This window comes from Lepisosteus platostomus, unplaced genomic scaffold (assembly GCF_059453375.1).
Source record: "Lepisosteus platostomus isolate fLepPlt1 unplaced genomic scaffold, fLepPlt1.hap1 Scaffold_54_H1, whole genome shotgun sequence".
Classification (NCBI taxonomy): Eukaryota; Metazoa; Chordata; class Actinopteri; order Semionotiformes; family Lepisosteidae; genus Lepisosteus; species Lepisosteus platostomus.
Window position 1 is genome coordinate 294,664 of NW_028291672.1, and position 70,674 is coordinate 365,337.

Sequence of the window (70,674 nt, forward strand, 5' to 3'; positions counted from 1 at the left end):
AAGAAGTCATAAATTTTAACCTAGCAACATATTAAAGGCTGCATCTATACAATTACGATTCTAGAAATGCTCACCAGATTACGTTTTAAGAAAGAACTGCGCCTCAGGTTCCGCCGAGATCTTAACTCGGATGGCAGGATTCAGAGGCTGGAGTGTGGAATGATGGCGCACGGAGGGTCCACATACTGTGGATCCCTCAGTGATCTTCCGCGTGTTCAAACCGCCAGCGTGTGACTCCCCTATCCCCCTGACCTCATTGCTCTGCTCTCGCCTCTGTGCAGCTGAGCCCGACTCATGGTAAAGTGAAAAAAATATGCCCTCAACGTGAGATTTACTCTGGAGTGAGGATAGTTGTTACCTTCTTATCGTTGAAACGGATGTATGTGATGTGGCGACTAGGTTCTTCTCCATTAGCAGGCTTAAGGTTAAAGAAGTCATTGCTGACTTATTTTTTTTTTGCCAGCCGCGAGCGCTGATTAGCGAGGTTTGTATTTCATGTTTTGCAAGTTGCATCCATTTTAAGACAAACAAGTCGTTCAAGACAGGAAATGAATACTTGCATTTAATTAAGTCTAGACGTATGCGGTTGTCCATAATGACCAGTTCTGTTCGAGAACACAGAACAAAAAAAGGCACCGCTGGGATTCGGACCCAGGATTTTCTGTTTACTAGACAGGCGCTTTAACCAACTAAGCCACGGCGCCCCGGGAGTGCTGTCCTTTTGCAGCCACTTGGACACACCACTCAGACACATCTGCATTCGGTGTGTGCTCCGCCTGCTCGCTGAGCAAGTTGCCACCTTTACATACAATAGCAACATCGACACCAAGAGAAAGGATGACAAATGGCTTTTATCTGGAACTTTTCATGTCCAAGGAGCTCAATGTGCTTTCTGTGTACAACAGGGCCACTGAACTCCACACTGGCCACTGAACCACAGCAGTGGCTTGCTGGCTTGACATCTCCCAAGGAAAATGTTGAAATCGCATGTGGAACAGGAAAATGACCCTCGAGTATGAGGGAAAAAAAAGAAAAAGATCAACTGGAGTGCGCCAACCCATGTCAGGACAGCCCAGTTTCCTAGACGAGGTGGCCGAGTGGTTACTGTATGCTGAGTCTAAAGACAGTTTCACCCGTTTTCTGATTGCTCGGTTCTGTACCAGTGCAGACATGTCAAACAGTGAATGGCTGTACCTCTATTGTATCCGTGCTCAATGAATGAAATCGGTAACAAATGAATATATGTCTAGTTATACGAAAAACGAGTGGTTTATCGACTCATCTTCATTTGCAGATTTAGAGGCAGCTTCGATATTCGTTTTACAGATGTTTTTTTTTTTTTGAATATGGGTCACACACATGCCACAGCAACAAAACATCTCTAGAGATGAGGCTATAGATCACCTTTCCATCCTGCAGGTTTTCCTCTCAAAGCCTACGGCACCAACGGCGACCCCTGCTGGCCGGGAGAGCAAAAGCTTACAGCACCTGGTATTCCCAGGCAGTCTCCCATCCAAGTACTAACCAGGCCCGACGCTGCTTAGCTTCCAAGATCAGACGAGATCGGGCATGTTCAGGGTGGTGTGGCCGTAAGCAAAAGCCCTGGCGCCTGACTCGCTACTTGAAGCTGTGTGTGGCGGGGGTTCCGTGCCCCCCGAGCGGCACTGAAGGATCGTTCGTGTGCAACTCTTTGGAAAGGAGCTGCTTTCCAAATCGCATTGCGTGCCTGGATGTTGGCGAATGCGCTCCCTTGTGTTGGCTCGTCCCGCACTGGAGGAGGACAAACAATCTGCACGGAGGAGCACCAGGCAAGTCTTCACCAGACAAAAACCTCCAGTGCACAGCACTCTGGAAACATTTCGGGGCTTTCGCGTGTTTATTTCAGCACGTAAAGCGCACCGGTCCAACACGTCGGCCGGGCGCGCGGCGCCTCCGCCCTCTTGTGGGCTTGCGGCGTCAGAGCAAGAGGCTCCTTCTCGCTGCCCTTCCGCTGTGTTGCAGGGCCCCGAGAGGGAACCCGGAGCGCTCACTTTGTGGGGGGCGGGGGACCGCGTTCGCGCTCTGCCCCCGGTCTCTTGCGCGAGTACTAAATCTCACGGACAGGGGGGCCTCGTCATTGATTGTTACAGGTGAGACGGGGATTAGGAGGAGACCCCGACTGATGGGTAAAGGGGAGCACTAACACCAGAGGGACACCCCCGGCGTCTCTTTTTGAGAGACGCCCTGGGGTTTCCTAATGGCCAAGGAGGGTCGGGACCTCGGTTTGACGCCTCCCCCGAAGGACGGCGCCTGTTTGTGCAGCAGAGTGTCGCCATCAGGAGGCTGGGGCGTAAGAGAGCCACACAGCCCGCAGGGTGAGCGCTCCCTACTGGTCCCAGTCACACCTCTTGCAGGAGCAGCAGCAACCGGAGCTTTTCCGGGGTGGAATCTCCCATCCGGGTGCCGGCCAGGCTCACACCTGCTGGGCTGCCCCGGGGGTGAGCCCAGTCGAGAGTCGCAGGGCCAGATCTAGTCACCGGGGAGAAACGATACAAGTGAAGGATTGCTCGGCTCTCGGCACTTGAAAAGACCGACAAATGTCTCGTTCCCGCCGGAGCTGAATGTAACCGCATGTGTGGTGTCGTCTTCTTCCCCCGCCCCGCTGTGTTTGCTGTATTGTCTCTGAAGCCGGCCCCCCCGAGACGAGACGGGCTGTTCCTGTGCCCCAATTAACACTTTACAGGTGCCATTCCCCGGCATTGTGGCCATTGTCGGTGCTCACACGCGATAAGATAAGGCGGAGGAGAGCGGGGCATGCCCAGCGGCAGACATTCAAGGAGGGGGCAGTGCGAGGTGAGGTGAGGTGCGACACGCCGGAGCCCCGACGCAGCTAATGCGGAGCACTTGTTGGACTGGCATCGAAAGGACGTGTGCGCACGGAGCGAGCCTTCCCTGCGGCGGAGCGCGGGAACTTTCTCCCCCCCTCCCGCTGCAGGAGTTGTGTGCACTGCAGCGGTGCCGAGAGAAAAGCACAGAAGGCAGCAGGCTCTGGAGAGCAGGTTAGAGACGGAGCCTTGTGGGCAGGCGAGCAGGCCCGTTTTTTGGAAATTGCTGAAAAGGTTTGTTCGGTGTGTGGCAGGCGCACGTCGCGAGCTTGCGTGGCGATCTGCCGGTCTGGAGTTATGCAAATGAGGCCAAATTGCATCCCGGGACATGCTGCGAATGCGCAACGGCGACTGCAGATGTGTAGGAAACGGCGCGCTCGTTTTCTCGTTTTGCCCACACTTTTGAGTGTTAGTGTGGCGTGTGAGTGTGTGAAAGAGTGGGCCCAGCAGAAGGCGGTGGCGTGCGGGGCGAGGAGGTGGCCTAGGCTGCGCGACTTGTGCTGTGGGTGCGGGCCGCTTGCAGGGGCCTGTTTAACTCCTACTTACCTGGCAGGGTAGGTACCTTGATCAAGAAGGAGGTTCACCCAGGGCGAGGCTCGGCCATTGCACTCCGGCTGTGCTGACCCCTGCGAATTCCCCAAATGTGGGAATCTCGACTGCATAATTTCTGATAGTGGGGGACTGCGTTCGCGCTCTCCCCTGATGTGCTTGATCCAAAATCAGATACGAGAGGGTTAGGACACCACGAGCTGCGTGGCTGCGGAAGGATCCCGGTTCGACAGGAGGGGACGCCGCTGCTGGTTCTCGCTGGCTTTTAGTTAGGGGTCCGGAGAAGCATCTCAAGCTAGTTCCACTACTCCTTCCGGACGTTCATTCCCTTTTCAAAGTCAGTCGTTTTGCTGTAGTCTGCGTTCTTTAGGCTGATTATCGAGGTTAGCCTTTATTTGGTCATGGGGGGCCTCGGTACTGTATGCTGAGTCTAAAGACAGTTTCACCCGTTTTCTGATTGCTCGGTTCTGTACCAGTGCAGACATGTCAAACAGTGAATGGCTGTACCTCTATTGTATCCGTGCTCAATGAATGAAATCGGTAACAAATGAATATATGTCTAGTTATACGAAAAACGAGTGGTTTATCGACTCATCTTCATTTGCAGATTTAGAGGCAGCTTCGATATTCGTTTTACAGACGGGTTTTTTTTTTTGAATATGGGTCACACACATGCCACAGCAACAAAACATCTCTAGAGATGAGGCTATAGATCACCTTTCCATCCTGAAGGTTTTCCTCCCAAAGCCTACGGCACCAACGGCGACCCCTGCTGGCCGGGAGAGCAAAAGCTTACAGCACCTGGTATTCCCAGGCAGTCTCCCATCCAAGTACTAACCAGGTCCGACGCTGCTTAGCTTCCGATATCAGACGAGATTGGGCGTGTTCAGGGTGGTGTGGCCGTAAGCGAAAGCCCCAGCGCCTGACTCGCTACTTGAAGCTGTGTGTGGCGGGGGTTCCGTGCTCCCCGAGCGGGACTGAAGGATCGTTCGTGTGCAACTCTTTGGAAAGGAGCTGCTTTCCAAATCGCATTGCGTGCCTGGATGTTGGCGAATGCGCTCCCTTGTGTTGGCTTGTCCCGCACTGGAGGAGGACAAACAATCTGCACGGAGGAGCACCAGGCAAGTCTTCAGTGCACAGCACTCTGGAAACATTTCGGGGCTGTCGCGTGTTTATTTCAGCACGTAAAGCGCACCGGTCCAACACGTCGGCCGGGCGCGCGGCGCCTCCGCCCTGTTGCTGCCCCTGCAGCTGCTTCACTTTTCCCTTTAGTTGCCATCGATTTTTTTGTAGTGCTATACATATACGATTGAGGTATCTTAGAGTTCTCCTTCGAAGACCCAGCACTCTCTTTTCTTTTCCCAGTGTTACTCATATCGGACTTTTTAAACCTAAAAAAAATCGTTTTTTTTTCTTTCAATTAAAACTGAAGTTTAAACAACTAGTGTTAAGTCCTTATTTTTCTGTAGTCAAAAAAAGCAAAAATTAACATTCAGGTCATGAAAAACTCAAAAAAAACTCCCCAACCACTAAACTTTACCTCCCACCTGAGCGCCATCTTGAACGCCCCTACCACCAGAGAATGCTCACGATTTCGGAAGCTGTCTCCGGGACGTGCTGATTCCACACATCCTGAATAAATCATGATATTGTTAGTTGCTGTAGCTAGACGTTCAAATGAGTTTCATGGCCAGATGGACTGTTTCCTCCAGCGGTATAATATTGCAGTGAGACAGCACGATGCCTGCAAGACTATGTCATGCTAAACGCCACAGATTGTGTTTGTCCGTTCGTGTCAGTCGTCCCGCAGCCACGGGAAGTGGGACACAAACATGCTGCAATGCTTTCAAGACGTTAGGATTTGTTTGTGCAACATCCAAGAAGAGTACTTGTGGCTTGAATGTGAACTGTACGTGCCCGCCCCCTTTCCTCTGTAGTGCATGAGTTCCTCCCGGCATGCCCTTCGTCATTGTTCTGTCATCTTGTATTTAAAGGGTTGTATTTCTGCTGCTGAAAATAAGCAACGGTTTTCTCACAACGCCCTTTGTTCCCAACGGAGCCCTTGTCTGTCATGAAATTCTTCAAAACCTCAAGCTAGAAGAAGAAGAAGACGACAAATATGAAGCGTTACCGCAACGACATGCCATGAGACGATCGATAACGATTTCCATAGGATCCCCGCGGTTGCCTGGCAACCGTCAGCTTTGCGCAGTGGCAGTATCGTAGCCTGTGAGGTTTAGCCGAGGCGCGATTATTGCTAGTTGAAAACTTTTCCCAATACCCCGCTTCCGCCGGTTTGCAATACAATCGGCGAAAGCAATTTTTGACAGTCTTGTCGGAGACTGAGCAAGGTGTTTAAAGACAGATTTGGTCACGGTGATATCATGGTAGAAAGAAACGAGCTTGTTACGTGTCAACAGGAACGCTCTTTAGCTCTTTCAGCTTTATGCAGAGAACAGCGTCTGTCGAGATTACTTTTGTGTCAGCGCGAAACGCCGTGTGCTGTCAGTATGATTTCATATTGCTCATAGCGGCGCCTGGCTTTTGTCTGTCAAACGTTAGGTTGCGCTTCTTCATGCTGCATCGTCGGCATGAGTGGAGCATTTTAAACGTCTGTACTTACTGCGCCCCATAAGAAATCGTTTGTCCCCATTCAAAAGAGATTGTGCGATGTCCTGCAGCGTTCGCAAAGCAAACCTTTGACAGTTTGAAAAGAGGAATTTATTCTGCTTCCTGTGCGTGCAGTAGTTACAAAGTTGAACGTCTTTACACGATCTGCTGCAGTTTTCAGTGGGTGGGCTTTGTCAAATGGCTTGGAAAAACGCACTGTGTTTCGGCTCGGGAAACATCATGAGCAGTGTCCTGCATGTTTTCTGTGTATAGCTGTCTTTTAACGCATACAGAATTCATTCGAAATCATTGATTTCTCCAATTAACAAGGGTCCCTTTTTGAACCTGCCAGAAGCATCCTTTCAATGTAACAGATTTACTCCGGGGAAGGGCAGCATGACATTGAGAGTAGCTCAAGCTTTCAGCACCTTTATCTGACTGCATGTATGCAGACACTGCTCAGAATCCCCTGTAAGATTCTCCTTCAATTCCGTTTTGCAGTGCTTTAGCTCTTTCAAAAGGCTTCGCTTTGCTAGTCACAATCCAAGGCTCATGACAGCATTTGAAAACATTCGCAACTGCGTTGGCCGGGAATCGAACCTGGGTTAACTGCTTTGAAGGCAGCTATGCGCAACACTGGCTCGCTCCAGAATAAATCTCGCGTCGAGGGCATATTTTTTTCCATTTTACCGTGAGTCGGGCTCAGCTGCACAGAGGAGAGAGCAGAGCAATGAGGTCACGGGGACAGGGGAGTCACACGCTGGCGGTTTGAATATGCGGAAGATCACTGAGGGATCCACAGTATATGGACCCTCCGTGCGCCATCAGTCCGCACTCCGGACTCTGAATCCTGCCATCCGAGTTAAGATCTCGGCGGAACCTGAGGCGCAGTTCCTTCTTAAAACGTAATCTGGTGAGCATTTCTAGAATCGTACTTGTATAGATGCAGCCTTTAATGTGTTGCTAGGTTAAAATTGATGACTTCTTGTATTTCGGTAGGCAACTGCCCTCTTGATTTCGGATTTCATTTCTTTATTACAGGGGCGCTTTTATGAAGACAGAGTCATGTTCAGGTACTTTGCTTGATGGAGGAAGCTCATTTCGGACTCTGTGATCTGCTCACCTGGAAAGGTCTGCTATACTACTACAAGAGAGAAGTAGAGTCTGGAAGAAGGGACAATTTTATGATGCTTTGGAAGATAATGTTTTTTTTTCTTATACTGAAAATGAAAGGTAGTTGTTTCTATATGGACTCAGTCTTTGGAATTTGTATATTTATATATTTCAGTGAACCCTCAGCCATTCCTTCTGTATTGTAATTCAATTTCTCTTTTAAAATTCCTTCCCCACTTCTAGGACCTGCAGTTGCTGAACTCCACAATGGCTTCTATTGGAAAGTCTGTGACTGAGACCATTATTTATTTAGGAGCAATGAGCAATTCTTATATAAATGCAATAAAATCATTATGCTCAAACTATGAGAGAGAATTTTAAGGATAATTTAAGAAATCAGTCTTAGCTTGTTTCTATACACAGATGGTATTATTTATTTTCAAAGGAAACCCGCGCGGATTCCCCTGGTGTGCAAGATGTACCTGAATACTCTTGATCAGCTTCCTGCTCACTTGAAGAGGGCGTGTATGAAGCACGCCACGGCAGAAAAGATCATGATGGCCTCTCAACAGGCGAGGGAGGACATGATGAATCACCTGAAGAACGGGGTCATCGTGGATTACCACAGAATAGAGATCGTGTCTGGTGAGGCAAACAGGATAGTGGTTGTAAGACTGCTAGAGTCCTTGGGCCTTTTTGTACATGGGAAGCCTGAAGACACATTGGCAAGGTGAGATATTTTTAATCTGTAAGGCTTCTGTAGTTTCTTTTTGAAATCATTGTTACAACATATTATGTAAAAGCATGTTGAAAAGAATCTACCTGCATTCCAGCGGCCCTGAGCAAGAGGCCGCTGTCCAGGAGGAAGAGATGCCAGAGGCTGCTCTAGAAACTGAAACAGAAGCGGATAAGGAAGGGGAAGATGTGAGCTCTGAAGAACTCTATCAGCAGTAAGACTTTTTTATTTTTCAGATGTATCTATTTTTTACTAAAATTCTAATTTGTCTTATAGGTATAAAATGTTTAAACCGGTGTTTTATATCCTTACAGGCCCTGAGTAGTTAAAAAGTATCAGCAGGCCGGAAGAGAGTGGCCCAAGCTGGACTCTATAGAAAGCACTCCCTGGATGCTCCTCTCCTGATTGGATTCAAACAGTACCTTACCAAGGATCTGGGAGTGGCAAATTATTCTCAGGAGGTATTTATTTTTTAAAGGCATTTAAAATTAAGCAATGGTATCTTCATTGTAAATGTTTTTATTTCTTAGCTTAAAATTCACCCATGTGAAATGATGTCAGCCATAAACATCATGACTTTTGTCTGTCAAAATATATTATATAATATATTTCCTACCTGAATCTATTCTACTTAAATTATTACATTATACACAATTTGAGTTCATTTTAAAAAGTAAAAGGTAATGAAAGGAATGCATTTTCATAAGAAAGATAATACCGATATGCATGTGATAATCTTCCTTATATCATGTAGTGCATCATTTGGACACTTTGTGGGCTTCAAATACAAAGAAAATCATGTTCTATGGTACAAGATAAATACAAAACTTAAGCTTCTTTATAAAGCATAAGCAATCATTTATTACATCGCTTCTTGAATTAAATCTTTTGACAAGAGGTAAGACTTCTGTTACATTTAAACCCATGTTTAGCTGTGTTTTTTAGATTTAACTGAACCAATTTCTGTGTGTGATAATGTCCTTGAATTCTGACAACATCACACTAAATTACATGATATAAAACAGCTAATGTTTCTAGAGATAAAGTTTCTGAGATGCTTCTAATTACTTTTTATTACCAGGGACAGTTTAATTCACCTTGTACAGTACTGTAAGACCAAGATACTTTTTTTAAAAGTTATTTAACATTTTATAGAACTTTGTCTACTATGGCAACATGATGTGCTTGGTGAAACTTGGAAAAATACTGCTTGGCCACTTATCTTAAGATAAAGATAGGATAAAGGTTTATCTTTTGCACCTACCTGACCCCCAGGGAAGGCCAATGCTTTCTAAGTTGATGGTTCCCTACAGTAGACTGTACTTTAATTTCAAAGGTAATGTATATTGACCCAAATCAGTTTTGGAATCCAATCTACTGACGAGATGGAGCACATCCTTTTTTCAGGATTTTAGCATCATACGTTTGGTATATTTAGTCCCTAATGCTGAAAGAAATGATCATAGAACATTTGGACACTTTGTGGGCTTGAAATACAAAGCAAATCATGTTCTATGGTACAAGATAAATACAAAACTTAAGCTTTTATTTTAATTAGATTTGTTTATAAAGCATAAGCAATCATTTATTACATTAATATATGTGAAAATAACATTTTAGCATCATACGTTTAGTATATTTAGTCCCTAATGCTGAAAGAAATGATCATAGAACATGACATCTAACCTTACCTGCGGTGTTTTTAATCCCTATTGCTCAATGCACGGTGAAAGCATTCCATACATGTGTCTGACAATGAGGAATGGGCCCCTGAGACAGTCATTTGCCTGTTTCACAAATGATCGTATTTTACTAGAGATTCTGTTTGGGATTCAGATGTGCATTCGGACAGCAATCCCTTTCAAGAAATGATACGTTCTGGATGAGGTCAAAGGTGCTGGAACACTGTATCTAGGATGTGTTTGCAGAGACTGTGTGTCTCCTGCTTCAACGCAGTGATAAACAGATGTGCTCCTTTAATTTATTGGTACATGCCCAGGGCAGTAAGCAGTCTGAGGATTTATTTCCAGATGGCATAGAGCAGTGAAGCAGTGAAGTAGTGCAAAACACTGGATCATTATATTATTAGAATCTATTCTACTTAAATTATTACATTATACTCAATTTGAGTTCATTTTAAAAAGTAAAAGGTAATGAAAGGAATGCATTTTCATAAGAAAGATAATACCGATATGCATGTGATAATCTTCCTTATATCATGTAGTGCGTCATTTGGACACTTTGTGGGCTTGAAATACAAAGAAAATCATGTTCTATGGTACAAGATAAATACAAAACTTAAGCTTTTATTTTAATTAGATTTGTTTATAAAGCATAAGCAATCACTTATTACATTAATATATGTGAAAATAACATTTTAGCATCATATGTTTAGTATATTTAGTCCCTAATGCCGAAAGAAATGATCATTTGTTTAACATGCACGGGTCTGTCTCAAAGGATGCAGTACTCCTGAAGGGTCTCAAACCCTACATTTCGGATGCCTAGCTGTATCCCTCACATGTGGCACCTCAGAATGACTTCTAACCTTACCTGTGGTGTATTCAGTCCCTATTGCTCAATGCACGGTGTACATACTGCATACATGTGTCTTGAGAATGAGGAATGGGCCCCTGAGACAGTCATTTGCCTGTTTCACAAACAGGGACCTGGACCTAGACCTGGCCCGTACAGGGCTCAAACCCGCGACCTTGGCGTTATTAGCACCACGCTCTAACCAACTGAGCTAACCGGCCTCACGACAGTGCTCCTCTCTGTGCTGCAAAAAATCAAACTCAGGGAATTTCTTTTGTCCTCCTTTGAATAGAAAGCCGTGTAATTCAGTGTACGGGCTTTCTCGTGCAGTTTCATGGTTCTTGTAACCCAAATCCTACACTGGCCTGAAGTGCCCCCCCATTTCACAGCATTTTTCAGCTGATTTAAAATGTACCTAAAGGAGAAGCATTATTGAAGACCATCAATTACCAAGAGCTTTTGTCAAAGGTCTTGGTGGTCATTTTGAATGACCACAGAGCGCTGTGACCTCGGTTTTACATCTCATCCAAAAGACAGCGCCCTTTTACAACACAGCATCTCCATCACTATACTGGGGAATTGGGACCCGCACAGACCTCAGGGTGAGCGCCCCCCCGCCGGCACCATTAACACCGCTTCCAGCTGGAAGCTTTGTTTTTCCCTGTAGCTCATCCTCATCCAGGTACTGACCTGGCTCACACCTGCTTAGCTTCAGTGGGTTTTTAGTTGCGAGTTGCAAGGGGATGCAAGTGATGGAGCCGCTCGCTGCAAAAGCCACTGGATTGGCCGGGAATCGAACCCGAGCCTCCCGCGTGGCAGGCGAGAATTCTACCACTGAACCACCAATGCTCAGTGCCCGGGCCTTCAAAAAAGACGCTTTTTTGGTGCTCTGTGCAAAACGCGTCGACATCTGCTTCCAGCTGCAAAATGCCATTTGCGGACGCTGAAGAACTTATTTCCAAGGCAGCAGGTACAAGCGATTGGGCGTTTTAAAACCACCAGGAACAGCAAAGAGGCGCGCTTCTTTGCTTGTGCCGAAACACACCGACTGAAGGCGGACAACGTAGTCGGCAGGATTGGAACCTGTGCGGGAAGACCCCAATGGATTTCTATTCCATCGCCTTAACCACTGAGCCACGACTACAGCAAACCCCACCGCCGCTGCGTTCTTGCTACAATCTTACCTGGATCGCGAGGCGCCGGCGGAAGCCTATTTCAAAGTCGTTCTCCGTTTCAAAAAAACATTTCCAAAATACAAGCCTTGCAGACAGACACACCTCAGAGGACTTAAGGGTGGCTTCATGTCGGAATGATAAAGTCTCCCCGTCCGGACATGAAAATGCCACTTTGTTACACACAAAAAAAGAATCAACAACAGAGAAATGCCCACAAGCATTTGAAAAGCCGCACCACGTCGCACTTGAAATAGCTCTTACATTAGTGGTAGACGCAGAAATCGCCTTTTTATTTATGCTCTTATCAAACTGTCAAAGGTTTGCTTTGCGAACGCTGCAGGACATCGCACAATCTCTTTTGAACGGGGACAAACGATTTCTTATGGGGCGCAGTAAGTCCAGACGTTTAAAAAGCTCCACTCATGCCGACGATGCAGCATGAAGAAGCGCAACCTAACGTTTGACAGACAAAAACCGGGCGCCGCGACGAGCAAAATGAAATCGAACTGACAGCACACGGCGTTTCGCGCTGATTCAAAAGTATCTCCCGTATCTGATTATGGACCAAGCACATCAGGGGAGAGCACGAACGCAGTCCCCCACTACCAGAAATTATGCAGTCGAGATTCCCACATTTGGGGAATTCGCAGGGGTCAGCACAGCCGGAGTGCAATGGCCGAGCCTCGCCCTGGGTGAACCTCCTTCTTGATCAAGGTATCTCCCCTGCCAGGTAAGTATGAGTTAAACAGGCCCCTGCAAGCGGCCCGCACCCACAGCACAAATCGCGCAGCCTAGGCCACCTCCTCGCCCCGCACGCCACCGCCTCCTGCTGGGCCCACTCTTTCACACACTCACACGCCACACTAACACTCAAAAGTGTGGGCAAAACGAGAAAACGAGCGCGCCGTTTCCTACACATCTGCAGTCGCCGTTGCGCATTCGCAGCATGTCCCGGGATGCAATTCGGCCTCATTTGCATAACTCCAGACCGGCAGATCGCCACGCAAGCTCGCGACGTGCGCCTGCCACACACCGAACAAACCTTTTCAGCAATTTCCAAAAAACGGGCCTGCTCGCCTGCCCACAAGGCTCCGTCTCTAACCTGCTCTCCAGAGCCTGCTGCCTTCTGTGCTTTTCTCTCGGCACCGCTGCAGTGCACACAACTCCTGCAGCGGGAGGGGGGGAGAAAGTTCCCGCGCTCCGCCGCAGGGAAGGCTCGCTCCGTGCGCACACGTCCTTTCGATGCCAGTCCAACAAGTGCTCCGCATTAGCTGCGACGGGGCTCCGGCGTGTCGCACCTCACCTCACCTCGCACTACCCCCTCCTTGAATGTCTGCCGCTGGGCATGCCCCGCTCTCCTCCGCCTTATCTTATCGCGTGTGAGCACCGACAATGGCCACAATGCCGGGGAATGGCACCTGTAAAGTGTTAATTGGGGCACAGGAACAGCCCGTCTCGTCTCGGGGGGGCCGGCTTCAGAGACAATACAGCAAACACAGCGGGGCGGGGGAAGAAGACGACACCACACATGCGGGTACATTCAGCTCCGGCGGGAACGAGACATTTGTCGGTCTTTTCAAGTGCCGAGAGCCGAGCAATCCTTCACTTGTATCGTTTCTCCCCGGTGACTAGATCTGGCCCTGCGACTCTCGACTGGGCTCACCCCCGGGGCAGCCCAGCAGGTGTGAGCCTGGCCGGCACCCGGATGGGAGATTCCACCCCGGAAAAGCTCCGGTTGCTGCTGCTCCTGCAAGAGGTGTGACTGGGACCAGTAGGGAGCGCTCACCCTGCGGGCTGTGTGGCTCTCTTACACCCCAGCCTCCTGATGGCGACACTCTGCTGCACAAACAGGCGCCGTCCTTCGGGGGAGGCGTCAAACCGAGGTCCCGACCCTCCTTGGCCATTAGGAAACCCCAGGGCGTCTCTCAAAAAGAGACGCCGGGGGTGTCCCTCTGGTGTTAGTGCTCCCCTTTACCCATCAGTCGGGGTCTCCTCCTAATCCCCGTCTCACCTGTAACAATCAATGACGAGGCCCCCCTGTCCGTGAGATTTAGTACTCGCGCAAGAGACCGGGGGCAGAGCGCGAACGCGGTCCCCCGCCCCCCACAAAGTGCGCGCTCCGGGTTCCCTCTCGGGGCCCTGCAACACAGCGGAAGGGCAGCGAGAAGGAGCCTCTTGCTCTGACGCCACAAGGCCACAAGAGGGCGGAGGCGCCGCGCGCCCGGCCGACGTGTTGGACCGGTGCGCTTTACGTGCTGAAATAAACACGCGAAAGCCCCGAAATGTTTCCAGAGTGCTGTGCACTGGAGGTTTTTGTCTGGTGAAGACTTGCCTGGTGCTCCTCCGTGCAGATTGTTTGTCCTCCTCCAGTGCGGGACGAGCTAACACAAGGGAGCGCATTCGCCAACATCCAGGCACGCAATGCGATTTGGAAAGCAGCTTCTTTCCAAAGAGTTGCACACGAACGATCCTTCAGTCCCGCTCGGGGGGCACGGAACCCCCGCCACACACAGCTTCAAGTAGCGAGTCAGGGGCTGGGGCTTTCGCTTACGGCCACACCACCCTGAACACGCCCGATCTCATCGGGTCTCGGAAGCTAAGCAGCGTCGGGCCTGGTTAGTACTTGGATGGGAGACTGCCTGGGAATACCAGGTGCTGTAAGCTTTTGCTCTCCCGGCCAGCAGGGGTCGCCGTTGGTGCCGTAGGCTTTGGGAGGAAAACCTGCAGGATGGAAAGGTGATCTATAGCCTCATCTCTAGGGATGTTTTGTTGCTGTGGCATGTGTGTGACCCATATTCAAAAAAAAAAACCTGTCTGTAAAACGAATATCGAAGCTGCCTCTAAATCTGCAAATGAAGATGAGTCGATAAACCACTCGTTTTTCGTCTAACTAGACATATATTCATTTGTTACCGATTTCATTCATTGAGCATGGATACAATAGAGGTAAAGCCATTCACTGTTTGACATGTCTGCACTGGTACAGAACCGAGCAATCAGAAAACGGGTGAAACTGTCTTTAGACTCAGCATACAGTACCGAGGCCCCCCATGACCAAATAAAGGCTAACTTCGATAATCAACCTAAAGAACGCAGACTACAGCAAAACGACTGACTTTGAAAAGGGAATGAACGTCCGGAAGGAGTAGTGGAACTAGCTTGAGATGCTTCTCCGGACCCCTAACTAAAAGCCAGCGAGAACCAGCAGCGGCGTCCACTCCTGTCGAACCGGGATCCTTCCGCAGCCACGCAGCTCGTGGTGTCCTAACCCTCTCGTATCTGATTTTGGACCAAGCACATCAGGGGAGAGCGCGAACGCAGTCCCCCACTACCAGAAATTATGCAGTCGAGATTTCCACATTTGGGGAATTCGCAGGGGTCAGCACAGCCGGAGTGCAAAAATGACTCTGTTTTCTCCCCGAGCGAGGAGGAAGGAGAGCATGGCGATGGGGACAGCTGGAACCCCTCCACCCCTCCCTCTACCCCCTTCCTTGAAATGGACTCCGTGAATGCTTTTACTGCTGCCACCCTGATGAAGGCTCATTCAGAGGATGGCTGGCAGGAAATTGGTAAGATGAAAAAGAAAAAGAAGAAGGTAACAGGTGAGACCGAAGAGAAATGTGTTTTGTAAAGACTGGTTCCACTTTCTTATCTAATATGGCTCTAAACATAATTTCTCTTAACACCAGAGGTATCAATGACAGAGTGAAATGCCAGTCTGTCTTTGATTACCTCCAGCAGAGAGAGGGAGATGTGTTGATGTTGCAGGAGTGTGCTTTAGCCTATCAAGAGAGGTATAAAAGCTTTGAAGATAGGTGGGATAAAGGGCCTTCTGTTTGGTCAGGGGACAATAACAACAGAGCCTCTGGCGTGGCTATTCTTTTCAAAGGATGGGCTTTCAAATTGAAAAGTATTCAGAGGGTCATAGATGGCAGGTTGCTGTGTGTGGATGTGGAATGGGGGACCGTTAACCTGCGGCTAATCAATGTGTATTGTCCTACTGACGTGGGAGGAAGGGTGGAGCTACTCAAGGCACTCTCTCCCCTATTGTTATGTAGCACAGACGTGATAGTGGGAGGGGATTTTAATTGTATCTTAGAGCACACAGACAGGCAGTCTAGCTCTCCGATAAAATTGGATTCCAGCTCACTGGCCCTGCAAAACTTAGTTCAAGACTTTAAACTCTCAGACACATATAGATGTATATATCCCACAACTGCAGGATATACATGGTCAGGGAGGAATAGCAGCTCCAGAATTGACTATTGCTTTGTCTCAGAGAGAGTGAAAGTTGTTGGGGTCAATCTTCAGCCTGTCTTCTTCTCAGATCATCAGGCTTTAGGGTGTAGAGTGGAACTCCAGGGCGGGACTGTCTTTGGCCCAGGCCTCTGGAAACTCAACACAAAGCTGCTAGAGAACGAGGGGGTAGTATCCCGCTACAAGGAGAAACTATCACAGTGGCTGTCCTTGCAGTGTCTGTACGGGTCAGTAGGAGAGTGGTGGGAGGAGGTGAAGGTGAGGACAAAGGCCTTTTTCATGGCTGAGGGAAGGAAGGCTGCTGCCAGACGGAGAGGAGTGCTAGCCAGGAAACAGAGGCAGCTGCAGCGTCTCTACATGATGCTGCACAGTGGCTTCGATGTGCTCGAGGATATCACCCTTTTAAAAAAGGAGATCCGGAGCATAGCCGAAGAAAGTAGTCGAGGAGTGCTGTTAAGAAGCAGAGTGCAGTTCTTGGAAGAAAATGAGAAGTGTACTCGCTTCTTTTTCAGGAAAGTGGTAGGCTCCAAGTCTGTCATGGAAAGTGTAGTTGATGAGGAGGGACGAGAGAGAACAGAGCCGAGTGCTATCCTCTCCTGCACCGAGGCCCTCAAGACTGTACAGCTCTACAGAGGTAAAGGATGAAGAAATTCATTTTTTTACCTCAAAGCTAGAAAACGTTTTGAGTGAAGAAGATAGGGAAGTACTTGAGAGGGATTTGACAGTAGAAGAGCTGAGACAGGCTATGGAGAGCTTACAGAAGGGGAAAACTCCGGGTGCTGACGGGCTCCCTAAAGAATTTTATTGCACCTTTTGGGATCTGCTTCAGGATCCGCTACTGCTCCTATTCGAGGGAAGCTATAAGACAGAATTGCTGCCTGACTCCGGCCAAGCCCGCGGAAGCTGGTGTAGTGTGCTCTCACGAGGCACCAGTTCTGTAGGGTTTGGGCATTTACGGGGACAATTATTAATTGTAGCCAAAAATTATTTTTGTGTAAGTCACAAAAATAATTCTTTTAATGGCTTTAGAATCCAACTATGCGATATAACTCAAACAACGCACACACACAGGTACTAATACACGAGGATACATTTATTAATACATAGAATATGCATGTAAACCTAACAGATCTTATCGAGAGGGTTATCAGAATACAAAAGGTATATATTCATTCAGTTACAAAGAGTTACATATATCAAGAGGACATACGTTCAGTATATCATTCATCTAGACCGTTTCATAATTGAACTTGATTACAACTTCTACATTAGATACTCAAAACAAGTACATAACTCTTAAGAATTAAACTGATATCAACTGGTTGGGATAACAATGGAATTCTCGAGCTGTAATGCAGTGAAGTTGAATACTCATCCAATCTCTCGGGATTCAGATCTCCTGTGGGCACAAAGGAACAGTTGCAGGCTGTTGATGTCCAATCCGCACTCTCTGGCTAGGTGCCAGGCTGTAATGTGCTGCTTGCGACGGTGCGCTGCTGATGCTCACTGACCGGCTAGTTAGTGTTGGCTTTAACTAGCAAAGTTTGTGCACAGGAGAAAAGATGACTGTGGGTCCCAGCAGGTCAGGAAGAGGACCGATTCGTTCCTGATGAAGCGCTTGTTCTGAATAGTGATTCAGCTGTCCACAGTTCCGACCTGTTCACGAGGTTTGCTGCTGATGCTAACCTCGGGTGGATCCTCTGGTTATTCGTGGCAACCTCCGCTCTCGACTCTTAGAACAGAGGAAAGTACTGGCACTCGGACACACTGGCCGTTCCGTGGTTGTCCGGGCTGAGTCTCAGGATGGTCAGGAGGCGCGCTGTGAGAATGTCCTGCCCTTGGGAGCCTTCTGCTCCTGGGCCGTCCTGCCATGGAATTGTCTTGCACCCCTGGAATTCTCCTTAGAATTCTCCTACTGGAATAGTCCTACTAGTTCTCCTTCTCCAGGCTCTCTGTTGCCTGTTTTTACCTGGAGGAACTTCAGCTTGTCATTGGCTGAAAGTTTAATGGGCATCAGAGTCCCACATGGGTTACATGGCCCTACCAGTCCCTGACTGGTTGATCAAGGTGAGATATGAGTCACTTACTCCTGACACCTAGGAATGCAATCCAGATGTCCATCTGGCACTCCCTAGACAGATAGGCGCCAATGGATGACCATTGATCATGATAGCCAGGCTTAGCTAAGTGCATCCCCATTTGGGAGCTGTCCCTTATCAAAAGAAAACATCTTTAAATCAGCCTGCATGAATAGTTTCTCTGTGGCTGCACCACAGAGATGAAGAGAGAGATGGGGCCTCATTTGGGAAAGCACAGCAGCCCTTAATTCTGTCTTATTAACAAGCATTGCCTCTACATATCCCCCCTTTTTGAAGGTCACGAGGTCCTGAGGCGTTGTTGCCTTCAAAACAAAACAGAGTTAAGTGATGTCCCTTGTAATTAGAACATTAACCTTAAATGTCCACATTACTCCTCGAGAATTCATACCGGAACCAGCATTGGGAACAAACAGGATGAATAACATCTGGAGTATGTATAAACACGGTAGGAGACATCATCTCAGTCTAGGCATTACAAATCAGGAAGTTCACTGTCAGTATCTGATACCTCTGTAGGCAGATATTTGGGGAAGAGGTAACTTCCTTTCTTTTGAAATGGTACCTTTGACTCATTCGTGCTACCCGGAGTACATCTTGATGTAAGAGTACAGCATTCAGAGTACATTGTCAGTCATGATCCAGCTTCCCAGCAGCAGTGTTACAATAACACCGGTTCCTGTTCCCAGCCCCCCTGATGAACCATGACACCTGTGTTGGGCACCTGCCAGGGTGGTTTGGAGGTTTGTTCCATTAAAGCAAACTAACTACCTGTACGTCTTCAGTGCTTACTGTTTCTTGGATTTCTATCCAATTCAATAGTGTGGCACCTGAAGGCATCCACGACCTCAAGTTTGGTCTTATGTTGTCTGGTTCCAGACCGTACAGTGTTAAGTAACCATGCTGTACTATGGCCTCCTTGGGAACTTGCAGGAAACTGTTGGTTAGGTAGCTGCATTGTGGTAGCTGTATCATGCCTGTCACAAGTTATAGTGACAGTTAAATGTCAGTGTGGTGCAGCTTGTAAAATCCTTTTCCACATTTGTGGTTTGTTGATGTTTTTTCTGTCTGCCAAAGTTGTATTTTGACATCCGGACTGGGGGACTTTATCATTTGAACGTGAAGCCAGCCTTAAACCCTCTGAGGCGTGTCTGTCTGCCGGCACGAATCTTGTGAAAGGTATTTTTTTTTTTTTAACGGAGAGCGACTTTAAAAAGGTTTCCGCAGCCACCTCGCACTCCGTGTTAGATTATAGGAGAAATGCGGCGGCAGCGAGCTCGCTTTTGTCATGGCCGAGTGGTTAAGGCGATGTACTCGAAATGCGTTGGGGACTCCCCGCGCAGATTCGGAACTTGCCGACTCCGGCGTCTGCCGCACGTCGCCTTGTGCCTGCGCGGCAAAGGCAAAGTGCCGCTTCTCCTTTCCCGGTACTATAAAAACGCTAAATCGCTTGGCCCCGCTGCCATGGAAAGCAGTTCCTCAGATTACCACACATTCTGCGTTCGCACCTCTGGTGCTCTACTTATGCCTTTGAAAACCCAATGAATAAAGCTGAAAGAACCGACACGATATGTAGGTGCTCGTAAAGCACGCAGTAAAGAACTGTTAACAGCAAGGGTTTCAGTGGGTTAACTGAGGAGAAGGCGTGATCGCTAATTGTTGACTTTTTATTTGGTGTTAGAAACACTCTTACTGTGCATGACGTGCAACAAATGTAGCCACAGAAATTGCATCACGCTTTCATGTATGCTATTGCAGACACCAACATTGCCTAGATAGAAAACCGAAATAGCCGTGGGTTTGCTTGCTGGTCTGAAGGATCTCTCTTCGAATCTCTATCATTTGTCAATGGAAGTAAAAGGCGCCGCAATCTCATACGTTCAGAATCAAACCCGCAGCTGTTGTTCGACTTTATTTCTTGACTAATTACAACTGAGTGTCGCATGAGCAGTTACGTAAACTTGTCTGGTATATTTGAACACAAATGCCGTTCTTCAATTAAAACTAACAGTACATTGTCAGGAACATTCAGTTCTATACAAACAAGAGACAGACAAGAGAATATTTCTACCTTCCATGTGGACTACGTGTTGACTTACTGATCGGAATAATTGAAAAGTTCGGGTTCATAGCCGATGCAGTGCGTACTAATTAGAACAACAGCAACGCTGAGCTCTCAGCACCGTACTGAGCCCAGGTGTTTTTCTAAAGCTGTCAGGTGCAGTTCATTTACATGAAGGAAATCTCTTACTGGGTACGATTACAATACAGTAAGTAGCACAGGCTACTTAGGGAGTAGCCTGATGCGTTTAAAAACGACCCGAGCCAGGCAGAAGTCGAACCTACAATCTCCTGATCCGTAGTCAGACGTGTTATCCATTGCACCACTGACCCTGGTGCAACACTGCAGGACTGCAACCCGGTGAGCTCAGCACTGCAACTAGTAAAATACCCCCGGTCCATTCTTTTCCAAAAGTGAGAAACACCTGTTTTCTACATTTTGTCTGTTTTAAAACCATATCTCTTTAAACCAAACCAAGAGTTTGTCTTTTGCACTGATATTCTGATTCATTTCGATTTCAAAGAAAAAAAAAACATTACCTTCCAAAGCATCATAAAATTGTCCCTTCCTCCAGACTCTACTTCTCTCTTGTAGTAGTACAGCAGACCTTTCCAGGTGAGAAGATCACAGAGTCCGAAATGAGCTTCCTCCATCAAGCAAAGTACCTGAACATGACTCTGTCATCATAAAAGCGCCCCTGTAATAAAGAAATTCAATCTGAAATCAAGAGGGCAGTTGCCTACTGAAATACAAGAAGTCATCAATTTTAACCTAGCAACACATTAAAGGCTGCATCTATACAAGTACGATTCTAGAAATGCTCACCAGATTACGTTTTAAGAAGGAACTGCGCTTCAGGTTCTGCCGAGATCTTAACTCGGATGGCAGGATTCAGAGTCCGGAGTGCGGACTGATTGCGCACGGAGGGTCCATATACTGTGGATCCCTCAGTGATCTTCCGCGTGTTCAAACAGCCAGCGTGTGACTCCCCTGTCCCCGTGACCTCATTGCTCTGCTCTCTCCTCTGTGCAGCCGAGCCCGATTCACGGTAAAGTGAAAAAAAATATGCCCTCAACGTGAGATTTACTCTGGAGCGAGGATAGATGTTACCTTTTTATCATTGAACAGGATGTATGTGATGTGGCGACTAGGTTCAATTTTGTATCCTCTTTAAAAGATTAAGGACTGGGGTGAGCGTGATTTACCACCCTTTCAGCTAAGAACCCGACGTGCGCACCGTTTAAGCTGCATAGACTCGGTCGTTTAACTCTTCTCCATTAGCAGGGTTAAGGTTAAAGAAAAAAAACATTGCTGACTTCTTTTTTTTTTGCCAGCTGCTAGCGCTGATTAGCAAGGTTTGTATTTCATGTTTTGCAACTTGCATCCATTTTAAGAAAAACAAGTCATGTTAAAGACAGGAAATGAATACTTGCATTTAATTAAGTCTAGCCGTAGGTGGTTATCCACTGGGATTCAGACCCAGGGCCGCCTGTTTACTAGACAGGCGCTTTAACCAACTAAGCCACAGCGCCCCGGGAGTGCTGTCCTTTTGCAGCCACTTGGACACACCACTCAGCCACATCTGCATTCGGTGTGTGCTCCGCCTGCTCGCTGAGCAAGTTGCCACCTTTACATACAATAGCAACATCGACACCAAGAGAAAGGATGACAAATGGCTTTTATCTGGAACTTTTCATGTCCAAGGAGCTCAATGTGCTTTCTGTGTACAACAGGGCCACTGAACTCCACGCTGGCCACTGAACCACAGCAGTGGCTTGCTGGCTTGACATCTCCCAAGGAAAATGTTGAAATCGCATGTGGAACAGGAAAATGACCCTCGAGTATGAGGGAAAAAAAAGAAAAAGATCATCTGGAGCACGCCAACCCAGTTGGGACAGCCCAGTTTTGTTGATGAGGTGGCCGAGTGGTTAAGGCGATGGATTGCTAATCTATTGTGCTTTGTACGCATGGGTTCAAATCCCATCCTCGTCTGTTTCCATTCTGTTTTTGATCCCTATTGCTCAATGCACAGTGAAAGCATTGCATACATGTGTCTGACAATGAGAAATGGGCCCCTGAGACAGTCATTTGCCTGTTTCACAAATGATCGTATTTTACTAGAGATTCTGTTTGGGATTCAGATGTGCATTCGGACAGCAATCCCTTTCAAGAAATGATACGTTCTGGATGAGGTCAAAGGTGCATCATTTGGACACTTTGTGGGCTTGAAATACAAAGAAAATCATGTTCTATGGTACAAGATAAATACAAAACTTAAGCTTTTATTATAATTAGATTTGTTTATAAAGCATAAGCAATCATTTATTACATTAATATATGTAAAAATAACATTTTAGCATCATACGTTTAGTATATTTAGTCCCTAATGCTGAAAGAAATGATCATAGAACATTCCTTCTAACCTTACCTGCGGTGTTTTTGATCCCTATTGCTCAATGCACAGTGAAAGCATTGCATACATGTGTCTGACAATGAGAAATGGGCCCCTGAGACAGTCATTTGCCTGTTTCACAAATGATCGTATTTTACTAGAGATTCTGTTTGGGATTCAGATGTGCATTCGGACAGCAATCCCTTTCAAGAAATGATACGTTCTGGATGAGGTCAAAGGTGCTGGAACACTGTATTTAGGATGTGTTTGCAGTTATTCTGTGTTTCTAGCTTCAACCCAGTGATATATATATATATATGCTCACTGATTTTTTGGTACATGCCCTGGGCAATAATCATTATGAGGATTTATTTCCATATGTGCTAGAGGTAGTGTTGTGAAATTCTTCAACACACTGGAACGCAGGTTTAAACCTGCACTCTTACTCCTTAAATACCAACAAATGCAGATATGTAGCAATCATATTGTAGCTGACACTCATTTGCCTGTTTCACAAATGATCATATTTTACTAGAGATTCTGTTTGGGATACGGATGTGCATTCTGACAACAATCTCTTTCAAAAAATGATTTTACCTTATCGCAGCTTTGCCCCTCTTGCCTCTTTGGAAAATATCTCCATCTTCTGGTCGTTGTTGGTAATGTCTAGACAATATCTCCATCTTGTGGTCGTTGTTGGTAATGTCTAGACAATATCTCCATCATGTGGTCGTTGTTGGTAATGTCTTCTTATGCCCTTTTTTATTTCAATTCTTTATTGATTCTAGAATCTCTACAATAGAGCTGAAAATATCAGTTTTGTAGCAGACAATATGACATTAGTTATAGTCCAATTAAGACTTTATTACCCTGTTTGTAACATAACAAATTAAAATTGATTAAAACTAAGTTTGGAACACCAGGGAACATAAAAAATGATTTTTAGGAAAACCATGAGGTTCTCTGTGTCCGATGCCTGCAAGGGGAGAAAGCTAGAATCCTTTGCTTTTTCAAAATTTGAAAATAAACATCATATAACAACAGCTTTCATTTCTAGGAGTGAAAAATAACCATTTTTGAAGACATATTAGTTTCTAAAACACTACAATAAAGTTAAAAACATCCGTTTTATATTACTTTTAGTATTTTTAGTGAAATTAGTCATTTATTGCACTATTTTTAATATAATCTCTAATTAAAAGTGAATAGAATTAAGTTTGGAGCAACAAGGAACACAAAAAAAAAAGATTTTATGGAAAAAAATGGTCTTCTGTGCCAGGTGCCTGCAAGGGGAGAAAGCTAGAATCCTACCCAGGCTCCTGGAGCTCTGTCCTGGCTAAAGGAGGGTGAATCCATCCCCTTCAAAGCTCCATGAAAAAATGATCATTTAAAATTTGAAAAAAAAACATCATATAACAACAGTTTTCATTCATAGGAGTGAAAAACAACAATTTTTGAAGACATATTAGTTTCTAAAACACTACACTAGCCAGCAGCCATATCACCCTGCAACTCACAACTGGCAACCCACTGAAGCTAAGCAGGTGTGAGCCTGGTCAGTACCTGGATGGGAGACCTCCTGGGAAAAACTAAGGTTGCTGCTGTTTTTCACTAAGTGGGGCCAGCAGGGGGCGCTCACCCTGTGGTCCACGTGGGTCCTAATGGCCCAGTATAGTGATGGGGACACTATACTGTAAACAGGTGCCGTCCTTCGGATGAGACGTAAAACTGAGGTCCTGACTCTCTGTGGTCATTAAAAATCCCAGGGCGTTTCTCGAAAAGAGTAGGGGTGTAACCCCGGCGTCCTGGCCAAATTTCCCGTTGGCCTTAACCAATCATGGCCTCCTAATAATCCCCATCTATGAATTGGCTTCATTACTCTCTGCTCTCCTCCCCACTAATAGCTGATGTGTGGTGAGCGTTCTGGCGCACTATGGCTGCCGTCGCATCATCCAGGTGGATGCTGCACATTGGTGGTGGAGGGGAGACCCCATTACCTGTAAAGCGCTTTGAGTGGAGTGTCCAGAAAAGCGCTATATAAGTGTAAGCAATTATTATTATTAATTACAATAAAGTTGAAAACATCCGTTTTATATTACATTAATTTTTATGAAATTAGTCATTTATTGCACTATTTTTAATAAAATCTCTAATTAAAAGTGATTAAAATTAAGTTTGGAACAACAAGGAACACAAAAAAAAAAGATTTTAAGGAAAAAAATATTGTCTTCTGTGCCAGGTGCCTGCAAGGGGAGAAAGCTAGAATCCTACCCAGGCTCCTGGAGCTCTGTCCTGGCTAAAGGAGGGTGAATCCATCCCATTCAAAGCTCCATGAAAAAATGATATTTTTAAATTTGAAAAAAAAAAACATTATAGAACAACATCTCTTGGTCCACAGAGTGCAAAAATCCAACTTTGAAGAAAATCCATTGACTGATCCCCGAATCCTGAAGTTTCTTCGCATGATATCGGGCTTGCAACCACTTTCTGGAAAATGATGAAAAATGCCAAAAATGAAAAAAAAGTTATCAATTCTAGAGCCTAAGAGGAAAATAAGACAAATGTATATCTCCAAATAATTTTATGTGCTTCAGAAGAGCCCAGGAAAGTTTTTTGCATACATGAAACCACGCCCGTTTGCACGTAAGCAGACATGGTTGCACACACGACTGCATGAAAGCACGCGTGCATGCAAAATCATCCTGTTAAGCATTTGAAAAGCCGCACCACGGCGCACTTGAAATAGCTCTTACATTAGTGGTCGACACAGGAATCGCCTTTTTATTTACGCTCTTACCAACGCGATGGAAAGCAAAACAAAGCAAAGCAGAGCAAAACAAAACGAACAAACGCAAAACCCTCACGTCCCGCACTTGCATATAACGCCGTTACGTGTCCAAGCAGTATTGTACGTCATCCTAGCACTGCACCCCGGGGCGTACGGTATATGGGAATGAGCACACGCCACGAATCGTCTGAAATCACTCCCTACAGCTGTAAGGCGCCTTGAAGCGTGCACCCCCAACATTCTTCTTTGCGCATCTGTGAAAGGTAAACTCTTGAGCAAACTCTGAACCAGCTCTAAGGAAACTAATCCGATTAGACGTTACTTTGACTCATCCTTTAACAGTTTTCAGTCTCTGTCTTTAAACACCTTGCTCAGTCACATTCAAGCCACAAGTACTCTTCTCGGATGTTGCACAAACAAATCCTAATGTCTTGAAAGCATTGCAGCATGTTTGTGTCCCACTTCCCGTGGCTGCAGGACGACTGACACGAACGGACAAACTCAATCTGTGGCGTTTAGCGTGACATAGTCTTGCAGGCATCGTGCTGTCTTACTGCAATACTATACCACTTGAGGAAACAGTCCATCTGGCCATGAAACTCATTTGAACGTCTAGCTACAGCAACTAACAATAACATGATTTATTCAGGATGTGTGGAATCAGCACGTCCCGGAGACAGCTTCTGAAATCGTGAGCATTCTCTGGTGGTGTCCTGGAGGGCTCCCCCAGGCATGTGTTGGTGGTATAGTGGTGAGCATAGCTACCTTCCAAGCAGTTGACCCGGATTCGATTCCCGGCCAACACAGTGGCAAGTGTTTTCAAATGCTGTCACAAGCCTTGGATTGTGACAAGCGAAGCCTTTTGAAAAAGCTAAAGCACTGCAAAACGGAATTGAAGGAGAATCTTACAGGGGATTCTGAGCGGTGTCTAAATAAATAAATTCACAGCGTCCGCGGATGGCATTTTGCAGCTGGAAGTAGATGTCGACGCTTTTTGCACACAGCACCAAAAAAGCGTCTTTTTTGAAGGTACAGGCATTGAGCATTGGTGGTTCATTGTTAGAACTCTCGCCTGCCATGCAGGAGGCTTGGTTTCGATTCCTGGCCAATGCAGTGGCTTTTGCAGCAAACGGCTCCATCACTTGCATCCCATCTTTTGCAACTCTCAACTGAAAACCCACTGAAGCTAAGCAGGTGTGAGCCAGGTCAGTACCTGGATAGGGTGAGCTACAGGGAAAAACAAAGCTTCCGGCTGGAAGTGGTGTTAATGGGGCCAGCGGGGAGGCGCTCACCCTGAGGTCTGTGCGGGTCCCAATCTCCCAATATAGTGACGGAGAAGCTGTGTTGTAAAAGGGCGCTGTCTTTTGGATGAGATGTAAAACCGAGGTCATAGTGCTCTGTGGTCATTAAAAATGACCACCAAAACCTTTGACAAAAGCTCTTGGTAATTGATGGTCTTCAATAATGTTTCTCCTTTAGGTACATTTAAAATCAGCTGAATAATGCTGTGAAACCATGAAACTGCATGAGAAAGCCCGTACACTGAATTACATGGCTTTCTATTCAAAGGAGGACAAAAGAAATTCCCTGAGTTCGATTTTTTGCAGCACAGAGAGGGGCACTGTCATGAGGCCGGTTAGCTCAGTTGGTTAGCGCGTGGTGCTAATAATGCCAAGGTCGCGGGTTCGAACCCCGTACGGGCCATGTCCTTTTCTCCTCTCTTACCAAAGCTGTTAGGTTCCTTTCCGTGGTGAGATGGGTTGTCCTGCAACGCTGCCACACAGTCCCGACAGACAAGAGTGTTGTGGGAGAAGAGAAAAGTGTTTGAAGATTTAAGAGTGTCTTAGGTGGAGCCAAAATCAAGTGTCACAAATGCAAGTGGGAAGATTTCCAATGTTTAATATGGTCAAAATAAGCGGAAGTTACCAGCTGGTCCGGCACAGTCTGCCATGCTTTTGTCATATACTGTAAAGTGGTGTCGAACTGGAGCCTCACCATTTGCATATGTGAGGCTCCAGTTATACATCGATTGTCACATTAAATGACAAAAATGAAGAGAGGTAAAGCAGCTGGAGAGGTTCTCTTACAACTTTTGAGCTGACACAGTTTTGGAAAATGTTTCCTTCACGCTGCACTGTACAATATAGGCAGCCAAGAGTCTCCAAAACAAAACAGAATTGACAGATAGGAGAAAATTCCCACTCGTCCTGAAGTTCCCAAAATCCAGCACTGAGCGTAAACAAAGTGTCTAAGTAGTGTGGGAATGTTAAACCTAACCCTAGCTGGAGTTTGAGCAATCCAGCACTGAGAGTAAAAAGATGAGTCAAAGTAACGTCTAATCAGATTAGTTTCCTTAGAGCTGGTTCAGAGTTTGCTCAAGAGTTTACCTTTCACAGATGCGCAAAGAAGAATGTTGGGGGTGCAGGCTTCAAGGCGCCTTACAGCTGTAGGGAGTGATTCGAGACGATTCGTGGCGTTTGCTCGTTCCCATATACCTTACGCCCCGGGGTGCAGTGCTAGGATGACGTACAATACCGCTTGGGCACGTAACGGCGTTATATGCAAGTGCGGGACGTGAGGGTTTTCGTTTGTTCGTTTTGTTTTGCTCTGCTTTGCTTTGTTTTGCTTTCCATCGCATTGGTAAGAGCGTAAATAAAAAGGCGATTCCTGCGTCTACCACTAATGTAAGAGCTATTTCAAGTGCGGCGTGGTGCGGCTTTTCAAATGCTCAACAGGATGACTTCGCATGCACGTGTGCTTTCATGCAGTCGTGTGTGCAACCATGTCTGCTTATGTGCAAATGGGCGTGGTTTCATGTATGCAAAAAACTTTCCTGGGCTCTTCTGAAGCACATAAAATTATTTGGAGATATACATTTGTCTTGTTTTCCTCTTAGGCTCTAGAATTGATAACTTTTTTTTAGGATTCTAGCTTTCTCCCCTTGCAGGCATCGGGCACAGAGGACCTCATGGTTTTCCTAAAAATCTTTTTTTTTGTGTTCCTTGTTGTTCCAAACTTAATTTTAATCACTTTTAATTAGATATTTTATTAAAAATAGTGCAAAAAATGACTAATTTCACTAAAAATAATGTCATATAAAACTGATTTTTTTAACTTTATTGTAGTGTTTTAGAAACTACTATGTCTTCAAAAATGGTTATTTTTCACTCCTAGGAATGAAAGCTGTTGTTATATGATGTTTATTTTCAAATTTTGAAAAAATCAAAGGATTCTAGCTTTCTCCCCTTGCAGGCATTGGACACAGAGAACCTCATGGTTTTCCTAAAAATCATTTGTTATGTTCCCTGGTGTTCCAAACTTAGTTTTAATCAATTTTAATTTGTTATTATGTTAAAAACAGGGTAATAAGTTTCTAATTGGACTATAAATAATGTCATATTGTCTGCTATAAAACTGATGTTTTCATCTCCATTGTAGAGATTCTAGAATCAACTAATAGAGAATTAAAATAAAAAAGGGCATAAGAAGACATTACCAACAACGACCATAAGATGGAGATGTTGTCTAGACATTACCAACAATGACCACAAGATGGAGATATTGTCCAAAGAGGCAAGAAGGGCAAAGCCGCGATAAGGAGATTGCTGTCAGAATGCACATCCGGATTTCAAACAGAATCTCTAGTAAAATATGATCATTTGTGAAACAGGCAAATGAGTGTCTGCTACAATATGATTGCTACATATCTGCATTTGTTGGTTTTTAAGGAGTAAGAGTGCAGGCGGTTTAAACCTGCGATCCAGTGTGTTGAAGTATTTCACAACACTACCCCTAGCACATCTGGAAATAAATCCTCATAATGATTATTGCCCTGGGCATGTACCAAAAAATCAGTGAGCATATACATATATCGCTGTGTTGAAGCTAGAGACACAGAATAAGTGCAAACACATCCTAAATACAGTGTTCCTGCACCTTTAACCTCATCCAGAATGTATCGTTTTTTGAAAGGGATTGCTGTCAGAATGCACAACTGAATCCCAAACAGAATCTCTAGTCAAATATGATCATTTGTGAAACAGGCAAATGAGTCTCTCAGGTGCCCATTGCTCATTTTCAGACACATTTATGCAATACTTTCACCATGCGTTGAGCAATAGGGATTAAAGATACCAGAGGTAAGGTTTAAAAGTGATTCTGAGGTGCAACACATCAGCGAAACAGCTAGGCATCTGAAATGCGGGGTTTGAGAGCCCTTCAGGGAACACCATACCCTAAAGGTACCAGAAGTCCACTAGTATAAGCATTAAGTCACTGTCACCCCTGTTGCAATGTGATTGCTACATATCTTCATTTCTTTGGTTTTTAAGGAGTAAAAGTGCAGGGGGTCTAAATCTGCGATCCAGTGTGTTGAAGTATTTCACAACACTACCTGTAGCCCGTCTGGAAATAAATCCTCATTCTGATTATTGACCCGGGCATGTACCAATAAATCACTGAGCATATATATATATATATATCACTGTGTTGAAGCTAGAGACTTGTATGTAATAATATGATGCTAAAATGTTATTTTCACATATATTAATGTAATAAATGATTGCTTATGCTTTATAAACAAATTTAATTTAAATTAAAGCTTAAGTTTTGTATTTATCTTGTACCATAGAACATGATTTTCTTTGTATTTCAATCCCACAAAATGTCCAAATGACGCACTACATGATATAAGGATGATTATCACATGCATATCGGTATTATCTTTCTTATGATAATGCATTCCTTTCATTACCTTTTACTTTTTAAAATGAACTCAAATTGTGTATAATGTAATAATGTAAGTAGAATAGATTCTAATAATATAATGATCCAGTGTGTTGCACTACTTCACTGCTTCACTGCTCTATGCCATCTGGATATAAATCCTCAGACTGCTTACTGCCCTGGGCATGTACCAATGAATTACAGGAGCACATCTATTTATCACTGCGTTGAAGCAGGAGACACACAGTCTCTGCAAACACATCCTAAATACAATGTTCCAGCACCTTTGACCTCATCCAGAACGTATCATTTCTTGAAAGGGATTGCTGTCCGAATGCACATCTGAATCACAAACAGAATCTCTAGTAAAATACGATCATTTGTGAAACAGGTAAATGACTGTCTCAGGGGCCCATTGTCCTCATTGTCAGACATATGTATGCAATGCTTTCACCGTGCATTGAGCAATAGGGATTAAAAACACCGCAGGTAAGGTTAGATGTCATGTTCTATGATCATTTCTTTCAGCATTAGGAACTAAATATACTAAACGTATGATGCTAAAATGTTATTTTCACATATATTAATGTAATAAATGATTGCTTATGCTTTATAAATAAATCTCATTAAAATAAAAGCTTAAGTTTTGTATTTATCTTGTACCATAGAACATGATTTTCTTTGTATTTCAAGCCCACAAAGTGTCCTTTGATCTCTATTCTGTGGTAATCCACGATGACCCCGTTCTTCAGGTGATTCATCATGTCCTCCCTCTCCTGTTGAGAGGCCATCCTGATCTCTTCTGCCGTGGCGTGCTTCAAACACGCCCTCTTCAACTGAGCAGGAAGCTGATCAAAAGTATTCAGGCACATCTTGCACACCAGGGGAATCCTCGCGGGTTTCCTTTGAAAATAAATAATACCATCTGTGTATAGAAACAAGCTAAGACTGATTTATAAAATTATCCTTAAAATTCTCTCTCATAGTTTGAGCATAATGATTTTATTGCATTTATATAAGAATTGCTCATTGCTCCAAAATAAATAATGGTTTCATAAAAAATTGAACACTTACTTGGTCTCAGTCACAGACTTTCAAATAGAAGCCATTGTGGAGTTCATCAACTGCAGGTCCTAGAATTGGGGAAGGAATTTTAAAAGAGAAATTGAATTACAATACAGAAGGAATGGCTGAGGGTTCACTGAAATATATAAATATACAAATTCCAAAGACTGAGTCCATAAAGAAACAACTACTTTTCATTTTCAGTATAAGAAAAAAAAACATTATCTTCCAAAGCATCATAAAATTGTCCCTTCTTCCAGACTCTACTTCTCTCTTGTAGTAGTATAGCAGACCTTTCCAGGTGAGCAGATCACAGAGTCCGAAATGAGCTTCCTCCATCAAGCAAAGTACCTGAACATGACTCTGTCTTCATAAAAGCGCCCCTGTAATAAAGAAATTAAATCCAAAATCAAGAGGGCAGTTGCCTACTGAAATACAAGAAGTCATCAATTTTAACCTAGCAAAACATTAAAGGCTGCATCTATTCAAGTGCGATTCTAGAAATGCTCACCAGATTACGTTTTAAGAAGTAACTGCGCCTCAGGTTCCGCCGAGATCTTAACTCGGATGGCAGGATTCAGAGTCCGGAGTGCGGACTGATGGCGCACGGAGGGTCCACATACTGTGGATCCCTCAGTGATCTTCCGCGTATTCAAACCGCCAGCGTGTGACTCCCCTGTCCCGTGACCTCATTGCTCTGCTCTCTCCTCTGTGCAGTCGAGCCCGATTCACGGTAAAGTGAAAAAAAAGATGCCCTCAACGTGAGATTTACTCTGGAGCGAGGATAGATGTTACCTTTTTATCGTTGAACAGGATGCATGTGATGTGGCGACTAGGTTCAATTTTGTATCCTCTTTAAAAGATTAAGGACTGGGGTGAGCGTGATTTACCACCCTTTCAGCTAAGAACCCGACTTGCGCACCGTTTAAGCTGCATAGACTCGGTCGTTTAACTCTTCTCCGTTAGCAGGGTTAAGGTTAAAGAAAAAAAAACATTGCTGACTTCTTTTTTTTTGACAGCCGCTAGCGCTGATTAGCAAGGTTTGTATTTCATGTTTTGCAAGTTGCATCCATTTTAAGAAAAACAAGTCGCGTTAAAGACAGGAAATGAATACTTGCAAGTCTAGCCGTAGGCGGTTGTCCGTAAGGACCAGTTCTGTTTGAGAAGACAGAACAAAGAAGGCACCACCGGGATTCAAAGCCAGGATCTCCTGTTTACTAGACAGGCATTTTAACCAACTAAGCCACGGCACCCCAGGAGCACTGTCCTTTTGCAGCCACTTGGACACAACACTCAGACACATCTGCATTCGGTGTGTGCTCCGCCTGCTCGCTGAGCAAGTTGCCACCTTTACATACAATAGCAACATCGACACCAAGAGAAAGGATGACAAATGGCTTTTATCTGGAACTTTTCATGTCCAAGGAGCTCAATGTACTTTCTGTGTACAACAGGGCCACTGAACTCCACACTGGCCACTGAACCACAGCAGTGGCTTGCTGGCTTGACATCTCCCAAGGAAAATGTTGAAATCGCATGTGGAACAGGAAAATGACCCTCGAGTACGAGGGAAAAAAAAGAAAAAGATAATCTGGAGCGCGCCAACCCATGTCCGGACAGCCCAGTTTCGTCGACAAGGTGGCTGAGTGGTTAAGGCGACGGACTGCTAATCCATTGTGCTCAGCAGGCATTGGTTCGAATCCCTTTCTCATCGCTCTCCATGTCTGACACGTGTGCCTGTTCGACGTTGGCCCTCCTGTTGTTTGCTCCAGTGCTAGAACCGTACATTTTCTAGCGGTGGCTGAACATGGTATAGTAGGCCAACGTCGGTATCGAGCAGTGACAGTAACAGTACTTACTGCGCCCCATAAGAAATCGTTTGTCCCTCTTCAAAAGAGATTGTGCGATGTCCTGCGGCGTTCCCAAAACAAACCTTTGACAGTTTGAAAAGAGGAATTTATTCTGCTTCCTGTGCGTGCAGTAGTTACAAAGTTGGACGTCTTTACACGATCTGCTGCAGTTTTCAGTGGGTGGGCTTTGTCAAATGGCTTGGAAAAACGCACTGTGTTTCGGCTCGGGAAAAATCATGAGCAGTGTCCTGCATGTTTTCTGTGTATAGCTGTCCTTTAACGCATACAGAATTCATTCGAAATCATTGATTTCTCTAATTAACAAGGGTCCCTTTTTGAACCTGCGAGAAGCATTCTTTCAATGTAACAGATTTACTCCGGGGAAAGGCAGCATGACATTGAGAGCAGCTCAAGCTTTCAGCACCCGTATCGGACTGCGTGTATGCAGACACCGCTCAGAATCCCCTGTAAGATTCTCCTTCAATTCCGTTTTGCAGTGCTTTAGCTCTTTCAAAAGGCTTCGCTTTGCTAGTCACAATCCAAGGCTCATGACAGCATTTGAAACCAATGGCCGGGAATCGAACCCGCGTCAACTGCTTGGAAGACAGCTATGCTCACCACTATACCACCAACACACGCCCACAGGCACCCTGCAGGACACCACCAGAGAATGCTCACGATTTCGGAAGCTGTCTCCGGGACGTGCTGATTCCACACATCCTGAATAAATCATGATATTGTTAGTTGCTGTAGCTAGACGTTCAAATGAGTTTCATGGCCAGATGGACTGTTTCCTCCAGCGGTATAGTATTGCAGTGAGACAGCACGATGCCTGCAAGACTATGTCACGCTAAACGCCACAGATTGTGTTTGTGTTGGACAGTTGGACCCTACAGTTGGACCCTCGTCGACAACCTGAATAGCTTATTCAGAAGCAGTGCTGGACCGGGAACGAACCAGCTTCTTCCCAGGCACAAGAGTGACTTGTGAGGACTCGCGGTCACACTCTGTGCATAGAGACTTTCTACCAGCCAGCCGGACTGCTGGTAGATCCCCTCGGAGCAACGACTGCCCTGCGCGCCGCAGTCAGATTCCTCCGCCCGTCCTACTTCGAGCTGCACCTTGACTGGTTGGCCGGTAGCCAGAGGACGCCGGGACAACGCCCATTGGACAACCGCTGGAACAGAGGCTGCAACAGAGCCTGTCAGCTGGTTTGGTGTTCGTGCCGGGAAATTCCAAATCCATACACAGTGGATAAGTATACCCCATGTTCTACATTCCGTCTCGAGAATTCAATTGTACCTCAACACAAGTTATTATCAATTTAATTCATGAGTAATGTCATAAGACTGGACGAAGGGAGTCGACTGCAGCCCGCCTGGCCAGGCTTGAACAAGCCCTGCCTGAGAGATCAGGACAGGGTAAACCTTCCGCACCGAATGCCGGAAGTGTGAATGAGCTTAGGGGGACCACTGGAGGAGGCGGGGATCCGTCCCAAGCCCCTCCCTCAGTCTATCTGATTGGGTGGGAGGGTTCCTGCCTGGAAGAAGGCTGTGACTCTGAGTTGGGCGCTGACCCCGCCCCTGAAGTCAAAGAAAAGGCAGGCTTCCAACAATTCTTAGGGAATCTCAGCCAGAAAGGCAAAGCAAGGCGTATTGATATCAAGGTTTCTCTTGAAAACGTCTTAGATAGAGAAGCACTGATTGACACTGGGGCTGAAATTAGTTTGATGTCAGCCGATCTACTCAGCGAGCTCAAACGAGTAGCGAAAGGAAAAGGCATCAGACTTAAGGTAGAACCGTGTAAGATAGATATTTCCAGCTATACCCAGGATCATGCCAGGATCACACACCGAGTGTGGGTGGCACTTAGGTTCGGGCCAATGAATGTGGTGCATCCTGTTTACATCTCTAGGTTTAAAACAGAGCCACTACTCATTGGCCAAGACCTGCTTGACAGGCTGGAGCCTCTGGTGGACTGCCAGCGTGGAAAATTGTGGGTTCAGGTCAAAAACCCTAAGCCTGTTGCACAGCAAAAAGGGGGATTCAGTGGTTATGCTGTGATCACACAGTGCCCACTGAACACTATAGCTGAGTTGGAGGTTCCTCCTGGTTCCTCTGGACGAGAATAAATGTCTCTTCTTGCTTTCCAAAACTACAGGGAAGTCCTGCCCAGGCCAGCACTCCCACGGTCTCCCAACTACAGGAGCAGTGCTCCGAGCAGCTGCTTGACCCGCCAGGTAAAGCACACCCCCTTTTCATCCCTGAAGAAGAGTGGATCTCCCTGTCCGGTAATGAATAGGAGTCCTTTCTGTGCACCCTGGTACCTCAGGGGGACCAGGACTACCACCCCATGGTGGTGGGAGGGGGTCCAGGTGGCAGAAGTGCAGGTTGATGATGTAATTCTTAGCCTCAGCTCTGAGAAGTCCATAATCAGTGAAGGTCTGTTCGAGGACCTGTCGCGAAGCTGTCAGGTGACCCTGGTGACACAGTCACAGGTTCTGTGGTGGGCACCCCCACCTCATAGGTCCATTTGAAGCAAAGGAAGCTGTGTAGCTTCCATCTCCATCGGAAAAAGGAAGTTTGCTCACTACTTCCAGGTAGCACCTCAGCTGACCCATTCGGTCTGTATTGGTGCAGACCTATTGGTTCGACTGGGCGCCCAGCTGGACACAGTAAACAGTGTGCTGTGGACACGGGTGGACCCAGATGCCCACTCTCTAAGCGGCGACCCCGAGAACATTCGGTCAGGTCAGACGATTCCTCAGGCCTACCAGGTAGTAAACGAATCGGACCTGATCGTTCCTGCGTCAACAGCAGGGTTTCCGGTACGCCTAAAGAAGGGACAGAGAATGGACGCTGAGATGGTTTTCTTCCAACCATCAGCTCAGTTTATCAGACTGAACCTAGCAGTCTGTTGTACCCCCCAGACTGGAACGGAATGGCCGAGCCACCTGCCTGTTGGTGCAGAACATAGCAAAACAAGATGTCAAAATCCCTGCTCGCACTGACATGGGACTGGTAATTGACAATGGTTTCTATGATTTCGAACTGGCCATCCCAGTACTGGGGCAGCTCCCTGGTCCCTTGGCCAGGGAGGGGGGAACCGAGCAGGTGTACTACACCTACCCTCGGCGGATGATTGCAATTATGCCAATAGAGGGATTCTGCAACCAGGAGGTGTGCAGGGTGGACCTTAGCGATAAGGATGAGATGGTTGTGTACACAGTACACGCAGGTGTTCCGATGGACCACTCAGCCGAGAGTGCGACCCAGGATACCGCCATGCCGTCAAAAGCGGGGTTCCTAGAGCAGGTACAGGAACAGGTTGGTAAGGCAGATGCCCTGGAAATGGAAAGCCAGCGTCAGCAGCTGCGTCAGAATTTCCAGGATTTCCGGGAAGTGTTTGCACGGGACGCCTATGACTGCGGGGTGACGGATTTGAACACAGTGCGCATTCCCACGGCCCCTGGTGCCCGCCCAACCTATGTCAGGCAGTATCGCATTCCCCTCACGGCATACGAGTCCATAAAGCAGACGTTGGATGCTCTACTAGAGCGTCAGATCATAAGGGAGTGTAACTCCACTTATAACTCCCCACTGTGGCCGGTGCTGACACCCAGTGGTAAATGGCGTCTGACCATTGACTACCGGCAGCTGAATAAACAGGTTCCTTTGTCACGATGGCCAATGATCTACCTAGATCAAGAGTTAGCCAAGGTGACAACAGCGAAATATTTCACCACAGTGGATGTGGCCAATGCGTTCTGGACCCTTAAGGTAGAACCAACAGACCAGTACAAACTGGCCTTTTCCTTTGGAAACAGGCAGTTCACCTGGAATCGATGCCCCTTTGGGTATTCCAACTCCCCATCGGAGTTCAACATATTTCTGCACAAACCCATGAGTGATGCAGCCGCCAGGGGCAACCTGGTCTATGTGGACAATATTCTGATGCGGAGTCAGACCTGGGAAGAACACATGGCCGAGATCAGGCATGTGTTGACCCAGCTCTCCTGTGCAGGGGCCAAACTGTCCCTGGCTAAGGGACAGTGGTGTAGGACCCAAGTGGAGTACGTGGGACTGTTGGTTGGAGCCCAAGGCATACAGCCACAGTCCAGCAGAGTCCAAGCTATCCAGAATATGAAGTCGCCCACTAACCTGTCTGAACTGCGCAGCTTTCTGGGAGTATGTAATTATTCCCAGCAGTTCATTGAGGATTACGCTGAAATAGCAAGGCCCCTCCACAAGCTGTTGCAGAAAGACGTGCCCTTTGAGTGGGGGCCTTCCCCAGAACAGGCTGTGATGGAGCTGAAGCGCAGACTCGGTAGTGCGCCGAGCTTGGCCTACCCTGACAAAAATAAGGTCTTCTACCTTGAAGCAGGGTTCTCAGAGCACTGCCTTGGGGCTGCTCTGAGTCAGGAATATAACCAAGAGCGAAGGGTGGTGGCATATGCCAGTCGAGCCCTGAGCCCAGTGGAGCAAAAGTTCTTGGACTGCGAGAAGGCCCTGTTGTCTACGGTCTGGTCGGTAGAACACTTCCGTAGTTATGTTGGGGGACAAAAGATCATCATCGAAACTTGCCACCAACCTGTGACATTCCTGTATAGCCAGAGACTGAAAGCGGGCAGGGTGTCAAATAGCAGGATTGTGGCATGAATGATGCCCCTACAAGGCTATGAGATAGAGGTACGTTATGCACAGAGCAAGAAAATGTACCTGGGACAGGGCCTGGCTTTGGGCCAAGTGTGTCATGGCTGTGACACTGACATGGAAGCTCCAGAAACAATTCCCGCTGCTGAGCTACCGAACAATCATTGGTACTACGATGAAAACGTGGGCCAGGGCTTACCCATGGCCTATGTTGACGGTTGCTCTTTTCGCCACGAACAGCAGGTGCTAGCAGGGGTAGGAGTAGTCTGGCAAGACAATACTCCCTGTGGGCCGACCCGCTATAAGCTAGGACCAAAGACTAGTCAGTATGCGGAAGTAGCTGGGGTGCTGATCACCCTCCAGCAGGCCCTGACACATGGCCTTAAACAGTTTGTCATCTGTAGTGACTCGAACTACGCCCGACATAGCTTCGTGTCTCACGTTCCGTATTGGAAGGGTAACGGCATGAAAAATGCCCGGGGCAAGGAAGTAAAGAACAAAGAGTTGTTCCTGGCCAGTGACAAGCTCACGACCGAGGCTGGAATGATGGTTTACTGGAGGAAGGTGAAGGGACACTTCCAGGTGAAGGGACCCGACAAAGACGGGAATGATGAGGCCGACCGGTTGGCCAAATCTGGCGCCTTAGAGGGTGAACCCTGGCAGTTCCAGCAGGAATGGCTACCCCCAGAATTCGTGGCTGAGGTCAAGACGGTCACCCGAAGCAGGGCTAGACAGGATGTCGGAGCTGACCCTCAATCTGTAGTGCTTGGGTCACAGGGTTTTAACACCGATCTTGCGGAAATGCAGAAACAGGACCCAGCAATTGGGCAAATGTATCAGCATATCGCTGACCCAGTGCGTCAACCTCTTTCGGAGCAGGTGCTGAGCCAGTCTCTGGAGCTGAAGGAGCTGGCAGAGGTGAAAGACAACCTAAAAATTATAAAGGGGTTGTTGGTTTGTGTACCAGTTGCACAAGGTGTCCCAAAGTGGGTAGTTCCCCACTGTCATCGGGGGGTCATGATCCAACACGCTCATGACGAACCCTGTGGGGGTCACCGGGGAATCAAGGCTACATACGACACTATCCAGCAGGTGGCATTCTGGCCTCACATGGGCCAAGACATCGCCGCGTATGTAAAGGGGTGTCTGACGTGTAGCCAGTTCCAACCATCACGGCCCTTGCACCGTGCACCACTCCAGAAAAAGGGCATGACATTCACCTGGTCCAATCTTCAAATGGATTGGGTGGGGCCACTGGTGAGGTCATCCAGAGGGAACAAATATTTCCTCACTGTTACGTGTGCATTCACAAAATGGATTGAGTGCCTCCCAGCACCCAAGGACACGGCAGAGACAACTGCAGTGCTGTTGGTGAACCATGTGTTCAGTCGATGGGGATTCCCCCTGACCGTGGACTCGGATCGGGGAACCCATTTCACAGCTACAGTAATGGCAACCCTGTGGAATATGCTTGGGGTCAAGATCCAGTTGCATATCTCCTACCACCCTCAATCCTCGGGCCAGGCAGAAAGGGCAAACCGAACGGTGGTTAGTATGCTAGGAAAATATATTCAAAATTATAGTGGAACTGTACCATGTGCCTCATCTATGTTCCAGAATGGGAATCCTAAAACTGCCACGGCTGGTCCTGACAGTACTGTGGATCACCTCGACACAGCCCCTTGAAGTTGTGGAACCTGGTCCTCCTACCGGCATAGTCCTGCAGGAAACCATAGTCCTCTCCATGGAAATCTTTATGGTACAATCTTTTTTTTTTTCTTATAAAATATACTTTATTCCGAAAAAAAACACATCTCAAAAGGAAACATCTCACACGATAACACTCCACAAAATTAAAACATCGGCGGAACGGCGGTGATTGTCCGTTATCAATCCTTGCAAGGGTGGGCGGATTTGCGCTATTATGAGAGTCCCTCCAAACCCTACCGCTTGCTGTAAACCATTAATCCCTGTACAGGGTCCATAGGCCTTTCCAGCGCTCCTTTGCCGTGGAGAAACCCCATTTAGCAACGTCGTGCTTCATCCTCCTCCTGAGGTCCGCCAGGATCCTCTCTTCCAGCTCCCTCGCTCCCCACTTGTTGTTGTGCCGGATGAGATTGTTCCTCGCGTCCCACAGGCCTTTCTTTGTGAGGGACAGCAGCAGCCACATCAGGAACTGCGTCCCCCTGTCCAGTCCGGTAGGTGCCAGCCCCAGCAGAATGTACTGGTAGCTGAGCACCGCATTCGTTTCCAGGAGTTGCATTATGTTGTCCATTCTGCCCCACACCGCCTTGGAGAAGGGGCAGCTCCAGAAAACGTGCTCCTGAGTCTCCTCGACGAAACACGTGTCCCGGGGGCAATGCGGATTCCTGGAGATCGAGTGTCTGTAGAGGACCTCTCTGGTAGCCAGTCTCTTGTGTACGGCCATCCAGTTGAGGTCCTTCAGTTCGTTGTCCAGTTCTTTCGACCAGATGCCCCCTCACCTCTTTGTACAGAGCTCTGTGGTTGGTGCAGAGCTCTGGCTGTCTCGTGGCCTCGTACCTCCTGCTCCACTTGACAGCGTGGGTGTAGAGCTCCGGTCGCCTCTCTGCCTTGGGCCAAGTGTTTGACCACTGGACCAAGTGCCTCATCGGGATGGAGAGCCACAGCCTGACAAAGTACTGGTACTTGTGGCCGATGGGCTCCCGCAGCGCCCGACAGAGGTTGCAGAAGAAGATGCAGTCGAGTTTCAGGGGGAAATGTGGGACATCTCGACCCCCTTCCTCGACCGGCTGACACATCCGGTTCCTCGTGATGCACTCGTACCTGCCGCCCCAGACGAAGCCGAAGATCATCCCTTGCAGCGCTCGTCTGAGTCTGGCCGGCAGCGGGTACACCACCTCCAGGTAAACCAAAGCCGGCAGGACGTCTGCTTTCAACACCATCACTTTCCCCGTGTAGGACAGCGACCGCGTTTTCCATAGACCCAGCTTCGTGTTCATCTTGGCGATCCTCTCAGTCCAGTTGTTGGTCTCGTTGTCCCGGCTCTGGAAGGAAACCCCAAGTATTCTGAGGGGCTCCGTGCAGAGCTCGAGACCCTCCGGCGCCGTCGTCCTGTGCTTCCAGGGCCCAAAGAACTTCAGTTTGCTCTTTCGGTGGTTGAGCTTCGACCCCGAGGCTCTGGAGTACTGCTCCATGACCTGCAGGGCCCTCCTCAACCCCCTGTCCGACCTCAGGAACAGCGTTGTGTCGTCGGCGTACTGGGAGATCTTCAGGGTTTCCCCCGCGCCTCCCGGTATCTCCAGGCCGTCGATGACGGGGTCCCGTCTCACCACCTCTGCTTAGGGCTCTGTGAAGAGAACATAGAGAAGGGGTGAAAGGGGGCAGCCCTGTCGTACTCCGGATTCCTGGGGAATGAAATCCCCCAGGTTTCCGTTCACGTTCACTCTGCTGCCCACGTCAGAGTACAGAATCTGAATCCAGCGGCTGAAACTCTCTCCGAAACCGAAGCGTTCCAGCACCCTGAACAGATAGCTGTGGTTCACTCTGTCGAAGGCTTTCTCCTGGTCCAGGCTGACCACCATCATGGGCACGTTCCGGTCCTCGGCCCAGGCGATGGCGTCTCTGGTCAGCTGGAAGTTCCAGCTGACGGATCGCCCCTCCACCCCACACGTCTGGTCGCTGTGGATGATGTGGGGGAGGGCGGTTCTCAGTCTGCCGGTCAGGAGCTTGGACAGGATCTTTACGTCCACGCAGAGCATCGTGATCGGCCTCCAGTTTTTGAGGAGGAGGATTCCCACTCCGGAAGAGTGGACCCCTCCTACGCTCCAGCATGATTCTCCCTTCGTCCATTCCCTGGTGAATGTCAGCTTGTCGCTTTCATCCTTCAGGTGGACCTCCTGTAAGAAACAAACTGAGAAAGACTTTGAGGCCAGATCATGAAAGACTCCCCGTCTTTTCACCGGGTCTCTCAGCCCTCTCACGTTGGTTGTTAGGAAGGTTAGTTTCACAGTCATGATTAAAACTAGTGAAAGTTAAACCTCCTCTCTGTACTTACAGTAGAAACTTGGGAGTCTACATCTTGGCACTGTTTAGCCTAGATGTAACTCCTCTCATTCGGGTCCTGGGGGGAATATGCTGGGCTCCCTCCAGGTTTCGCTGGGGACTGAAAAGTAAACATGCTGGACAGGTCCAGCCCTACCATTAGTCCGGGCTCCAGGGCGGCTTCGAAATAATCCTCGTCGTCCTCGAGGATACTCTCCGCCACCGCTTCGGGAAGGCTCCTTTCTTCCCTTTTTCCGGGAGTTTCGGGGGCCTCCAATTTCTCCTGGGCCTCGGGGGAGGGGGGCTCCAATTCCTGGGCTGCCTCTACCTGTTGTTCCTGGGCCTCGGGGGAGGGGGTTCCGACTTCCTGTGCTGCCCCTTCCTGTTGTCCCTGGGCCTCGGGGGAGGGGGTTACCTCTTCCTGGGCTGCCTCCTCCTTTTGTCCGTGGGACTCGGGGGAGGGGGGTTCCGTTTCCTGGGCCTCGGGGGGGAGGGTTTCCATTTCCTGAAGCGCCTCCTCCGGTTGTTCCTGGGCCTCGAGGGAAGAAAGTTCCGTTTCCTCTAGGACGAGGAAACGGTTTTCCCTTACCACTCTCTTTTTATGTCCTTCCGAAGGTGGATCCGCCCTGGGTCTCTTCTCCCGCTTTCGCTTTCCCTTTTTGCTGGGAGTTATGCAGGGCCCTTCCTCCGGTCGGCCATCTTGTCCCTCTTCCTGGCGGCCATCTTGTGGCACCGATGCGGCTGGGGGTGTGGCCTCGGCAGTTTCGGTTCTCAGCGGGGGAGGTGCGGGTTCTTTGTTCTCAGCCCTCTCCCTTTGTCTGGAGACCGGTTTCTGCCTGCCGGCTTCCACCACCTGCGCAAACGAAGGTTTGCTTACCTTGCATTGGCGAAGGAGGTGTCCCTCGGCGCCGCATCCGTCGCACTTTTTGGCTGCCCGGCAGGTTTTTGCCAGGTGCCCGTCCTCATTGCAGTTGTGACATCTGACGATGTCGCATGTGTTTGTCTTGTGGCCGGACTGTCTGCACTTGCTGCAAAAATCCGGCATCCTGGGGTAGTAGAGGTACCCCCTGTCGGCTCCGATGTTGAAGCGAGCCGGGGGGTGCTGGAAGCCGTCGACGCCTTCTGGGTCCTCTTTCAGGAGGACTCGGTACTGGCGTTTGCCGTACCAGACGCCTTCGTCCCTGACCTCTGTCGGTTTTCCCACCACGGTTACATACCTCCTTAGGTACGCTGTTACCCGTTCCGCTGGTACGTAGGGATTGTATGTGCAAACCGTAATGGTCCTCTGATTCGTCTTCCTCATAGGCTCCGGCCTGAAATCAGAGAAACCAGGGTGCTTACCTTTCTCCCTGATCAGTCTCGTTGCCTTTTCGTACGATGCGTCCGTAGCCATGTAGGCCTCCATGTATCTCTCTGCGTTGTTGTCCTGGAGGCAGTAGAGATCTCCGGCCACCAACTGCAAGATCCCTCGCAGGAAGGTCATAAAGAAGGCCTTTGCAGTCGGCATCGGCTCTGTCTTCTTTGTCCAGTGGAACCGGATCAGTGTCCTCTTGTCTGCCATCTCTGAGGGAGAAAGAGGGAAAAAAAAAGGAGGGAAAGAGAGAGAGCAAAAAAGAGCTAAAGGAGCAGCGAGGGAGCCCTGGCCTTTGTCCTTGTGGGCAAAGCCCAGCTAGGTGGAGGCGCAGGAGGAGAGAGAGAGAGGAGAGCGGAAAGTGCTTCCGGGTCTCAAGGAAGAAAGCAAGCACCGCGGGCAGGCCACGTGTACCTGCTCCCAGCCAAGAGGCCAAGGAGGCAGAGAGAGCGAGAGAGAGAGGGAGCGGATAGTGCTTCTGAGTCTCGAGGTGGGAAGCAAGCACCGCGGGCAGGCCACGTGTACCTACTCCCAGCCAAGAGGCCAAGGAGGCGGAGAAAGAGGGAGAGAGAGAGAGCGAGAGAGAGAGGGAGTGGATAGCGCTTCCGAGTCTCGAGGAAGAAAGCAAGCACCGCGGGCAGGCCACGTGTACCCACTTCCAGCCAAGAGGCCAAGGAGGCAGAGCAAGAGAAAGGGGGAGGGGAGAGGAGAGGAGAGAGCAGAGAGAGAGAACGTTGCTGCCGGATCCCACCCAGCTCAGCTGCTGCTTGGCCTTAACCCCCTAGGCTCAACCTAGAGCGATACCAGCCTCACAGGCTCACAAAGGCTCACACTACGATACTGCCACTGCGCAAAGCTGACGGTTGCCAGGCAACCGCGGGGATCCTATGGAAATCGTTATCGATTGTCTCATGGCATGTCGTTGCGGAAACGCTTCATATTTGTCGTCTTCTTCTTCTTCTTCTAGCTTGAGGTTTTGAAGAATTTCATGACAGACAAGGGCTCCGTCGGGAACAAAGGGCGTTGTGAGAAAACCGTTGCTTATTTTCAGCAGCAGAAATACAACCCTTTAAATACAAGATGACAGAACAATGACGAAGGGCATGCCGGGAGGAACTCATGCACTACAGAGGAAAGGGGGCGGGCACGTACAGTTCACATTCAAGCCACAAGTACTCTTCTTGGATGTTGCACAAACAAATCCTAACGTCTTGAAAGCATTGCAGCATGTTTGTGTCCCACTTCCCGTGGCTGCGGGACGACTGACACGAACGGACAAACACAATCTGTGGCGTTTAGCGTGACATAGTCTTGCAGGCATAGTGCTGTCTCACTGCAATACTATACCGCTAGAGGAAACAGTCCATCTGGCCATGAAACTCATTTGAACGTCTAGCTACAGCAACTAACAATATCATGATTTATTCAGGATGTGTGGAATCAGCACGTCCCGGAGACAGCTTCCAAAATCGTGAGCATTCTCTGGTGGTGTCCTGCAGGGTGCCTGTGGGCGTGCGTTGGTGGTATAGTGGTGAGCATAGCTGTCTTCCAAGCAGTTGACCCGGGTTCGATTCCCGGCCATTGGTTTCAAATGCTGTCATGAGCCTTGGATTGTGACTAGCAAAGCGAAGCCTTTTGAAAGAGCTAAAGCACTGCAAAACGGAATTGAAGGAGAATCTTACAGGGGATTCTGAGCGGTGTCTGCATACACGCAGTCCGATACGGGTGCTGAAAGCTTGAGCTACTCTCAATGTCATGCTGCCTTTCCCCGGAGTAAATCTGTTACATTGAAAGAATGCTTCTGGCAGGTTCAAAAAGGGACCCTTGTTAATTGGAGAAATCAATGATTTTGAATGAATTCTGTATGCGTTAAAGGACAGATATACACAGAAAACATGCAGGACACTGCTCATGATTTTTCCCGAGCCGAAACACAGTGCGTTTTTCCAAGCCATTTGACAAAGCCCACCCACTGAAAACTGCAGCAGATCGTGTAAAGACGTTCAACTTTGTAACTACTGCACGCACAGGAAGCAGAATAAATTCCTCTTTTCAAACTGTCAAAGGTTTGCTTTGCGAACGCTGCAGGACATCGCACAATCTCTTTTGAACGGGGACAAACGATTTCTTATGGGGCGCAGTAAGTACAGACGTTTAAAAAGCTCCACTCACTCCGACGATGCAGCATGAAGAAACGCAACCTAACGTTTGACAGAAAAAAGCCGGGCGCCGCTACGAGCAATATGAAATCAAACTGACAGCACACGGCGTTTCGCGCTGACTCAAAAGTGATCTCGACAGACGCTGTTCTCTGCATAACGCTGAAAGAGCTAAAGAGCGTTTCTGTTGAGACGTAACAAGCTCGTTTCTTTCTACCATGATGTCATCATGACCAAATCTGTCTTTAAACACCTTGCTCAGTCTCTGACGAGACTGTCAAAAATTGCTTTCGCCGATTGTATTGCAAACCGGCGGAAACGGGATATTGGGAAAAGTTTTCAACTAGCAATAATCGCGCCTCGGCTAATCCTCACAGGCTACGATACTGCCACTGCGCAAAGCTGACGGTTGCCAGGCAACCGCGGGGATCCTATGGAAATCGTTATCGATCGTCTCATGGCATGTCGTTGCGGTAACGCTTCATATTTGTCGTCTTCTCCTTCTTCTAGCTTGAGGTCTTGAAGAATTTCATGACAGACAAGGGCTCCGTTGGGAACAAAGGGCGTTGTGAGAAAACCGTTGCTTATTTTCAGCAGCAGAAATACAACCCTTTAAATACAAGATGACAGAACAATGACGAAGGGTATGCCGGGAGGAACTCATGCACTACAGAGGAAAGGGGGCGGGCACGTACAGTTCACATTCAAGCCACAAGTACTCTTCTTGGATGTTGCACAAACAAATCCTAACGTCTTGAAAGCATTGCAGCATGTTTGTGTCCCACTTCCCGTGGCTGCGGGACGACTGACACGAACGGACAAACACAATCTGTGGCGTTTAGCGTGACATAGTCTTGCAGGCATAGTGCTGTCTCACTGCAATATTATACCGCTGGAGGAAACAGTCCATCTGGCCATGAAACTCATTTGAACGTCTAGCTACAGCAACTAACAATATCATGATTTATTCAGGATGTGTGGAATCAGCACGTCCCGGAGACAGCTTCCGAAATCGTGAGCATTCTCTGGTGGTAGGGGCGTTCAAGATGGCGCTCAGGTGGGAGGTAAAGTTTAGTGGTTGGGGAGTTTTTTTGAGTTTTTCATGACCTGAATGTTAATTTTTGCTTTTTTTGACTACAGAAAAATAAGGACTTAACACTAGTTGTTTAAACTTCAGTTATAATTGAAAGAAAAAAAAACGATTTTTTTTTAGGTTTAAAAAGTCCGATATGAGTAACACTGGGAAAAGAAAAGAGAGTGCTGGGTCTTCGAAGGAGAACTCTAAGATACCTCAATCGTATATGTATAGCACTACAAAAAAATCGATGGCAACTAAAGGGAAAAGTGAAGCAGCTGCAGGGGCAGCAAGAGGGCGGAGGCGCCGCGCGCCCGGCCGACGTGTTGGACCGGTGCGCTTTACGTGCTGAAATAAACACGCGACAGCCCCGAAATGTTTCCAGAGTGCTGTGCACTGAAGACTTGCCTGGTGCTCCTCCGTGCAGATTGTTTGTCCTCCTCCAGTGCGGGACGAGCCAACACAAGGGAGCGCATTCGCCAACATCCAGGCACGCAATGCGATTTGGAAAGCAGCTCCTTTCCAAAGAGTTGCACACGAACGATCCTTCAGTCCCGCTCGGGGGGCACGGAACCCCCGCCACACACAGCTTCAAGTAGCGAGTCAGGTGCCTGGATGTTGGCGAATGCGCTCCCTTGTGTTGGCTCGTCCCGCACTGGAGGAGGACAAACAATCTGCACGGAGGAGCACCAGGCAAGTCTTCACCAGACAAAAACCTCCAGTGCACAGCACTCTGGAAACATTTCGGGGCTTTCGCGTGTTTATTTCAGCACGTAAAGCGCACCGGTCCAACACGTCGGCCGGGCGCGCGGCGTCAGAGCAAGAGGCTCCTTCTCGCTGCCCTTCCGCTGTGTTGCAGGGCCCCGAGAGGGAACCCGGAGCGCCCACTTTGTGGGGGGCGGGGGACCGCGTTCGCGCTCTGCCCCCGGTCTCTTGCGCGAGTACTAAATCTCACGGACAGGGGGGCCTCGTCATTGATTGTTACAGGTGAGACGGGGATTAGGAGGAGACCCCGACTGATGGGTAAAGGGGAGCACTAACACCAGAGGGACACCCCCGGCGTCTCTTTTTGAGAGACGCCCTGGGGTTTCCTAATGGCCAAGGAGGGTCGGGACCTCGGTTTGACGCCTCCCGCGAAGGACGGCACCTGTTTGTGCAGCAGAGTGTCGCCATCAGGAGGCTGGGGCGTAAGAGAGCCACACAGCCCGCAGGGTGAGCGCTCCCTACTGGTCCCAGTCACACCTCTTGCAGGAGCAGCAGCAACCGGAGCTTTTCCGGGGTGGAATCTCCCATCCGGGTGCCGGCCAGGCTTACACCTGCTGGGCTGCCCCGGGGGTGAGCCCAGTCGAGAGTCGCAGGGCCAGATCTAGTCACCGGGGAGAAACGATACAAGTGAAGGATTGCTCGGCTCTCGGCACTTGAAAAGACCGACAAATGTCTTGTTCCCGCCGGAGCTGAATGTACCCGCATGTGTGGTGTCGTCTTCTTCCCCCGCCCCGCTGTGTTTGCTGTATTGTCTCTGAAGCCGGCCCCCCCGAGACGAGACGGGCTGTTCCTTTGCCCCAATTAACACTTTACAGGTGCCATTCCCCGGCATTGTGGCCATTGTCGGTGCTCACACGCGATAAGATAAGGCGGAGGAGAGCGGGGCATGCCCAGCGGCAGACATTCAAGGAGGGGGCAGTGCGAGGTGAGGTGAGGTGCGACACGCCGGAGCCCCGACGCAGCTAATGCGGAGCACTTGTTGGACTGGCATCGAAAGGACGTGTGCGCACGGAGCGAGCCTTCCCTGCGGCGGAGCGCGGGAACTTTCTCCCCCCCTCCCGCTGCAGGAGTTGTGTGCACTGCAGCGGTGCCGAGAGAAAAGCACAGAAGGCAGCAGGCTCTGGAGAGCAGGTAAGAGACGGAGCCTTGTGGGCAGGCGAGCAGGCCCGTTTTTTGGAAATTGCTGAAAAGGTTTGTTCGGTGTGTGGCAGGCGCACGTCGCGAGCTTGCGTGGCGATCTGCCGGTCTGGAGTTATGCAAATGAGGCCGAATTGCATCCCGGGACATGCTGCGAATCCGCAACGGCGACTGCAGATGTGTAGGAAACGGCGCGCTCGTTTTCTCGTTTTGCCCACACTTTTGAGTGTTAGTGTGGCGTGTGAGTGTGTGAAAGAGTGGGCCCAGCAGGAGGCGGTGGCGTGCGGGGCGAGGAGGTGGCCTAGGCTGCGCGATTTGTGCTGTGGGTGCGGGCCGCTTGCAGGGGCCTGTTTAACTCATACTTACCTGGCAGGGGAGATACCTTGATCAAGAAGGAGGTTCGCCCAGGGCGAGGCTCGGCCATTGCACTCCGGCTGTGCTGACCCCTGCGAATTCCCCAAATGTGGGAATCTCGACTGCATAATTTCTGGTAGTGGGGGACTGCGTTCGCGCTCTCCCCTGATGTGCTTGGTCCAAAATCAGATACGGGAGGGTTAGGACACCACGAGCTGCGTGGCTGCGGAAGGATCCCGGTTGACAGGAGTGGACGCCGCTGCTGGTTCTCGCTGGCTTTTAGTTAGGGGTCCGGAGAAGCATCTCAAGCTAGTTCCACTACTCCTTCCGGACGTTCATTCCCTTTTCAAAGTCAGTCGTTTTGCTGTAGTCTGCGTTCTTTAGGCTGATTATCGAGGTTAGCCTTTATTTGGTCATGGGGGGCCTCGGTACTGTATGCTGAGTCTAAAGACAGTTTCACCCGTTTTCTGATTGCTCGGTTCTGTACCAGTGCAGACATGTCAAACAGTGAATGGCTGTACCTCTATTGTATCCGTGCTCAATGAATGAAATCGGTAACAAATGAATATATGTCTAGTTATACGAAAAACGAGTGGTTTATCGACTCATCTTCATTTGCAGATTTAGAGGCAGCTTCGATATTCGTTTTACAGACGGGTTTTTTTTTTTGAATATGGGTCACACACATGCCACAGCAACAAAACATCTCTAGAGATGAGGCTATAGATCACCTTTCCATCCTGCAGGTTTTCCTCCCAAAGCCTACGGCACCAACGGCGACCCCTGCTGGCCGGGAGAGCAAAAGCTTACAGCACCTGGTATTCCCAGGCAGTCTCCCATCCAAGTACTAACCAGGCCCGACGCTGCTTAGCTTCCGAGATCAGACGAGATCGGGCATGTTCAGGGTGGTGTGGCCATAAGCGAAAGCCCCGGCGCCTGACTCGCTACTTGAAGCTGTGTGTGGCGGGGGTTCCGTGCCCCCCGAGCGGGACTGAAGGATCGTTCGTGTGCAACTCTTTGGAAAGGAGCTGCTTTCCAAATCGCATTGCGTGCCTGGATGTTGGCGAATGCGCTCCCTTGTGTTGGCTCATCCCGCACTGGAGGAGGACAAACAATCTGCACGGAGGAGCACCAGGCAAGTCTTCAGTGCACAGCACTCTGGAAACATTTCGGGGCTGTCGCGTGTTTATTTCAGCACGTAAAGCGCACCGGTCCAACACGTCGGCCGGGCGCGCGGCGCCTCCGCCCTCTTGCTGCCCCTGCAGCTGCTTCACTTTTCCCTTTAGTTGCCATCGATTTTTTTGTAGTGCTATACATATACGATTGAGGTATCTTAGAGTTCTCCTTCGAAGACCCAGCACTCTCTTTTCTTTTCCCAGTGTTACTCATATCGGACTTTTTAAACCTAAAAAGGTTTTTTTTCTTTCAATTATAACTGAAGTTTAAACAACTAGTGTTAAGTCCTTATTTTTCTGTAGTCAAAAAAAGCAAAAATTAACATTCAGGTCATGAAAAACTCAAAAAAACTCCCCAACCACTAAACTTTACCTCCCACCTGAGCGCCATCTTGAACGCCCCTACCACCAGAGAATGCTCACGATTTCGGAAGCTGTCTCCGGGACGTGCTGATTCCACACATCCTGAATAAATCATGATATTGTTAGTTGCTGTAGCTAGACGTTCAAATGAGTTTCATGGCCAGATGGACTGTTTCCTCCAGCGGTATAATATTGCAGTGAGACAGCACTATGCCTGCAAGACTATGTCACGCTAAACGCCACAGATTGTGTTTGTCCGTTTGTGTCAGTCGTCCCGCAGCCACGGGAAGTGGGACACAAACATGCTGCAATGCTTTCAAGACGTTAGGATTTGTTTGTGCAACATCCAAGAAGAGTACTTGTGGCTTGAATGTGAACTGTACGTGCCCGCCCCCTTTCCTCTGTAGTGCATGAGTTCCTCCCGGCATGCCCTTCGTCATTGTTCTGTCATCTTGTATTTAAAGGGTTGTATTTCTGCTGCTGAAAATAAGCAACGGTTTTCTCACAACGCCCTTTGTTCCCAACGGAGCCCTTGTCTGTCATGAAATTCTTCAAAACCTCAAGCTAGAAGAAGAAGAAGACGACAAATATGAAGCGTTATAGCAACGACATGCCATGAGACGATCGATAACGATTTCCATAGGATCCCCGCGGTTGCCTGGCAACCGTCAGCTTTGCGCAGTGGCAGTATCGTAGCCTGTGAGGTTTAGCCGAGGCGCGATTATTGCTAGTTGAAAACTTTTCCCAATTGACCATTGATCATGATAGCCAGGCTTAGCTAAGTGCATCCCCCTTTGGGAGCTGTCCTAGGACCTTAAATCACCCTGCAGAACAGTTTCTCTGTGGCTGCACCACAGAGATGAACAGAGAAATGGGGCCTCATTTGGGAAGGCTCAGAACACTTAATTCTGCCTTATTAATAAGCCTCACCGCTACATATCCCCCCTTTTTGAAGGTCACGAGGTCCTGAGGCGTTGTTGCCTTCAAAACAAAACAGAGTTAAGTGATGTCCCTTGCCATTAGAACATTAATCTTAAATGTCCACATTACTCCTCGAGAATTCATACCGGAACCAGTGTTGGATACAAACAGGATGAATAACATCTGGAGTATGTATAAACACGGTAGGAGACATTATCTAGGTCTAGGAATTACACATCAGGAAGTTCACTGTCAATATCTGATACCTCTGTAGTAGATATTTGGGGAGAAATCACTTCCTTTCTTTTGACATGCTACCTTTGACTCATTCATGCTACCCAGATTACATTTTGATGCAAGAGTACAGCATTCAGAGTACACTGTCAGTCATGATCCAGCTTCCCAGCAGCAGTGTTAAAATATAACCAGTTCCTGTTCCCAGCCCCGCGATAAACCACAACACCTGTGTTGGGTATCTGCTAGGGTGGTTTGGAGGTTTGTTCCATTAAAGCAAACTAACTACCTGTACCTCTTCAGGGCTTACTGTTTCTTGGATTTCTATCCAATTCAATAGTGTGGCACCTGAAGGCATCCATGACCTCAAGTTTGGTCTTATGTTGTCTGGTTCCAGACCGTACAGTGTTAAGTTACCATGCTGTACTATGGCCTCCTCGGGAACTTGCAGGAAAACTGTTTGATTAGGTAGCTGCATTGTGGTAGCTGTATCATGCCTGTCACAAGTCATAGTGTCAGTTAAATGTGGTGTGCTGACCAGCCATTTACTTCCTACCTGCTCTTCATGGGGTTCATTAACCTCCCTCTGCTCGTTAGTAGCTTTACACCCTTCATTGGTGAATCGTTTAGACACAGCCAATGGATAGCTTTGGTAGCCATACCCATCTCAAGATTTGGAACCAAATTCAATCTTGGATTGCCTTCTGGGTGAGCTATGAGTGATGGGGTTAATGTCACATACTCCTCTACTGAGAAGAGTGGAATCAAGTGGGTTGGGAATCGTGCCGTGGCTAGACTGGCTACAGTGGCACTAAGCTCCCTTAATAGGTCTTGTGTCAACATTCTGGCCTGTTGCACACAAGCATAAACCCACTGTATAACACCAACAATCATGTCCACTGGTTGGGGAATAAGGTTTAACCCTGTTGCATAGGAAATTGCCTGTAGGGTTTTCCCTAAGCTTTCCAACTTTTGCTGCTGTCGATACAGTCTGTCACTTCCCTCCGGCATCTCTGACCCCTGCCTTCTTGTCAGTCAGTCTGGCTGAACCACTGTTGGTCAGACTCAGACTGACAGACTGAGCTGGTGGCTGTAAGAAAACCGGCTCGGCTTTCATTCCCTGTCCCTTCTGGGGGACTGGGTGTGTTGGCAACCCTGCTGTTGAGGCAGGAACAATCAGGTCAGTCTCACTCACTACCTGGTAGTTGTGAGAAATAATGTTACCTGACTGCAGGTTCCCTGGGTCACAGCAGAGGGAATCGGCATCTGGGATCAGGTGTGTCCACAGTGCAGTAGTCTCAGCGTCCAGCTGGACCTCCTGTCTAACCTGTGAATGTTGCACCAGGGGCACCTGGCGGTGGCCCTGTGACAGCTGCTCAAGCAGATCCTTACTAATAGAGGACCTCTCAGGGCTAAGGGTGAGGGCTACATCACCAACCTGCTCTCCTGCCATCTGGATCCCTTCCACCACTGCAGGGTGGTGTTCCTGACCCCTCTTGGGTGCCAGGGTGCACAGGGAAAGCTCCTTTTCATCGCCAGGTGGGGAGATCTGCTCCTCTTTAGGGATGTAAAAGGTGTGTGCTTTACCTGGTGGATCAGGCGGCTGCTTGGAGCACCGCTCCTGTGGCATGGAGTCTGTTGGGACCTTGGCCGGGACACGACTTCCCTGTATATCCGGGGAACAAGGAAATATTTTTATTTCTTGTCCAGAGGGAACAGAAGGAATCTCCACATAGGCTTCTGTGTTCGGTGGGCACTGTGTGAGCACAGTCTGCCTCTTGGCCCCCCTTTCCTTCTGTACAGAAGGCTTAGGAGCCTTGACCTGTTTCCACACTTTGCCTTTCTGGTGATCCACCAAAGGTTCCTCTCTGAGTCGCATGCCCTTTTCTTTTTCAACCCGTTTGAGCTTGCCGTGTGACATCAAACACCTTTCAACCTCAGTGTCAATCAGTGTCTCACTGTGTAAGACATCTCCCATGGCAGCCTTGAGGTAAAAGCTACTTGCTTTTCCTCTGTGTTTTACTGCCTGCTCTGTGACTTCAGGGGTGGAGTCAGCACTCACTTGGGAGTGGCTGAATTCATCCAGGCAGGAACCCTTCCGCTCAATCAGATAGACTGAGGGAGGGAGAGGGGGCGGGTCTCCGCCTCCTCCAGTGGAGAGTATCAGCTCATTCACGCTTCCGGCAGCCTTGGGGAGCGGTTGTCCCTGTCCTAATAAAGCTTGTTCAAGCCTGGCCAGGCGGGCGGCTACTGAATCCTTTTGTTCGGCTTTATCTAGCCCTTTCCCTCCCCCGGTGTTCTCATGGCACTTAGGACGCTGGGTGCGGTCCTGTGTGCATGCTTTGGAACGGGGCTTAGCCAGCTCAGGAGCCTGTGCTCCTTCGAGCAGGGGGGAATTAACCCTGCTGGCTCTGACGGCAAACACAGTCACTTTAACAGCTTTTTGCTCAGAGCGACTTTGGACATCATACTCCCAGGCTTTCTGCACGAATCTCTTAATATCAGTCATTTTCATGGTCTGTGCATCTGTATGCATTAAGATCATCTTTCTGACTGACGGGTGGAGATTCGCAATGAATAAACCCTTGAAATGTGTGTTCTCTTCGCAACCCTCATCATTTCGCCCTGCAAAATAAGTTCCTCTAAGTCTCTCGTAATATTCGCGAGGGGACTCTGCTCTCTCGTGCTTAATGTTAAGAGCGGCGGCTATCGCAGCAGTCGGGTCAATAAACGCACTGTATTCTTCAATAAGTGCTTGACAAAGCTTCTCAAAATCATTACAGACTTCTTTCATCTGCCTAGCCATCCACTCATGTACAGCTCTGCTGGTAGTTTTCCTGACCAGAAACACTTTCTCCTGTTCTGTGGCGTTTGGCAGATACTGCAGGGTATACCTGAGGTCCTGAATATAACTCTCGATATTATTCTCTGACACTGCGGGGTCAAATCTCTCTATGTCCTTCGCTAGCTCTCTCAGAGAATGGAGATTTATCCTTCTAGCTTCTCCGCTGACGGAGATATGGAAGAGATCATGGTCAGACCTGTCGCTGCTAGAGAGAGTGCTTAATAGCGACTCGAATTCAGACCTTTTAGCAACCATCGTTAAACTTAAAGAGTATTACTTTTAAGTACGAAATCACAGTTTTACCACAGAAAACCACAAGATCAAGTATGCAATCAACCCGGTAGATCGCAAAAGATCACAAAACAATCAAGCACTGCTTAAAGAGCAAGGGGAACTTTTTTTTCTTTCGGCTTTCAGCACACCGTATTGTTGTGTATGAAACCAGCGGCGTTTTATATTGAATTATTCCGCTTGGTTGACTCATTTCAGTCTTGCCACGCCCACCCAGGGACGCCAAATAATGTAAGAAAACCGGCTCAGGGACGCCAAATATGTAATGTTGCCATAGCAAAATTAAATGTAGTGGCTCTCTGAAGGCACCAGTTCTGTAGGGTTTGGGCATTTACTGAGACAATTATTAATTGTAGCAGTAAATCACAAAGTTGATTCTTTTGATGGCTTTAGAATCCAACCATGCGACATAACTCAAACAACGCGCACACACAGGTACTAATACACGAGGATACATTTATTAATACATAAAATATGCATGTAAACCTAACAGATCTTATCGAGAGGGTTATCAGAATACAAAAGATATATATTCAGTCAGTTACGAAGTGTTACACATATCAGGAGGACATACGTTCAGTATATATTTCATTAAGACCGTTTCGTTAATGAACTTGGTTATAACTTCTACATTAGATACTCAAACAAGTACATAACTCTTAGGAATTAAATTGATATCAACTGGTTGGGATAACAATTGAATTCTCGAGCTGTAATGCATTGAAGTTGAATACTCATCCAATCTTTGGGGATTCAGATCTTCCTGCGGGCACAAAGAAACAGTTGCAGGCTGTTGCTGTCCAATCCGCGCTCTCTGGCTCCGTGCCAGGCTGTGCTGTGCGGCTTGCGACGCTGCGCTGCTGATGCTCACTGACTGGCTAGTTAGTGTTGGCTTTAACTAGCAAAGTTTGTGCACAGGAGAAAAGATGACTGTGGGTCCGAGCAAGTCAGGAAGAGGACCGGTTCGTTTCTGATGAAGAGCTAGTTCTGAATAGTGATTCAGCTGTCCACAGTTCCGACCTGTTCACAAGGCCTGCTGCTGGTGCTAACCTCGGGTGGATCCTCTGGTTATTCTCTGGCAACCTCCGCTCTAGACTCTTAGAACAAAGGAAAGTTCTGGCACTCGGACACACTGGCCATTCCGTGGTTGTCCGGGCTGAGTCTCAGGATGGTCAGGAGGTGCGCTGCGAGAATGTCCTGCCCTTGGGAGCCTTCTGCTCCTGGGCCGTCCTGCCCTGGAATTCTCCTTTGAATTCCCTTTAGAATTGTCCACAGAATCCTCTGAATCCTCCCTTCTGAATCTTACTGAATCTCACAGGCTCTCTGTGTTGCCTGTTTTTACCTGGAGGAACTTCAGCTCATTGATTGGCTGAAAGTTCCATGGGCATCAGAGTCCCACGTGGGTTACTCGGCCCTACCAGTCCCTGATTGATTGATCAAGGTGAGATATGAGTCACTTAGTCCTGACACTTAGTAATGCAGTCCAGATGTCCAACTGGCACTCCCTAGACAGATAGGCGCCAATGGATGACCATTGATCATGATAGCCAGGCTTAGCTAAGTGCATCCCCCTTTGGGAGCTGTCCTAGGACCTTAAATCACCCTGCATGAATAGTCTCTCTGTGGCTGCACCACAGAGATGAACAGAGAAATGGGGCCTCATTTGGGAAGGCTCAGAACACTTAATTCTGCCTTATTAATAAGCCTCGCCGCTACACACATATATTAATATAATAAATGATTGCTTATGCTTTATAAACAAATCTAATTAAAATAAAAGCTTAAGTTTTGTATTTATCTTGTACCATAGAACATGATTTTCTTTGTATTTCAATCCCACAAAGTGTCCAAATGACGCACTACATGATATAAGGAAGATTATCACATGCATATCGGTATTATCTTTCTTATGAAAATGCATTCCTTTCATTACCTTTTACTTTTTAAAATGAACTCAAATTGTGTATAATGTAATAATTTAAGTAGAATAGATTCTAATAATATAATGATCCAGTGTGTTGCACTACTTCACTGCTTCACTGCTCTATGCCGTCTGGAAATAAATCCTCAGACTGCTTACTGCCCTGGGCATGTACCAATGAATTACAGGAGCACATCTATTTCTCACTGCGTTGAAGCAGGAGACACACAGTCTCTGCAAACACATCCTAAATACAGTGTTCCAGCACCTTTGACCTCATCCAGAACGTATCATTTCTTGAAAGGGATTGCTGTCCGAATGCACATCTGAATCCCAAACAGAATCTCTAGTAAAATACGATCATTTGTGAAACAGGCAAATGACTGTCTCAGGGGCCCATTCCTCATTGTCAGACATATGTATGCAATGCTTTCACCGTGCATTGAGCAATAGGGATTAAAAACACAGCAGGTAAGGTTAGATGTCATGTTCTATGATCATTTCTTTCAGCATTAGGGACTAAATATACTAAACGTATGATACTAAAATGTTATTTTCACATATATTAATGTAATAAATGATTGCTTATGCTTTATAAATAAATCTAATTAAAATAAAAGCTTAAGTTTTGTATTTATCTTGTCCCATAGAACATGATTTTCTTTGTATTTCAAGCCCACAAAGTGTCCTTTGATCTCTATTCTGTGGTAATCCACGATGACCCCGTTCTTCAGGTGATTCATCATGTCCTCCCTCACCTGTTGAGAGGCCACCTGATCTCTTCTGCCGTGGCGTGCTTCATACACGCCCTCTTGAAGTGAGCAGGAAGCTGATCAAAAGTATTCAGGCACATCTTGCACACCAGGGGAATCCTCGCGGGTTTCCTTTGAAAAAAAATAATACCATCTGTGTATAGAAACAAGCTAAGACTGATTTCTTAAATTATCCTTAAAATTCTCTCTCATAGTTTGAGCATAATGATTTTATTGCATTTATATAAGAATTGCTCATTGCTCCAAAATAAATAATGGTCTCAGTCACAGACTTTCCAATAGAAGCCATTGTGGAGTTCAGCAACTGCAGGTCCTAGAAGTGGGGAAGGAATTTTAAAAGAGAAATTGAATTACAATACAGAAGGAATGGCTGAGGGTTCACTGAAATGTATAAATATACAAATTCCAAAGACTGAGTCCATATAGAAACAACTACTTTTCATTTTCAGTATAAGAAAAAAAAAACATTATCTTCCAAAGCATCATAAAATTGTCCCTTCTTCCAGACCCTACTTCTCTCTTGTAGTAGTACAGCAGACCTTTCCAGGTGAGCAGATCACAGAGTCCGAAATGAGCTTCCTCCATCAAGCAAAGTACCTGAACATGACTCTGTCTTCATAAAAGCGCCCCTGTAATAAAGAAATTAAATCCAAAATCAAGAGGGCAGTTGCCTACTGAAATACAAGAAGTCATCAATTTTAACCTAGCAACACATTAAAGGCTGCATCTATACAAGTGCGATTCTAGAAATGCTCACCAGATTACGTTTTAAGAAGGAACTGCGCCTCAGGTTCCGCCGAGATCTTAACTCGGATGACAGGATTCAGAGTCCGGAGTGTGGACTGATGGCGAACGGAGGGTCCACATGCTGTGGATCCCTCAGTGATCTTCCGCGTATTCAAACCGCCAGCGTGTGACTCCCCTGTCCCCGTGACCTCATTGCTCTGCTCTCGCCTCTGTGCAGCCGAGCCTGACTCACGGTAAAGTGAAAAAAAAGATGCCCTCAACGTGAGATTTACTCTGGAGCGAGGATAGATGTTACCTTTTTATCATTGAACAGGATGTATGTGATGTGGCGACTAGGTTCAATTTTGTATCCTCTTTAAAAGATTAAGGACTGGGGTGAGCGTGATTTACCACCCTTTCAGCTAAGAACCCGACGTGCGCACCGTTTAAGCTGCATAGACTTGGTCGTTTAACTCTTCTCCATTAGGAGGGTTAAGGTTAAAGAAAAAAAACATTGCTGACTTCTTTTTTTTTTGCCAGCTGCTAGCGCTGATTAGCAAGGTTTGTATTTCATGTTTTGCAAGTTGCATCCATTTTAAGAAAAACAAGTCGTGTTAAAGACAGGAAATGAATACTTGCATTTAATTAAGTCTAGCCGTAGGCGGTTGTCTGTAAGGACCAGTTCTGTTCGAGAAGACACAAAGAAGGCACCGCTGGGATTCGAACCCAGGATCTCCTGTTTACTAGGCAGGCGCTTTAACCAACTAAGCCACGGTGCCCCAGGAGTGCTGTCCTTTTGCAGCCACTTGGACACACCACTCAGACACATCTGCATTCGGTGTGTGCTCCGCCTGCTCGCTGAGCAAGTTGCCACCTTTACATACAATAGCAACATCGACACCAAGAGAAAGGATGACAAATGGCTTTTATCTGGAACTTTTCATGTCCAAGGAGCTCAATGTGCTTTCTGTGTACAACAGGGCCACTGAACTCCACACTGGCCACTGAACCACAGCAGTGGCTTGCTGGCTTGACATCTCCCAAGGAAAATGTTGAAATCACATGTGGAACAGGAAAATGACCCTCGAGTACGTGGGGAAAAAAAGAAAAAGATCATCTGGAGCGCGCCAACCCATGTCCGGACAGCCCAGTTTTGTCGACAAGGTGGCTGAGTGGTTAAGGTGATGGACTGCTAATCCATTGTGCTCTGCAGGCATGGGCTCAAATCCCATTCTCATCGCTCTCCATGACTGACACGTATGCCTGTTCGACGTCGGCCCTCCTGTTGTTTGCTCCGGTGCTAGAGCCGTACATTTTCTAGCAGTGGCTGAACATGGTATAGTAGGCCAACGTCGGTATCGAGCAGTGACAGTAACAGTACTTACTGCGCCCCATAAGAAATCGTTTGTCCCTGTTCAAAAGAGATTGTGCGATGTCCTGCGGCGTTCGTAAAGCAAACCTTTGACAGTTTGAAAAGAGGAATTTATTCTGCTTCCTGTGCGTGCAGTAGTTACAAAGTTGAACGTCTTTACACGATCTGCCGCAGTTTTCAGTGGGCGGGCTTTGTCAGATAGCTTGAAAAAACGCACTGTTTCAGCTCGGGAAACATCATGAGCTGTGTCCTGCATGTTTTCTGTGTATAGCTGTCTTTTAACGCATACAGAATTCATTCAAAATCATTGATTTCTCCAATTAACAAGGGTCCCTTTTTGAACCTGCGAGAAGCATTCTTTCAATGTAACAGATTTACTCCGGGGAAAGGCAGCATGACATTGAGAGTAGCTCAAGCTTTCAGCACCTGTATCGGACTGCGTGTATGCAGACACCGCTCAGAATCCCCTGTAAGATTCTCCCTCAATTCCGTTTTTCAGTGCTTTAGCTCTTTCAAAAGGCTTCACTTTGCTAGTCACAATCCAAGGCTCATGACAGCATTTGAAAACATTCGCCACTGCGTTGGCCGGGAATCGAACCCGGGTCAACTGCTTGGAAGGCAGCTATGCTCACCACTATACCACCAACGCACACCCACAGGAAGCCTGCAGGACACCACCAGAGAATGCTTTTTTTAATTTTTTTTTTATTAAACATAGAATTTACAAATACAAATACAACAAGAGGATCAGAGTCATGTACAAGAGAAAAAAAACGCAGCAGAAAAAAGCATTTAACTACCAGGGGTAATTAAGTAATTATGTGATCAAATTGTATATTTTACACGTATCATATTTTCCTTGCTTTAATATTTCTCAATTATTTATAAACTTTAGTTTCAACATGCATGCGTTTCCTGTAAAAAATAAAACTCAGCACACAGTTTTTCTTTTAACAACATTTCGAGTACCTCTGGCATTCATGAAAAAGACATACACAAAAGCAAATAACTAACTCTAAGACTGTCTAAACTATTGAGTTTTTCAAAGAACCAGAACTATAACAGTCCTTAACACTTAACTACACCATTCCAAACTAACACTAAAGAAACACTAGTATATACTGGTATAACAAATATAACCAAACATAATCATTAACTGAGCAGTCACTGGGAGCAAATCTCCTTCCCGTCCACAAAGGCCCTCGCTCCCACAAAGTAGGCTCTCCTCCCCTCTCTTCTGGCAGCTTCAACCTGGGGCCACAGCTGGTTCCTGGTACTCCTGTCCGCGGCAGACAGGTCCTCTGCAAACCTCAGTTTGTTCCCATTCAAATACTCATTCCCCCTCGCCGCTCGCCACAGCATGTCCCTCGCCGTCCTCTTGGTGAACTGTATTATAATCGATCTGGGGCGCACTTGCCCAGACATGTTCGCTCTCCCGAGCCTGTGAACAAAGTCAATGGCCGATATTACGTCCTCCTGGTCCGGCAGGGTCCTTTTACAGATACCCTTCACTGTTGCAACAAGGTCCTTATCACGTTCCTCTTTAACTCCAAATAATTTTAAATTCCATCATCGACGGTATCTATCTACATCGTTCACTTTCAATTCAAGTTCTTTAATATGCTTTTCTTGTTTGGTATTTACTTGTTTAAGAACTTTTACTTCACTCTTTAAGTACGCTGGGCAAACGTCCCGAGATCGAATTCTTCCGCGACGGGGGTACCTTTAAAGCGGAGACGACGGCACCGAAAATTTTTGGCGCGCCCTCTCTTTAAAGCCCTGGCCAAATACGAAGACAGTACGTACAGTTATAATTCAAACGGAATTAAAAACTACACATCCCAGTTACCATGGTGGTGCTTGTGATCATTGCGTTTAACCAACGAAACAGGGCGAAAAATCAGTCACATGACTTTGGGGCAGAGTTTCGAAAGCTTAACCTATCAGCAACAAAGCGAAATTTACACGATAGGCTACCTCAAACTGTCAGTTACACGACTGTGTATGTCGCTTAAGCCACTCCTATTTGGCATTTTAGTTATGGAGGCGAGACGACGCCCCCCCCCCCCTCTGGGTGCCTGATTTGCCGCCATCTTTAACCGCTTCGTGTCCAAATCGCAGTAGCTACGCGTACGAAATAAAGTTCATCCCAGCTACAAAACATATATATTTTTGTGGTAAGAGGGAGCAAAACATCAGTATTTACTGCTATTAATTAGTGTACGATTTATAGTTGAAATCTGAGCCTAAATATAAAGTTAAAATCTCGACAAAGCAATGTAGGAAATACAGAGAAAAGAAATCCTTTCTGACATCTAAAATCAGTTTCGATCAAGGTCTCTAAAACGAACAAGAAAAAGAGGATTTTCGGAGGGCAATTACGCTGTGTTTATATAGGATAAGTGATCTATGAGCAATCTAATTTCTTGTTCGTTTAAAACAGTGAAATGTCAGCTGCAAAAGATCGCACCAGAAACAGCACTCTCTCTGCCTGTCATAGACGTTCAGGAAAGGCTGAATGAAGTCATGTCAAGAACAATAATTCGGTGATCAATAATAACAGTTGTAGGACAAGAAACAAAAGATAATGAAAACTTCTTTAGGCTAAAACTCAAGTTCATTCTACAAATTAAGGCAAATGAAAATTCAGGATGTTAAAGTGCTAGAGGTGTAAAAAATACAAAAATGCACATGAGTAAAAAGTTTTAGAAATGGAGCAGGTGTTGCTTTGAAATAAGCAAACAGAAAAAAAGCCATGACTAAAGTGCAGAAGAGGGATGCAGGAACACTTGCTTAGATATACAAAAAAAATCACAAAAAGGTGTATGTTACAAAAGAACATGCAAACATGTTCATCATGTACATCAATTTCCCTTCACGATCAATAAAGTCTTATCTATAAACATGAAACAGAGTGAGGAATCAGAAAATTAGCATGCATAAAAAACAGCAATTCTGTCAATAAGCCCTAAATGAATTAATAGCAACCATGGTTTCATGGAGGGCTTCTCAGATAGTTGGGCATTCAGGTAGATTGCCAGGTGAAAGGATTTGTAAACATACTTTGTTAAAGCAAGTCAGTTTTTTCTGCAACACATAAAAGACATTTTTCCAAGAAAGTTTAGCCTTTGTCACTAATGAAACCACTAAATAAAGACATAAATATAGAAATCTTAAGATTTTGTTATTCAATGTTGGTAGCAGGATGAACTGTGCTAAGTGTATATTTTGTCGCAGCTTTGCTGCAAGATGTTAACAGTGAAAAAAGGTATTTAGAAATGAGTTATTTCAAGAAGAAAATGTTCAGAATAATTGCAAATCTAGCAGGATAGAGAAAGCACAGAAAACAGGCAGTTAGATTGATCAGATTAATATGAAAAGTTATTTAGCAAAGGGAATGAGAAGAGTGACAAACTAGTATGCTTTAGATCTTTTTACAGTATCTGGACCAGGGAAAACTGATCATGTTTCTCTATAACAATAATAAAAAACTTTATTTTATATATCACCTTTAAAAGTGACATCTCAAAGCAATACAGTAGATATAAAAACAGATAAAAGGACCACAGATTACAAAGTAAATACATATAAGAAAGACAAGCAGTTAGAGGTGCTACCAAAATTAGAAAATGAAGCAGATACAGACACTAAGTCTTCTGAAAAGAAAGGTTCTGAGGTTAGATTTAAATGCACTCAGGGTACGTGACTGATATCACTGGGAATACAAATTGAGAGCTCTGGGGTGCAGCTAGAGAAGACCCTGTCACCCACAGAATGTAGATGTTCTTGAGGACAGCTAGAAGACCAGAGTCAGACGGACAAAGGTGGGGAGTAGACAGATAATAAGCCATATACTGTAGGTACTGAATGAGGATGAGGATTTTGAAGTTGACTCAAAACCTGATAGGTAACCAATGCAAGGACTTGAAAACAGGTGTAATGCATCCCTGATAGGATTCTCGCTGTCATATTCTGAACATATTGAAGATTGCTCAGTGTGGATTTAATTTCCCCAGTGAACAGGATGTGCATTTATTAATTCTAGAAAAAAAAGCCTTTCTTGATTTCTCTAGTTCTTAGTTTCTCTAGTTCCCTTTAAAATAAACTATTATTCCACAATGCAGATTATTATATGGACAGTATTTACACATGATATTTGTGATTTAAAGAAATGAACACAAGCAGCTTTTCGAGATTTAAGTGTTGGCTGAGTTATTGCAGGATAAAAAACTAGAGATGTTGGTAAGAAGATAATTTTGGGATAGCTGAGGAATACACTGATAACAAGAACACTTCCTAATGGGGTTAGGCATACTTTTGATGAAGATGATGAAGTTAACAGACTGTATGTTTACATAGATACTGAAATGAGGATTGTATTTTAGATTTTGTGTAGTTGCTAGCATTGAACTGTGTGTTGGATGGACATGAATTGAAGGAATGGGCAAACATCGCTGATGCGGATCCACAGAGCCAGCATATTAAGATGTTTATAATTAGAGGCAATTTGTTTAAATAACTAGGTATGGATACTGATGTGCAAGAGAGTTGGAAAGGCTGTTTACTTAAGCCAGCACTATAAAATATTTTATTCTCAGTGAGATGCTGCCATTTCATAGTAGGTTTCTAACACTGTGTATAGTTCAATCCACACAGTGCCTTTACTTCCATCCATTTCTAATCTCTTTATCCAGTACAGAGGATTTGGAGCCTATCCCAGTAAGCAACGGACACAAGGCAGAATACACCCTGGACATAGCGCCAGTCCATCACAGGACAGACAGACACAAACACACACACACCAGGGCCAGTTTTCCCATAAACCAATTAACTTACCAGTATGTTTTGGAGTGCAAGAGGGAGTCATATCACACATATGGAGAAAAACCATGTAACCCAGAGAGAACATGCAAACCCCACACACACAGGATGGGACCTGGGACCCCAGTGCTCCAAGATAGCAATGCTAACCACTTTGCCACCATTATAAATGGATGGATATCTTAGTTATCTTTCTAGTTCACAGGTTTGCATGCAAAATTTAATTTTGAAAGCCACTGAGACATCAGGTACTACTGTTGTATTTATGAAAAAGAAACAAAACAAAAAGCATACTAACAACTGTGCCATCCTACTCTTTAGTTAATACAATTTATTATTTATAAACAGTTAACATTGTTAGCAAAATATTTTGAATTATATTTAACCCTATTTTTTCTTTAGTTTTGTATTTAACTTATTATATGATAGTCAGATTTAATGTATATTTGAACAATGAAAATATATTTTTACAAGATGCGGGGGAAAGTGCAACAAATTATTACAGTGCTAAATTTAATATTGATTGCTAATAGTTTATGCTAACACCTAACTTTCTTAATTAGATGTATTTAAAACAGTGAACTAAGTGTAACATACCATTCAGAAATACAATCGAGAATAGTTTTGTGGTGTTTGTATGGATGAAACGTTTCTAAAATGTATAACGTAACAAAATTAAAGACGATTAAAATCTGTAATCTTTCCACTTGTAATGTCATTAGACAGAACAAGACGTTTCTGCTTTGTCTAAGGATGGTATCAAAAAGTAGTCTAGGTGGTGAGAAAGCTGTGTTTAATGATAATTAAGTGACTTAAAAGTAAAAAGAGATGGTTCATATTGCTTGATTAATTTTAAAAACTAAGTTATAAATGCAGACGCGATCGCTGCCGTAAGCGCTCCAGGCAGTAGAACGTTCGTTCTGTACTGCTGCGCTCCGCGCCTCCTCCCTCTCTCGGTGCCGCGCCCCTCTCTGACGGAGCGCAGTGGGCGGTACGCTATTTTCAGAGCCTCTGATTGGGAAAAAAAGACCTGCTGATCAGTTTCACACACCAGGAAGAGAAAAGAATGGGATTTTTTCTCTTCGAAACGTGTGTTGTCTTTATGAAATTCGTGTATTTTAAACGTTTAATTAAGAAGTAAAAACCTTACAGCGTACACAAAGATTCTGAGCTGATCAAGAGGAAGAAAAATCACCCATTTTTCGCGCATAAAAAGTGGTTTTTAACTCTCGAAACCTGTTTTTATATGTTTTAAAGTCGTGCAATGTCTAAGTTAAGCAGGAAAACATCATTATATCTCATTATTTATTTATTTTTTTAAAAATTTAAAAATCGTTTGCCCAGCCTACTTTAAGTCTTCAACCTCTTTAAACACACAGTCCATGGACTTTTTAAGACTTTCGATTGCGACTGTATTAGATCAAATCACTTCCTTCAGCTCACCCATGCTCTGTGCCATCATGTTGAAGATGTTGGTCTGGAGCTCCTCCAGCGTCAGGTCGCCCCTTCCTCTCTTGGCTGCCGGGGTTTTCACAGGTGTGCTGGGCAGGGACTCCGGCTCTTCCTCTGGCAGCTGAGTCTCACTTGGGCTGCGAGCGCTCGCGTACGAGCGCATCTCCAGCACTCTTTCCACGTCCCCTCCAGCTGCTTCACTTTTCCCTTTAGTTGCCATCAATTTTCTTGTAGTGCTATACATATACGATTGAGGTTTCTTAGACTTCTCCTTCGAAGACCCAGCACTCTCTTTTCTTTTCCCAGTGTTACTCATATCGAAATTCTTAAACCTAAAAAAAATCGTTTTTTTTTCTTTCAATTATAACTGAAGTTTAAACAAGTAGTGTTAAGTCCTTATTTTTCTGTAGTCAAAAAAAGCAAAAATTAACATTCAGGTCATGAAAAACTCAAAAAAAATCCTCAACCACTAAACTTTACCTCCCACCTGAGCGCCATCTTGAACGCCCCTACCACCAGAGAATGCTCACGATTTCGGAAGCTGTCTCCGGGACGTGCTGATTCCACACATCCTGAATAAATCATGATATTGTTAGTTGCTGTAGCTAGACGTTCAAATGAGTTTCATGGCCAGATGGACTGTTTCCTCCAGCGGTATAGTATTGCAGTGAGACAGCACGATGCCTGCAAGACTATGTCACGCTAAACGCCACAGATTGTGTTTGTCCGTTCGTGTCAGTCATCCTGCAGCCACGGGAAGTGGGACACAAACATCCCGCAATGCTTTCAAGACGTTAGGATTTGTTTGTGCAACATCGGAGAAGAGTACTTGTGGCTTGAATGTGAACTGTACGTGCCCGCCCCCTTTCCTCTGTAGTGCATGAGTTCCTCCCGGCATGCCCTTCGTCATTGTTCTGTCATCTTGTATTTAAAGGGTTGTATTTCTGCTGCTGAAAAGAATCAACGGGTTTCTTTGTTCCCAACGGAGCCCTTGTCTGTCATGAAATTCTTCAAAACCTCAAGCTAGAAGAAGACGACAAATATGAAGCGTTACAGCAACGACATGCCATGAGACGATTGATAACGATTTCCATAGGATCCCCGCGGTTGCCTGGCAACCGTCAGCTTTGCGCAGTGGCAGTATCGTAGCCTGTGAGGTTTATCCGAGGCTGGATTATTGCTAGTTGAAAACTTTTCCCAATACCCCGCTTCCGCCGGTTTGCAATACAATCGGCGAAAGCAATTTTTGACAGTCTCGTTAGAGACTGAGCAAGGTGTTTAAAGACAGATTTGGTCATGGTGACATCATGGTAGAAAGAAGCGAGCTTGTTCCCAGTGGGCATTGATTCGTCGAATATACGTATATTTACGGCGAAAGTACGGCTATACGTATATATACGTCGCCTCAACGTCGAATTGCAACCGTAAAATTGACGACATTAACAAACGCATATATAACGTCGAAAACACATCTAACACAGTGCCTGAGGCTTTTTACTGTATGTATCGTGTGTGCCGCAACTAGGAGTATACGGCACTCTGCACAGTGTACGAAGTAAATTATTTTCGCAGCAATTAATTTACACGTGTATAATAAATATAGTAAATATAATAAATTAATTACTGCGAAAATAATTTACTTCGTACACTGTGCAGAGTGCCGTATACTCCTAGTTGAGGCACAAACGATACATACAGTAAAAAGCCTCAGGCACTGTGTTAGATGTGTTTTCGACGTTATATATGCGTTTATTCATGTCGTCGATTTTACGGTTGCAATTCGACGTTGATTATACGAACCCAGCATATTTTCCGGTTATATACCACAATGCATTGCTAGTATTCGTTGGTCACCATTTTGGACACGTTTTTCAAACGTAGAAGTATATCCGCAAATATCTCAGCAATCCTCTTTTGACGAGTAAGTATGAACAATAATAATACTATCTGAATACATACAGATCTTTCTTAATATTATTTTGATTAAAATAGTATGTGAATAAGCAAAAAAATGGCACATAAAATAGTGTGAATGGGGAAGATGACACAAAATCGTTTTGCCGTTTCTCTTATTCTTATTCTATGTTGTACTTTCAAACTTTGGGTACTCTTTAATTAGGACAGACTTTATTGCTCAACTGCTATGATGCAAGCCAAATTTTATACATTTATTTCAGCTTTGAGCTTAGTAAACCGTTCATTTTTTAGATTATACTAAAGAAGATATTAATCATCATTTATTTGGGAAGTAATATTATATAATTTTCTCCTAGCTGCGGTGCTGAAGTCCCACCCTACATCAACAGAAAAAGAAATAAAGGAGCACGCAATGTGTTACTTGAAGAATGCATATGCAAGGCAGGGGGCCAGGAGATCTGGACTCTGAAAATAATAGGTTTTTGGTTCTAACTGTTAGGACAATTAGACAGGGTTTGCAAACAGTGGACAAAAATCGTCTTAACTTCCATTGTAATATTATTTTTTCTTGGAAATATAGAAGTTGTACATTTTAAAATGTATATTTGAATCAAAATGTGGTTTTGAGTTAGTGTGTTAATGTAATTAGTTTTGTGTTTGTCATTACTATACTGTATATTGCCATGTTACCAGAATTTGTAGCTGAAGTTTAAGACTAGTTGTGTTTTTATGATTATTGCCCATATGTTGATTGTTGATTGATTGTATACAATGTATAATTTGAAATACATATGTTTCAGGTGTGAATGTGTATTTTCAGAATACATTTCTAAACCTAATCATTGGCTTGTTTTACTTGTTTCTACACCTATAAAATCTATCTTTGATGTATAATAGACCTCTACCCATATACGTATAATAGACCTCTAATGTTATCCGTATAATAGACCTCTAACCATATACGTATAATAGACCTCTAAAGTTATCCGGAACTCCAACCATATATGTATAATAGTCCTCTAAATTTATCCGTATAATAGAACTCCAACCATTTATGTATAATGAACGTCTACATATAGACGTATAATTGACGTTTAACTTTAGACGTATATTAGAATTTCATTCTAGACGAATTGTAGACCACATTTAGACGTCTAAGATATGCGTTTATTAGACGTATATTATACGTCTTTTGCCCAATGGGTTACGTCTCAACAGAAACGCTCTTTAGCTCTTTCAGCGTTATGCAGAGAACATCGTCTGTCGAGATCACTTTTGAGTCAGCGCGAAACGCCGTGTGCTGTCAGTTTGATTTCATATTGCTCGTGGCGGCGCCCGGCTTTTGTCTGTCAAACGTTAGGTTGCGCTTCTTCATGCTGCATCGTCGGCATGAGTGGAGCATTTTAAACGTCTGTACTTACTGCGCCCCATAAGAAATCGTTTGTCCCCGTTCAAAAGAGATTGTGCGATGTCCTGCAGCAAACCTTTGACAGTTTGAAAAGAGGAATTTATTCTGCTTCCTGTGCGTGCAGTAGTTACAAAGTTGAACGCCTTTACACGATCTGCTGCAGTTTTCAGTGGGCGGGCTTTGTCAAATGGCTTGGAAAAACGCACTGTGTTTCGGCTCGGGAAACATCATGAGCAGTGTCCTGCATGTTTTCTGTGTATACCTGTCTTTTAACGCATACAGAATTCATTCGAAATCATTGATTTCTCCAATTAACAAGGGTCCCTTAAAGGATGAGTCAAAGTAACGTCTAATCGGATTAGTTTCCTTAGAGCTGGTTCAGAGTTTGCTCAAGAGTTTACCTTTCACAGATGCGCAAAGAAGAATATTGGGGGTGCATGCTTTAAGGCGCCTTACAGCTGTAGGGAGCGATTCGAGACGATTCGTGGCGTGTGTTCGTTCCCATATGCCGTACGCCTCGGGGTGCAGTGCTACGATGACGTACAATACCGCTTGGGCACGTAACGGCGTTATATGCAAGTTCGGGACGTGAGGGTTTTCGTTTGTTCGTTTTGTTTTGCTCTGCTTTGCTTTGTTTTGCTTTCCATCGCGTTGGTAAGAGCGTAAATAAAAAGGCGATTCCTGCGTCTACCACTAATGTAAGAGCTATTTCAAGTGCGACGTGGTGCGGCTTTTCAAATGCTTGTGGGCATTTCTCTGTTGTTGATTCTTTTTTTGTGTGTAACAAAGTGGCATTTTCATGTCCGGACGGGGAGACTTTATCATTCCGACATGAAGCCACCCTTAAGTCCTCTGAGGCGTGTCTGTCTGCAAGGCTTGTATTTTGGAAATGTTTTTTTGAAACGGAGAACGACTTTGAAATAGGCTTCCGCCGGCGCCTCGCGTTCCAGGTAAGATTGTAGCAAGAACGCAGCGGCAGTGGGGCTTGCTGTAGTCGTGGCCGAGTGGTTAACGCGATGGATTAGAAATCCATTGGGGTCTCCCCGCACAGGTTCGAATCCTGCCGACTACGTTATCCGCCTCCAGGCGGTGTGTTTCGGCGCAAGCAAAGAAGCGCGCCTCTTTGCTGTTCCTGGTGGTTTTAAAACGCCCAATCGCTTGTACCCGCTGCCTTGGAAATAAGTTCTTCAGCGTCCGCGAATGGCATTTTGCAGCTGGAAGCAGATGTCGACGCGTTTTGCACAGAGCACCAAAAAAGCGTCTTTTTTGACAGCCCAGGCACTGAGCATTGGTGGTTCAGTGGTAGAATTCTCGCCTGCCACGCGGGAGGCTCGGGTTCGATTCCCGGCCAATGCAGTGGCTTTTGCAGCGAGCGGCTCCATCACTTGCATCCCCTTGCAACTCGCAACTCAAAAAACCCACTGAAGCTAAGCAGGTGTGAGCCAGGTCAGTACCCGGATGAGGGTGAGCTACAGGGAAAAACAAAGCTTCCAGCTGGAAGCGGTGTTAATGGTGCCGGCGGGGGGGCACTCACCCTGAGGTCTGTGCGGGTCCCAATGCCCCAGTATAGTGACGGAGATGCTGTGTTGTAAAAGGGCGCTGTCTTTTGGATGAGATGTAAAACCGAGGTCACAGTGCTCTGTGGTCATTAAAAATGACCACCAAAACCTTTGACAAAAGCTCTTGGTAATTGATGGTCTTCAATAATGCTTCTCCTTTAGGTACATTTTAAATCAGCTGAAAAATGCTGTGAAATGGGGGGGCACTTCAGGCCAGTTTAGGATTTGGGTTACAAGAACCATGAAACTGCACGAGAAAGCCCGTACACTGAATTACACGGCTTTCTATTCAAAGGAGGGCAAAAGAAATTCCCTGAGATCGATTTTTTGCAGCACAGAGAGGATTGATGTCGTGAGGCCGGTTAGCTCAGCTGGTTAGAGCGTGGTGCTAAGAACGCCAAGGTCACAGGTTTGAGCCCCGTACAGGCCAGGTCCTTTTCTCCTCTCTTACCAAAGCTGTTAGGTTCCTTTCCGTGGTGAGATGGGTTGTCATGCAACGCAGCCACATAGTGCCGACAGACAAGAGTGTTGCGGGAGAAGAGAAAAGTGTTTGAAGATTTAAG

The 70,674-nt window shown here is 46.4% G+C and overlaps 13 non-coding genes and 4 pseudogenes across 13 annotated transcripts; 9 read left to right on the forward strand and 8 right to left on the reverse strand.

The window, feature by feature from the left end:
* Positions 1-1,476: 1,476 nt before the first annotated feature.
* Positions 1,477-1,595, reverse strand: LOC148632996 (5S ribosomal RNA; annotated as a pseudogene).
* A 1,807-nt stretch (positions 1,596-3,402) lies between these two features.
* LOC148632997 (U1 spliceosomal RNA) lies at positions 3,403-3,566 on the forward strand. Its single transcript, XR_015934122.1, has one exon. It is a non-coding gene; the product is annotated as a U1 spliceosomal RNA (small nuclear RNA).
* Positions 3,567-4,202: 636 nt separating this feature from the next.
* On the reverse strand, positions 4,203-4,321 carry LOC148632998 (5S ribosomal RNA; annotated as a pseudogene).
* Positions 4,322-5,613: 1,292 nt separating this feature from the next.
* On the forward strand, positions 5,614-5,755 carry LOC148632999 (U4 spliceosomal RNA). Its single transcript, XR_015934104.1, has one exon. It is a non-coding gene; the product is annotated as a U4 spliceosomal RNA (small nuclear RNA).
* A 6,401-nt stretch (positions 5,756-12,156) lies between these two features.
* On the reverse strand, positions 12,157-12,320 carry LOC148633000 (U1 spliceosomal RNA). The gene has a single exon (XR_015934152.1). It is a non-coding gene; the product is annotated as a U1 spliceosomal RNA (small nuclear RNA).
* A 1,807-nt stretch (positions 12,321-14,127) lies between these two features.
* On the forward strand, positions 14,128-14,246 carry LOC148633001 (5S ribosomal RNA). Its single transcript, XR_015934137.1, has one exon. It is a non-coding gene; the product is annotated as a 5S ribosomal RNA (ribosomal RNA).
* Positions 14,247-14,882: 636 nt separating this feature from the next.
* LOC148633002 (U1 spliceosomal RNA) lies at positions 14,883-15,063 on the reverse strand (annotated as a pseudogene).
* A 10,848-nt stretch (positions 15,064-25,911) lies between these two features.
* trnag-ucc (transfer RNA glycine (anticodon UCC)) lies at positions 25,912-25,983 on the forward strand. Its single transcript has one exon. It is a non-coding gene; the product is annotated as a tRNA-Gly (tRNA).
* Positions 25,984-45,264: 19,281 nt separating this feature from the next.
* Positions 45,265-45,406, reverse strand: LOC148633004 (U4 spliceosomal RNA). The gene has a single exon (XR_015934106.1). It is a non-coding gene; the product is annotated as a U4 spliceosomal RNA (small nuclear RNA).
* A 2,931-nt stretch (positions 45,407-48,337) lies between these two features.
* LOC148633005 (U1 spliceosomal RNA) lies at positions 48,338-48,501 on the forward strand. The gene has a single exon (XR_015934126.1). It is a non-coding gene; the product is annotated as a U1 spliceosomal RNA (small nuclear RNA).
* Positions 48,502-49,136: 635 nt separating this feature from the next.
* On the reverse strand, positions 49,137-49,255 carry LOC148633006 (5S ribosomal RNA). Its single transcript, XR_015934134.1, has one exon. It is a non-coding gene; the product is annotated as a 5S ribosomal RNA (ribosomal RNA).
* A 1,286-nt stretch (positions 49,256-50,541) lies between these two features.
* On the forward strand, positions 50,542-50,655 carry LOC148633007 (U4 spliceosomal RNA; annotated as a pseudogene).
* A 7,632-nt stretch (positions 50,656-58,287) lies between these two features.
* On the reverse strand, positions 58,288-58,361 carry trnat-agu (transfer RNA threonine (anticodon AGU)). Its single transcript has one exon. It is a non-coding gene; the product is annotated as a tRNA-Thr (tRNA).
* Positions 58,362-59,531: 1,170 nt separating this feature from the next.
* trnag-ucc (transfer RNA glycine (anticodon UCC)) lies at positions 59,532-59,603 on the reverse strand. The gene has a single exon. It is a non-coding gene; the product is annotated as a tRNA-Gly (tRNA).
* A 6,747-nt stretch (positions 59,604-66,350) lies between these two features.
* Positions 66,351-66,492, forward strand: LOC148633010 (U4 spliceosomal RNA). The gene has a single exon (XR_015934108.1). It is a non-coding gene; the product is annotated as a U4 spliceosomal RNA (small nuclear RNA).
* A 3,345-nt stretch (positions 66,493-69,837) lies between these two features.
* Positions 69,838-69,908, forward strand: trnag-gcc (transfer RNA glycine (anticodon GCC)). Its single transcript has one exon. It is a non-coding gene; the product is annotated as a tRNA-Gly (tRNA).
* A 559-nt stretch (positions 69,909-70,467) lies between these two features.
* trnal-aag (transfer RNA leucine (anticodon AAG)) lies at positions 70,468-70,541 on the forward strand. The gene has a single exon. It is a non-coding gene; the product is annotated as a tRNA-Leu (tRNA).
* Positions 70,542-70,674: the final 133 nt, after the last annotated feature.